The 65,361-nt window shown below is 39.1% G+C and overlaps 3 protein-coding genes and 2 pseudogenes across 5 annotated transcripts; all 5 read right to left on the bottom strand.

Moving 5' to 3' along the window:
- Positions 1–19,372: 19,372 nt before the first annotated feature.
- On the bottom strand, positions 19,373–20,450 carry LOC131308656 (uncharacterized). Its single transcript, XM_058335611.1, has 3 exons — positions 20,317–20,450; positions 20,045–20,101; positions 19,373–19,950 (listed from the first exon to the last, which is right to left on the bottom strand). The coding sequence occupies exons 2-3, from the start codon at positions 20,087–20,089 to the stop codon at positions 19,633–19,635; spliced, it is 363 nt and encodes a 120-aa protein (XP_058191594.1). The 5' UTR covers positions 20,090–20,101; positions 20,317–20,450; the 3' UTR covers positions 19,373–19,632.
- On the bottom strand, positions 20,372–24,799 carry LOC131308657 (GPI mannosyltransferase 1-like; annotated as a pseudogene).
- Positions 24,800–28,679: 3,880 nt separating this feature from the next.
- On the bottom strand, positions 28,680–28,793 carry LOC131309084 (small nucleolar RNA snoR100; annotated as a pseudogene).
- A 4,150-nt stretch (positions 28,794–32,943) lies between these two features.
- On the bottom strand, positions 32,944–34,623 carry LOC131308655 (uncharacterized). Its single transcript, XM_058335610.1, has 2 exons — positions 33,074–34,623; positions 32,944–33,036 (listed from the first exon to the last, which is right to left on the bottom strand). Exon 1 carries the CDS (start codon positions 34,534–34,536, stop codon positions 33,091–33,093), a length of 1,446 nt encoding a protein of 481 aa, XP_058191593.1. The 5' UTR covers positions 34,537–34,623; the 3' UTR covers positions 32,944–33,036; positions 33,074–33,090.
- A 1,768-nt stretch (positions 34,624–36,391) lies between these two features.
- LOC131308653 (extra-large guanine nucleotide-binding protein 3-like) lies at positions 36,392–51,782 on the bottom strand. Of its 3 annotated transcripts, XM_058335608.1 has the most exons (10): positions 51,457–51,695; positions 49,728–51,054; positions 49,452–49,589; positions 48,046–48,150; positions 47,763–47,942; positions 41,727–41,904; positions 40,543–40,569; positions 40,322–40,443; positions 38,242–38,414; positions 36,392–37,206 (listed from the first exon to the last, which is right to left on the bottom strand). In XM_058335608.1, the coding sequence occupies exons 2-10, from the start codon at positions 50,682–50,684 to the stop codon at positions 36,609–36,611; spliced, it is 2,478 nt and encodes an 825-aa protein (XP_058191591.1). In that variant the 5' UTR covers positions 50,685–51,054; positions 51,457–51,695; the 3' UTR covers positions 36,392–36,608. The 3 variants fall into 3 exon arrangements, with proteins under 3 accessions (XP_058191591.1, XP_058191590.1, XP_058191592.1); XM_058335607.1 differs by having other exon boundaries at positions 40,322–40,569; positions 51,457–51,782; XM_058335609.1 differs by lacking the exon at positions 40,543–40,569 and having other exon boundaries at positions 51,457–51,663.
- Between the last annotated feature and the right edge of the window lie 13,579 nt (positions 51,783–65,361).

Below are 65,361 nucleotides of genomic sequence, written 5' to 3'. Positions count from 1 at the left end.
TAAAGCCAGGTAAGAAAGAGAGGGTAAAATTTTTTCGCGATCTGCGTTCTCAATATTTCAAATTTGTCTATTCAAAATAAATAATTTATGAGCAATTGGACGTAAAATTTGTTGAGGATGCAGACAACTTTTAGCAACAGAGTTCTGCGACCCGCGCAGAGAGTTCCGCGGCAGGTGGTCTATGACCAGCGCAGGGAGTTCCGCGACAGGTAGGCACGCAGTCAGGCTCGCGGTAGGTAGCTGCTTGCTCGACCAAAGTGTGTCGTAGTAAAGAGCGCCCTAAGCGTAGGGCTAGGTTGATTGAAGCATAATATCTGGAAGTCCGGAGTCGAATCCACAGGGAGCCAATGGAGCTAGGCCGGAGGTTTGATTTACGAAGGGTTTTTAGTGTTAGAACCACCAACCTTTAGTTCGGCTTTGAGACGGCCAACTTCTGAGTGATGGAAATTCTCTCTACCTCCTAACTTTAATTGAAAATGAAGATCGACTAGAAATTAAAAGCGGCAAGGTCTAGGGGTTCATTCCGCCCATAACTTAGGTCGTTCAATGCTTCCCTTTAATAACTCAAGTGAGAATCATTGTCATTTGATCTCACTCGGAAGATTTAACCATGAAAATCAAGTTTAACTCATACAAAAGGGTTTGGAAATGGAAAGGAACTCATTTAGGCATTTTATCAAACACATAGAGTGCCATGGTTCTAAGCATTGGGTGTTCCAAGGAGACTTGTCTACACACAATCAAAGAAGTTAACAACCCTAAGTTTAGACCAAAGATTAGAGTTCAACAAGTTCTTTGAGGCATTTTGGCAAACACCTAGAGTGACATAGCTCCAAGCATTATATGTGGCAAGAGATCAAGTCCTTGCCTACACATAATCAAAAGGTTAACAACCCTAGATTTTGTTACATAAAAATGAACTTAATCCATTCACAAACCACATTTAAGTACAAGAAATGAGAGAAGCCATTAAACTACCCAAGTCACGGGGTAGAAATCACCCCATGACCAAGCCAAGGAGGCTACCCCTCCATTAGAGATGAACTAAACAAAAAAGATGAAGGAAATGCAAGAAACAGGGTGAAAAACGAGATTAACAACTAAAACATGTATTGAAATTAAGAGTATTTACATGATTCTTGAAGAAATTAAATGGGATATGTAAATCTAAGCTCAATCCATGGAGGATTGAGGCAAAACCTAAGGAGGGAGGTAGAGAGAGAAAGGGAAGGGGGAGAATAGCCCTAATTTCGTGCATAAGGAGTATATATAGCCTCTATCTAAGATAATTGCAAAATTGCCACTGAAACATTTGCAGACTGGGCTCCTACTGGTAGGAGTTCTTCGGAGCAAAATTGTGGCCTCATTGATTTGGTTTCCTACTGGTAGAACTATTTACCTACCGGTAGGACTATTCACAGATTTTTGCCTTCGGCTTACTAAACTTCGTAGGCTCGCTCCGGACACTCTTGAACTCGGATTTTGGTGTTCTTCGAACCGATGGAAAGCTTGTTGAGTCTACTTTCTAACCCAAGTGGTTTGGATCAAAAGTAATTTTTACATCAAAAGATATGACGATTTTACCCTCAGTTGGTTGGAAAATGAATTGTTTTGGGTAACATCTTCTCATCTTCCTCACTTCCCTTGACCCTTGGACATCCCGAGTATGCTTCAAAGCTTCTTTTCATGACTTTTGAGACTTGGTCGCGGAGCACCACGTGGTCTTGGGTACTTGGACACACTTGGGGCTATCCATGGCCTTCAAAAATGCCTTATTCACACGATTTACCTAAAAATGCCAAAAATACACCTTTCATGCAATATCATTCAAATCAAGCAAGTTATGCACTTGTGTGTGACAAAAATGAGAGAGATAAGCCTCTTTATTTACATTATTGAGGGCTTATCAGTAGCACATGACAGGCAGGCTCGCGGCTGGGATGGGCGGCCGTGGGCCGCGCCCCAAGTTGGTTGGAGGGGTCCAGCTATCACTTAGGGTTTGCCTATAAATATTAGTTGTTGTATTCATTATTTCTTGAGACTGTACAGAGAGAATTCTAGAGAGAGAGAGTGCAAGAGAAATTTTTTCTCAAAGAGGAAAGAGAAGACTTGTAATCTTTAGTCTTCTCGATTCATAGTGGACTGGTGTGACTCCCAAGGATGTATGCAAGTTGCCGAACCTCGTATAGCTATGTGTTCTGTTTTTCTGTTCTTCTTTCTCTTCCTTTTTCTTTGGTTTGTTTTCTGTAACGATAGTATCCCAAGATCCTAAGTGTTTTTTGTTCGTTGTGAGTCCGAGCGCGATGCTCTGATTTCCCAACAATTGGTATCAGAGCCGCAGTTGCTGTAAGGGTGTTCTACAGTTTTTCGATTGAAGCTTTTGGGCAATCCGAATTTCCGAGGGAGCTATGGGTTCAGAAGATGGGAAATCGAAGATCGAGAAGTTCGATGGATCGGACTTTGCTTTCTGGAAGATGTAGATAGAGGACTATTTGTATCAGAAAGATCTTTATCGGCCGTTGTTGGGTAAAGAAGAAGGAAAGAAAAAAGAAGGGGAGACTGACGCGGAATGGGATGTTCTTGACCGGAAGGCAATGGGTCTGATCCGGTTATCACTCTCGAAGTTAGTCGCGCACAATATACTGAAAGAAAAAACCGTGTCCAACCTGATGGGCGTGCTCGTGGAGATGTATGAACAACCGTCCGCAGCAAACAAGGTGCATTTGATGAAGAAGTTGTTCAACTTTGATATGCCCGAAGGAGGTTCGTTTATGAAGCATCTCAACGAGTTCAATACAATAGTGGATCAGTTGATCTCTATTGGTATTGAGTTCGACGATGAGGTTGAAGCCTTGTTGATCCTCTCTCAGTTGCCAGAGAGCTGGCAGGGTACGGTTACTGCGATTAGTAATTGGGCTGGGAAGGAGAAACTCAAACTGAATGATATAGTCAGTTTGATTCTGACTGAGGAAGTTAGAAGGAAATCACTCGAGGGAGCGTCGGGCTCTAGCGGTTCAGGTTCAGCTCTAAGTTTTGAGCAGAGAGGCAGAGGTCAGACCAGGGGTGGTCAGAACCAGAACAAGAGTTGGTCGAAGTCGCGCGGCAAGAAGTCTCGCGGCAAGACATAGGTCCGCGGAATCAAATGTGAATGTTAGAACTGTGGCTAGGCGGGTCACATGTCTTCAGTCTACAAGGCTCCAAAGAAGAATAATGGTGAGCAGGAAGCCCACATCGTGCAGGATGCACTTATTCTTTCAATGGACAGTATCGCGGAGTCATGGGTGGTTGACTCGGGCGCCTCATTCCACGCGATTGCTAGTAAGGGGGTTCTGAAGAACTATGTACCAGGCGACTTCGGGCAAGTATACTTGGGCGATGATGAGCCATGTAGTATAGTGGGAATGGGTGATGTGCAGATTGAAACGCAGGGGTTTAGATGGTGTTTGAAGGATGTCAGACACGTCTTGCAGCTGAAGAGGAATCTTGTTTTAGTTGGGCAACTGGGAGTAGCAGGCTATACCTCGACATTCACAGGAGACGCATGGAAGGTCTCCAACGGTACCATGGTGGTAGCGTGCGGAAAGAAAGTAGGTACTCTCTATTTAACTTCACATAGGAGTCATTCACTTGACATCGCGGAGGGACTCGCGGGGGTGGTCCCGCGGGGTCTCGCGGGGGTGGTCTCTCACAAGGGTAGGCTTGCGGAAGGTCCATGTCCAGAGAGCCAAGTGAGTTCAAGTTTGTGGCACAACAGGTTGGGACATATGAGCAAGAAGGGGATGAAGGTTTTGCAGACACAAGGGAAGCTGCCAGTTGAGTCAGTGGATTTCGAAATGTGCGAAGACTATATCTTCGGCAAGAAGAGGCGGGTTAGTTTCCAGAAAAGTGGCAGTCCTCCCAAGCTAAACAAGTTGGAGCTTGTTCATACAGACGTATGGGGTCCCGCACCAGTGCATTCTCTTAGCGGGTCGAGGTACTTTGTTACTTTCATCGATGATCAGTCGAGGAAAGTATGGGTCTACTTCATGAAACACAAGTCAGAGGTATCCAAAATTTTCATGAAGTGGAAAGCTAGAGTAGAGAACGAGACAGACTTGAAGGTGAAGTGTCTGAGGTCAGACAATGGGGGAGAGTATGAACTGGGAGAGTATAAGAGAGCCTGTGCTCTATTCTGGATCCGTTTAGAGAAGACTCTTCCAGGAATTCCGCAGCAGAATGGCATTGCGGAGCGGATGAACAAGACTCTGATAGAGCGTGCGCGGAGCATGCAGATACACGCAGAGTTGCCCAAGCAATTTTGGGCCGACGCGATCAGTACAGCAGCATACTTGATCAACCATGGGCCAATCAAAGTTTATTTACTCTACATGCCAATCAAAGTTCATTTACTCTACAGGCTAAGATATGTCTATATGTCACATATATTCAGTATACCATAGTTTGTTATTAAAAAGGAACTTGCGCCATAAGATGACTTTCGTGACTTCTCTTTTGCACGATTTATTTCTAAGTATCAGTGTCAAATTGGTATCTCTCTCAGGATAATTGAATGTTGGCCATTTTTGGATAGCCTAGTCTCCATGCATGCATTGAGGGCGGGCCTTAGCTTAGCTGTTGAAAAAATTAATAGACCATATACAACGCAGTTATGGGCATTGATAATTAACAGGAAATTGAGTACGATGAATTGTCTTGTTGAATAATTAGACAAATAGTCCTTCATTCTACCATAGGTAATTTAGGCATTTCCCTTGTCGTCTTTTGCCATTTTTAAAACACATATGTATCCGAATCATTTCTTCTCAACTTACATGTGACGTTTCAATAGGATCATGCTTAACAATTATTCTTTTATGTGGTATAAGAAAAGAACTTATGGCAGACACTGCAAACCCGGCTAATCTCATTCTTACAACTAGCCATTGTCCATCAAGTGTGGGTCATGACTTCGAGATCTATTACTTGCTTGGTTTCAGTTTAGCGAAACCATTTGAATTCTGCATTTCTTCCCTTTGTACGACACTTTAACTGTCAACTCTACAGTTCTGTTTCGAGTTTTTGTTACGAAGAATAATGCTTACTTTGCCAATCGCACTGCACGGTGGAATATGTATATTAGATGTATTCATATGCCATAACATGTATCAATGACTATTTTTGGTGAGATGATAGATGAAGTTGGAGTATTTGCAAGAGTATGTAAGTCAGTAACTGTTTTTGGTGAGACAATAGATTAAATTTTTTAGATGCATCAAAGGGAAAAACTAAAGGCAACATCCAATACAACCTGGATGAAAATTGAGTGGCTAGAAGATTCTGCATCCAACAAAATTTCTGGGGAATATTGCAACTGTTGGAGCTTTTATGGTGAACATAGGAATTCAGCAATTTCTAGGGAGTTTAGCATGCAGAGGTGTTGCCACAAAGTGATATGCTTCAAGTCCTCCATTGTAAAAGTTCTAATGAAAGTGACTCTTGAACACAACAAGAAATCATGTTGTTAATTTGGTGCAACAACAATTTGCTTGGACATTATTTCAGTGGGGACTACATACAGTGCTCATGTAAAAGATGGAAACTGTCCGCAAAAGATTCATATTCGCTTGTTATTCTGCTCATTAAAAGTTATAGTTAGTCGTCATGCATGTGCAAGTATTGAACGTATCAACAAGTTGCGGGTATTTAATGCTAATTTATCTCTCAAGCTTTCTCTAAATCTCCATCTTTTATCTATTGATCATCTTTTCCATATTTGCTAGAGCATCAGGTAAATCAATTTGCTTCTCTCAAAACATATGCTTGGAGGTGTATACACATATAATAATATTCAGCAGAAACCTGGATCCTCGGCACTTGCTTTGTGAAGAGGAGAGAGCCTGGACTGCTGCTTGGCTATCACTATTACTCTATGTCTACCTCATGCAGCTGTGTGGGGAGGAGAGAGAGCCTGGACTACTGCTTGTCTATCATCATTATTACTCTATGTCTACCTCCTGCAGTTGGAGTACGTATCTTCTATGTAGCAAGATGGAGGCTGTATTTTGCGCAACCAATGAATCTTTTTTTTTTTTGATAAGTACTTTCTATTAAAAGCACAAACCCAACTACAAACTCAAAGGCGCATTCCCCCGAAAAGAACAAGGCACCTATACATTTGAAAACTAATGCCAACTGAAATAAGCAAGAATAAAAAAACTAGAAAGAAATCTATACATCCTATTCTAATTTTCCAACTCCCAAGCTACTAGTGCGAAGGGCCAAAAATCTTGTCTGTGAGTCCCCAACTTCTGCAAAGAGCTCTGGTTAGTTGTGTCTTATCCACTCCCATCTTCAATCACAAAGATTATTTAACACAAGAAATAGTTCAAAGAATAATCTGATCTTGAGTTGAGGCATTTTAATTGAAAACCCGTTAGTTCCTTTCCATCCAAAGATTATACACAGTTGCAGCTAAAACATTCCGCAAAAGCAAACTTCTGAAACTTGTTCCTTTCACTTGTTGGATATACCAAGCAATGACTTCAGGCAAGGTAGAGGGCATTTGATCACTTAAAGACCTTCTCCACATGCAATCCCACATAGAGAGAGATAAAGGACACTGAAAAAAGAGGTGATGGTGGGTTTCCTGGCCATTAGTACAAAAGGTGCAGTCACCTTCTACATTCATTCTCCACCTTAAAAGTTTATCTCTATTGTTCAACTTTTGTTGGTCAGCCAACCACAAGATAAACGACCACTTAGGGATATTCTTCTTATACCAAACCACATGAGCCCAATCTTGAACAGGAAGTTTCACCCTGATAGCTTCCCATGCAGAAAATACTGAAAAGCCACGAGGATGAGGGAGCCACACAATTGAATCTTCGTGTAAACAGTTTGGTTGAAAATTTGGGGGGGTGTGAACTACTATAAACTGAGTAACCCTATTTCTTTGCCTAGGCCATCTCCAAGCCCCATTGTGAATAATAGAGGACACCCTCGAAAGCAAAGACCTGCCAAGATTGTACACAACACTCTCACCAAATCTTTTAAAAAGGGGACCCAGAGGATGCCAATTATCCAACCATAAGTGAGTATTCTGACCATTCCCAACCTGGTATTTAATGAGGGATTGACCTAAACTCCGGAGGTTGAACACCTTTCTCATTGTCCAAGAGGCATCGCTTGGGATGTCCATGGACCAAAAACATTGTCCTTTTATAATATAAGTATGAATCCATTTAACCCAGAGAGTGTCAGCTTTATTACAAATGGCCCAAAGGTGTCGAAGCATTGTGGCTTTATTCCATTCCTTTATCCTCCTAAAACCAAGACCACCCTCCTCCTTAGGGCTGCAAACATGGTTCCATTTAACTTTAGCAACAGAGGATTTCATCTCTGAACCTGACCAAAGGAAAGCCATCAAAGTACTCTCAATTTCTTTGATGGTTTTGCTAGGAATAACAAAGATGGAGCTCCAGTAGACTTGCACAGAAAAGAGCACTGACTGAATCAGCTGTGCTCTACCTCCATATGAAACCGGCCTATTTGACCAGCCCTGAATCCTTTTCAAAATTTTCTCCTTAAGAATCAAGTAGTCAACAGCCTTTAAACGAGAAGATATAAGAGGAACACCAAGGTACTTTACAGGGAGATGAGCTTCAGGAATGGGCAAAATACTACTCAAAGTAAGCTTAATAGTCTTAGAAACCCCAGCATAAAAATAGAGCTCTTTTGCATGTTAGGTTTGAGACCAGAAAAAGAATGAAAATCTGTCAACAATTGATTAATAAGACTGAAAGAGTCCTGAGAGGCACCACACAGGATGAACAGAACATCAGCAAACACCAAGTGAGTCAAGCCTATACTTCTGCATTTAGGATGAAAATTGAAAGGACCCATATCCACTCTAGAACGAAGAAGAGTTGTAAATGCCTCCATAACAAAGAGGAAAAGATAGGGAGACAGAGGATCACCTTGTCTCAAACCTCTCTTGCCCTAAAAGTAACCTTCCAAAGACCCATTGATGACAATAGAATATCTAGCTGAACAAACACAACTTTTGACCCATTTAATGAATGCAAAAGGAAAGCCCAGTAGCTGCATAATGTCAAAGAGGAAAGACCAGTCATCAAGTCAATCTTAATAGCACTTCTCGGCTCACCACCATCCCTATGATAACCCCTAACCAGTTCTTGCATTAGCAGGATATTATCGACTATAGATCTGTTCTTGACAAAAGCAGATTGTGATTGATTGATAAGACTAGGAAGGAGAGGTTGTAATCTGTTAGCCAACACCTTGGTAATGCATTTATACACTACATTACAGCAAGAAATAGGCCTATAATCCTTAATAGAGGTAGGTGAATTGACCTTAGGAATAAGAGAAATGGCTTTAGCATTCCAAGCTTGGGGCATGATACTAGTCACAAAAAAGGACTGAACAGCTGTAATCAAATCAGCACCCACCACTTGCCAGTTCTTCTAAAAAAAGAGGGAGTTATAACCATCCAGGCATGGGGACTTATCCCCATTAATAGACCACAAAGCCTTCTTGATCTCAGCCTCAGAAACAGGAGCAATCAACACTGCTTTCTGAGGATCAGAAACTTTAGAAAGGATAAAATATTGAAGTTGGAGCTTAGCATCAACTCTATTACTAAAAGGGGTACCAAGCAACCCTTCATAGTATCCCATAATTTCAAATCTAATAGCCACAGGATCTTCTAGTAGTAGGCCTTCACCATTTTGTAAACTCAAGATGGTGTTCCTAGCTCTGTGAGCACAAACTTTTTGGTGGAAAAATCTAGTATTGTTATCTCCTAAAGCTAACCATTTGATCTTGAAACGTTGCTTAACAAAAGCTTCTTCTGCGTATCTTAACTCCATATACTTGGAAACTAATTCCCTTTCCTGTGTGCATAACGTGTCATCAGTAGGAGAGGCAAACAATCTTTCCTGCATAGTACATAACTCAGCCTTAGCTTCCAGAACCCTTTTATTGATGTTAGAGTAGCACTTCAGGTTCAGCTGTCTCAAAACACTCTTTAATCTTCTAAGCTTAGAGGAGAGAGCAAACATAGGCCCCCCTTCCAAAGGATCACACCAAGAATTATTCAGAATCTGATCGAAATCAGGATGTTGCAACCAGAAGTTGAAAATTTTAAAAGGCTTCCTTCTGCCATTGGGAGAGACCATAGCCATAGAGATAAGGCAATGGTCTGAAACTCCAGGAGCAAGGAAACAAGTTTCAACATTAGGGAACATATCCATCCAAGCAAGGTTAGTGAGTATTCTATCTAGTTTACTCTTATTGCTACCATCTCCTCCTCGCTTATTAGTCCAAGTAAACCAAAAACCTTTGGAGGGCATGAGTTCCCTAATGCTGAAACTTGAAACGCTGTTATGAGTTTTTTTTTTTTTTTGAAACGCTGTTATGAGTTTGTCGTGCCACTTCCACAATCTTAATATACTGCACCATAATGAAGATTTGGTTCCAAGTGACAACAGTGTTATACGAAGATAAATTTGAATTCATATTCCTAGCTGAGAAAACATATGAAGCTTCTCTGCAGATGACAAGCTCATCAATCGGCGAAGTGGGTGTATAATGAAACTGATTATATAGGTGTCATGCGCTGGCGAAGCTAGGATTTGGAACAAGAGGTGGCGTTGTTTGATAGCAATTCACTAGAAGTATTGTACGTTGCCGGTAAAATACACAGACATAGGTTACTACAGGGTGAGCATATGGTGCTTACTGCATGGTAACAGGGGCATATACGATGTTCTCTCAAAGATAATTGCTCAAGTATATAAAAACATTTGATAATCGAAAGTTCTAAAACAGATTAATTGGCCCAATGTGTTACAATGTTTTTTTGGGGGTAAATAATGTGTTACAATGTTGTTATCAATGACTCCATAATCAGGGACAGACCCAGGATTTAGTGGCAGTGGGGTCAAATATCTACAACACATATAATTTATTTTCTGTACATAAAAATCACATATAATCTGTTCAATAAGATCTAAGTTTATCCTAATTCCTCCATTCGTCGTTTTTTGTCCGTTATTTTCAATATCTTTTCCTGTTTTTAATCACTTATATCTTCTAATATGAATTTTCAAAAATTATGTAAAATATTATAAATTGAAAGATATAAATAATTAAAAAATAGAACAACATTAAAAAATGGACAAACAAAATGAGAAGGAGAGAGTAACAAATTGGACAACACAAAAGATTACTTACCACAGTGCAAAATGCACCAATAGAGTTTTTAATTTTAACTTGGAGAAACTATCATATCCAAGCTTTTTCACATTAATTGGTAATTGTCTGACCTAGCTTCTATCTAGATAGACTGCTTGCTTTTGTCTTTGCAGGAACCTATGCTTGCTTTTAGGGAGGGAGAGAGAGAGAGAGAAAGAAACCATAGAGTATAGAAGTCTATAGACTTGTAGACTTTGTGGAGAGAGAAAAAACGCTGAGTTCCTTAGACTCTAAAACTTTGTGGAGAGGTAAAAAAATGTTGAGTTCTTTGTATAATATCACAATCAAAGAGGGCAAGAATTGTAAATCCCGTGGAATTTTCAGGGTAATAATATTATCCTTTGAGGCAAAATTATAGAATACTCATCGAAACTATACCTGCTCTAGGAGTATTTTGACACTTAGTGGGGTCAAGTGACCCACCTTGACCTAGTGTAGGTCCACCCTTGACTCCATTACATGGGCGTTACAAGCATTAGGATGATATTATTAAAACCTTCATTCACAAACTATTTATCACCACCCAAAAAACAGACAAATAAAAAGTTTGATTACATGAATTATCAGCCTTTCTGGAGTTTCCAATCCTTGTTTTTAGTTTTTCTAATTGAAAATGGATTGCATTTCCACCTTGATTACGAGCACTTTCCCTTAGTAATTTTCAAGGTACCTGCAATGCGTTTCTGTCCAATTAATTAGCTTCCATTTGCAGCGACACAAATAGTTATCACTTCTCAATCTTGAGCTTTCCCTTCTAATAAGTTTTAAACGACTCTTCCTTTTATAGTATGTTCTTATCCGTTTTTGAGTTGGACCTGCTCTAACGTATTACTACAACATAATTCCAAATTAAGGCAGATGAAAATATTGTTGTAGTATGTGCGATCAACTATTTACAAATCTTGTGTGATAGGTGACTTGACTTCCATATACACGAAAAATATAGATGAAAAAAATTGGGCTTAATTTAGTTCATATTTAAGATTTTACGTTATGATGAACACCCAATCTATTAAAAAGATCAGTTAGCCTTTGTCTCATTTAGGTTTTATTCTTTTACAGGCCAGACCTTATAAAATCTACAATTAAACAAATGACTTTGACATGCAAAGTCAACTAGCTTTTTATTATGGAAACTAATAGAAACTTAATTTCACATATCCACGCATTAAGATCACAATATTTTCTAACTCTCAAATCACTACATTTATGAGACACAAAACGAAACTTGCAATTAAACTTCAATGGACAATTATTTTTGACACCTAGAGTAAATTTCAAGGTCCTATAAATAGCTCATTTTCACCGCTAATCATCTCTACAAGCACGCCTGAAAAAACAAGATAAAACTTTTTTTTTCCAATAGAACTAGTCATGGCAAAGAAGCCAAGCATGGGTTGCCAAAAGATCAAAATCGCGAAAATAGAGATAAAAAACCACTTACAAGTCACCTTCTCAAAACGTCATTCTGGCCTCTTCAAAAAAGCGAGTGAGCTCTGCACGCTTTGCGGTGTTGAAATATTTATCATAGTTTTCTCTCCGGCCGGGAAATTATTTTCGTTTGGTCACCCTAACGTGGACTCAATTGTTGACCAGTTCCTCAGTCAAAACCCTCCACCAAACTCCACCATGCGCCACCTCATTGATTCACACCGGAAAGCTAGTGTGCGAGATCTCAATTTGCAACTAACTCAAGTTCTCAATGAGTTAGAGGCCGGAAAAAAAAGGGGGTGAAACCCTAGATCACATGAGAAAATTAGCTAGCCAAAGGAAAGTATTGGTGGGAAAAACCTATAGATGAGCTAGGGATGAATGAGCTTGAGCAACTCAGGGATTCAATAGAGGTGCTCAAGAAAAACATGACAAATCAAACCGATAAGCTTTTCGTGGAGGGTAACGTAAATCTTTCACCATTTTTCTCAGCGAACGGTATCGGAATGGTTGATTCGGTTGAGATCAAACTCTATCAGATGAATGCTTCTTCAACCACTCACGTCCAAAATATTGGTTATGGCCATGGATTTTTCTGAGTTTTCCCTGTCCAATTTAGTGGTGATCCCAAAGCTAGTAACTCACTAGCCTTAATTAATTGTTACTTTGTTAATCCTTTTCAGTTTCATTTTTAGTCCATCATGAGTGCTAATGCTGATGATTAATTTCATCTAATTTCTTGGTTCAATTAATAATGAACATTTAACTTTATATGATGTGTTCGCCAGTTAAGATTTCAATTTTTTTTACACGATATATGGATTATGTGCGGCTAAAGGGGTGGGATATGAAGATTTGTGATAATTTTCTGAACATAAATGCTACATACACTACATAGTTACATTACATTTTATGCAGGGCCCACTCTAGGTCCTTCAAAAATTTTAAAAAATATCCATAATTTTTATAATATTGTTTTATAAGGCCCTGTAAAAAATTAGCTCCAACAGATATCAGTAAATATTATTTTTGGATTCGTAGGGGCTTAGTTAAGTAGATTCACCCTACGAATCCATAAGTAATACGTACCGATATCCGATAGAGCTGATTTTTTACAGGGGCTCACAAAATAATATTTTAAAATTTATGAGCATTTTTTTGAATTTTTTATCCAAAATGGGCCCCACATAAGATATAGTGTAACTATATAGTGTACCTACCTTTTCTGTTTTCCAAATCATGGCAATACTCCCTCTTTCGCGATTTAGGGGGAAATGAATGTTCTTTCTTAAAGGTAACTATTTTGCTGTGAAATAATTGATCGAGAAAGGGAATTGATTTTGGAACTCCCCAAATTGATAACCACACTCCCCAAGGGAGTGCCAAAATCACACCCATTGAGAAACTACTAATATTTGGACATCCAATCAACTCATAGGATAGGAGAAGATTTACTTTGCAAACTTGGGGATTTTGGTGTAATTTTCCATAAACAGTTTACTTTTAAATTCATTGACATTTTCTTGAACAGTTGGCTATTATTGAGATCGGGCGCCGCTATTCGCAGCCCTTTATTTTCTCCCGTAGCCCACAACATTTCGGTAAATGGTTGTTGAAAATCATAAATAACATTTCGGTAAATTGTTGTTGAAAACAATATTATATTTCGGTAACTACATGTCGAAAATATGTTCAACTTTCGGTAAACAACTGCCGAACATGCATTTTCGGTAAACATCTGTTGAAAAAAATATTATATTTCGGTAATTGGATGCTGAAAATATATCTCAATTTCGGTAACTAACTGTCGAGTATAATTGGAAATTTTTAACGGGCTATGGGAGTAAATAGAGGGCTGCGAATAGCAGCGCCCTTGAGATCCTAGTTGGTGACCTGTTGCCTTTGACGGAATTTAAATAATAAATTAAATTTTGGCAAGAAAAGGAATATATATATATATATATATATATATATATATATATATATATATATATATATATATAGGAGGACCCAGGAATTATATATAATGGGGGTACATAATCATTCATAATCTTAGAGAAGTTCACCGTCAACTACAATTATACAACATTCCAAAAGTTTTTAAATGTATGCACACATATGTATTCTCTGTTAGATTTTTTTTTATTTGAGGGGTGAAGCGGCGAAATACGTTTTCTAATATTTTGTTTTAATGTTTTGTTCTTCTTAAGTACTTTGTTTTTTTTCCTAACTTGGTAAAAGGATTAAAATTCCCTACAAGTGCAATTTGTCCATAAGTATATCTCCCGTCAATCTGAACTGTTCATATGATAGGACTCATCATATAAATTGTCCATTAAAAAATTTATGCCGATTAGAGTTTCAATTGAAACAACTCCAAACTCATAAAAAATACACGGTCTGACCATTTTTTGCATAAATGAAATGTTCTTTTCAAGTTGTTATCAGTGCCTGATCAACTTGATTTTTTGTGTGAACAAATTATTTAACATTCTCTACGTTATACACGTCTTGGATAATTGGAAAAAGATCCATAATTGTGCGAGATATACTTTGCACCCCTAAATCAAACAAGAGAAATCCTTAGTTGAAAATTTTAGTATGAGAGGGTGTGGGGGCACGTGACCCCACGTGCCTCTTACTAAGTCCGCCCCTAATATATATTTGATCTTGAAAAAATATTCTATTCATCCCCGTACTTTGTGTACTCTGAAGACTCATTAATAAGGTTAGTAGTAATTCCTAGGAGTGTCAAACGTGCCTGTCGTGCCGTGCCGTGCTCTTTCGTGCCCAACCGTGCTTCGTGTCGTGCCGTACCGTACCCGTTTACTTCATCGTGCCATGGCGTGCCGTGCCGTACCGTGCCCGTGCCGTGCCGTGCCGTGGTGGGCCATTTTGCTTTGTCGAGCCGTGCCTTTATAAAATCGTGTCGTGTCGTGCCGTGCCCGATACATTAATCGTGCCGCATCGTGTAGTGCCTTTTTTTGTCGGGTCGTGTCGTGCCGTGCCTTTTTTGTCGGGTTGTGTCGTGCCGTGCCTTTTTTTGTCGTGTCATATCGTGTCGTGCCTTTTTTTGTCAGGTTGTGTTGTGCCGTGCTTTTTTTGTCGGGTCGGGTCGTGCCGTGCCTTTTTTTTTTGTCGGGTCGTGTCGTGCCGTGCCTTTTTTGTCGGGTTGTGTCGTGCCGTGTCTTTTTTTGTCGTGTCATATCGTGTCGTGCCTTTTTTTGTCAGGTTGTGTTGTGCCGTGCTTTTTTTGTCGGGTCGGGTCGGGTCGTGCCGTGCCTTTTTTTGTCTATTCTTGTCGTGCCTGCCCTTAATCTTGCCATCGTGCCGTGCCATGTTGTGCCATCAATTTTCGTATACACATCACCAACCGGCAACCGATTTTCGTCTAAAAATAAATCTTCCCAAAAAACACACATTCCGGTGCGTCGGTGCCTTTAATGTTCTTAAGTTGTATATCGTAGTATTCAATATTTCGATCCTAATGAGTAATGATTATCCAGTGTCCTACGTGCAAGGTGCATCCCCCTAGAAAATACATGCTCTCACAAATGTATTCTCATTAAGACACGCCAGTATTGCAGTCCACGACAAGTGAATATATCACCAATTTCAATTTTCGGTTGCCTCCCAGTCCACATGTTTCTTATAGTGCAAAAAATTAACGCTCATGAAATGCAATCAAATAAACAGCTAACAGACTAACAAACTAACAACAAACTAACAGACTGGACGGGCTAGGCCGCCACCTCAACTCAGCAAACAGAATATGCGAGGGGTTATGCCATCACCTCGGCTAAGCAATGCAATCAAATAAAACTAACTATACTAACTAAAAACAAACTCAATATTTAGCCTGGCTTTGTTACACCTCAGGTTTGGCATAAAACCAGGTTAGAGGTATCCACCAAGTTAAATACGAGCTACTAACACATAAAGTACTAGAGATTGGGTAGTCAATGACTCACTATTCACCTTCCGAGAGCGAGAGAGAGAATGAATTCTGGAATGTTGGAAGGGCACTTGCTGGATCGAAAACAGCTACAAAAACTATCCAAGTACACTATCCCATATGCACACATCGAGTACTGCAATCACACCCAAAAAAAAACTCAACTGTTAAAACAGATCAAACCAGCAATTCGGTAAAATAAAAATAAAATAAAAAAAAGAAGGAAAAAAAGAAACATACAGAAGAGAAGGGCTTTGTCCCATCTTACCGGCTTTGGTACGAGGAGTACAAATTCCATCTTACCGGCTTCGAGGAGTATGAGGAGTACAGATCCCATCTTACAGATCAAAACAGACGAACGAGAATCAATGGACCAAAACTGTCCTACAGAGCAATCAGTGTTCGACAATTCATTAAAAATTTCATACCCAATATTTTTCAATGATTCTAACGCCAAAAGTTCACTAACTTACCAATCTTTTAAACCCATAAGGACCCATAACCAATAGCATCGTTTAACCATAGCAAACGATGAAAAACGAAGCTCTGTACGCTGCCCAGATTTCCAGATTACAGGGCAATTTTCTAAAAATCACTATAAATCGAGTTCTTAATACTTTTGAATGATTCCAGTCCCAAAAGTTGCGTGAGTGAACGAAGCTTAAAAGGCATGAAGGAATCCTAGTCAAATCTGCACTCTAAGGATGGTTAAACAGGCATTTATCGAAGCAATACGAATCTGTCAAGCATCAACGTGACAGATTGACACACCTCCACTCAAACGATCATAACTTTTGGTGTACTAAGAGTTTTAAGGCGATTCCAGTGGCAATACCCGATAGACCCGAAAATTTGTGAAAGTGATTAAAACACCAAGAACAATGAAATGAACGGTATGGATCATCATACTTGTGTCGCAATCATGTGGCTAGCGTACATTGGACAATAGCGGAATATATTGATTTAGAACCAGATAAGTTAGATGTATAGATTTGAAAGGTAGCTGCAGACTCATTTTTTTGAATATTCGATCTAAACCGTTACGATTTAAGATCTTATCAAATTTATCATTCTCCCCAAAAATAGGTGATAATCGGATGTCGGAAACCACGTGATCAGAACACATTCGGTGCTTTCAAAGCCATTAAAGTCCTATAATGCACCACTTTAGGGCTGCCCAAGCTATTTTTTGAAAATCGGAACCGTCAACCTTTTATGTGGGACTGTTTATATCATTCGTGCAAAAAATGAAGTAAATTGGTTATCGTTATATACTCGATCGCACATAACAAAAAATTTCTTACTAATAAATCTACGTCTCGATAAAAGGGTTTCAAAAACCCGATAGACCCGAAAATGTGCGAGAGTGATTAAAACACCAAGAACAACAAAATGAATGGTATGGATCATCATACTTGTGTTGCAATCGTATAGCTAGCGTACAAGAGGCCCGTTTTTATAAAATAAAATTATATAATATATATTACTTGTTCTAATTATAAACACAAACAGATTGTTGGCCTTGTTGGTTTGAGATATGTGTCAAGTCCCCAAGGACTTGGGTTTGAATCCCATAGGGATTATTTTTTTAAAACCAATTTTTTTTTTAAATTAGTTTTTTTCCTTATTTATTTTCTCTCTCTCTCTCTCTCTCTCTCTCTCTCTCTCTCTCTCTCTCTATATATATATATATATATATATATATATATTTTAAAATCTTTATTAGATAATACGCAATATGTATCAATATATGTGTCGTAATTGGTATATTATCATGTTTGAATTTTGATTTAAAATTTTTTAATCATATAAAATATTTTAAAAGCTTATTTTACTTAAATAAAAGGAAAAGATTAATAAATTATTGGATTATCAAAAAATACAAGTAAACTATAATCTGAAATCCCTTGTTTATTTAATAACATATTTTTTTTGGTTTTTCCATGCCTCGTGTCTTGCCCGTGTCGTGCCGTGCCTGGCTAGAACCGTGTCGTGTCATGTCGTGTCGTGACTCGTGCCGTGCCCGTCTAAGACCGTGTCGTGCCGTCCCGTGCCAAGCCAACTTCCGTGTCGTGCCCGTGTCGTGCCCCCTCACTTCCGTGCCCGTACCGTGCCGTGTGCCCGTGTCGTGCCGTGTCTGGCTAGAACCGTGTCGTGCCATGTCGTGACTCCTGCCCCATCTCACTTCCGTGTCGTGCCCGTGCCGTGCCCATCTAAGACCGTGTCGTGCCGTGCCGTGCCAGGCCAACTTCCGTGCCGTGCCGTGCCAGGCCAACTTCCGTGCTGTGCCCGTGTCGTTCCCACTCACTTCCGTGCCGCGTGCCGTGCCGCGTGCCCACTTAGACTGTGCCATTCTCGTGCCATGTCAGGATTAATCCGTGCCCGTGTCGTGCCGTGCCGCCTTCAAACGTGCCGTGCCCGTGCCGACCTGACCCATTTTACACCTCTAGTAATTCCTTCCCTCTTTCTTGTTAGGGCGTTTCCCCTGTACTCTGTATATACTCTTTCAATTTGATCTAAGCTTTTGCAATGATAATGCCATTCTAAAAAAAAAAAAAAGAGGCTGAAGACAAACTTGAAATTAGTACTACATATTAATTCCCTACGTATCTTTTTTTGGAAGGTATCCCAAAGAAGGATGAGCTGATATTCAATGACAGTGTAATTTTTGAAGCATGGATTGGACGTCTTGTTATCGTTTTAATGTTATTATCCGTACCTGTCTTGTAGTTTGTGAACATTAATATTTGGCCGCCTATGCTTAGATGAGATATGCATGAATGTGCCACTACTGGTTCACTAGGCACTACCTGACTAAAATGTTGAAATTGTTTGCGAACATATGCGGAATTTCGAACCGTGTCATGTAGAGGATAAGGTATTGAGTTTACTTGTTTTCATACACGATAGTTGTTTATTTTTTGGATATCCTTCACTGCAAACCTGGTTTTGGGTGCTTATACAACTTGTATGTTCTATATGTCGGGAGGCAGAGAGTCAAATACTTAAAAGAGAAAAGGAAGAAATGGGAGATGCAATGAAATCCTTGATGAGTAAAATTTTGGACTTAAGATCTGAATGTCATGGTATCAACATTGCCGCATAATATATGATTCTCAAGATTTGAATGTCATATAACTTGTTTAGTTTACTCACGTCGAATGTCAAGGCCAAGATTTAGGTATTTTTCCCCTCTCCCATTTGCAGGGTAGCCTTTCGGCAACTCGTGCCAATTTTGTTGCATGAGTTTCAAGTAATAAGGGGGAAAATAAGTGGCAGGATGAAGCTACTGTAGGTTTTTGTTGCTGCATGTGAGATTGAAGTAGAGGGTAGAAATCTCAACTTCAGCAAAGAACTCGTACTATTTTCTGAGTGTATTCTGCTGATTAAACCTTCAATTGCAAATCTGCATTCTGCCTTCACGATTCATAATGAAGGCCATTAAAGTTGTTCTATGTAGTATAGTGGGATGCATATTCGAGAATCTGGTTTCTTTCTTGGATAACCTGGTTTCTTTCATAAATATGGCGTACTTACGTATATGAAACTCTACATCAAATTTATGCGGCCGATATTTCCAAAAAAAATTCAACACCGTTCAATTCAACGGGCATGACGGACGTGCCTTGTACGTCGCGATGTACCTAGTTTATCAAAAGAGAAACCTTATTTCAATAGACAACACACATTAAAAGCTTCAATAATTTGCCTACAGTTCAACATGCAAAGTAGAAAGAGAATAAATTATTTACATCGCGCCACGTTACAAAACAGTGGTCTTAATCAATAAAAATGGCGACGTGGCACAATATAATTGATTTGGAGGAAACAAATGTTTACACCGGCGGTGTAAAGAATTTAATCTCAAGTAGAAACCATATTAGTTAGACATTAGAATTATATTCACAACAGAATCAAGCAGACCGCTCTAGTCGAGAAAACTGATAATAACGAACGATGTGAGTCAAACTTATGGAGTATCAAACTTCTCATTGAGCTGCAGCATCTCCATTGTTGGTTCCTTCAGCTCTAATTTCTGGCAAAGTACCATCTAACCAAACATGCTTCTTGTCTAAGGCAGCAGAAGAATCATCGGAATCTGCATTCCCAAATTCCGATGATTCCCAGCTTTTATTTGTTCCATTGCTGGTTTCTGACTTCCCATTCCGCTTTGTATCAGCATTTTCCTCCGTTGTCGATAACCCATAATGCCCCTCCACTTCGACTGATGAATTAGATGTAACGACCTTTTCTGATAAGGCGATCTCTGGACCGGAAATCACCAAATTTGAATTCTCCACTGACCGCTGCATCAACGTTTCCAGTGTTACCGGAAATCACCAAATTTGAATTGGATTGGTTGTTATTGGAAGCTGTACGTGTTGGAATCATTTCCATTACCAGAGCTATGGTAGCATTTTGAGCTTCAGTTGCATCTGGTTTCATCTCTCTTCCATTCTGCAACAATAAGGTATTAGTTTTGAAACTCCCTTCTGTTGTTGAGTTTTTGCTTACAAGCCCCCATTTTGTTCTAAAGAAAAACCCAAAATGGCAAAGACAGCTACAATTAATATCAAATAGCATATGAAAAACAAATGGAAGTGTTGAAAGTATAGATGTCTATCAAAACCGAAGAATGAAAACATGCATTTCCAAGGTGGTAATCTGTATACCTCCTCCCCACTTCGTGATTCTGACAATGCTCATTGTCCATTGGAAATAAATAAATAAATAAACCTCCCAGCAGCAATATTTCCAACTCGTCAAGTAAAATATTTCAATTCACAAAATCGAAAAAAAGAAGAATGAGCTACAATCCTACACTAAGAGTTATCCAGTCCATCAATTTCTAAAAGCAAGTCATACCGAGGTATGTGTTTGGTGTTTGGTCATTTGGTGTTTATCCAAATTGTATCTTGCCCGGATATGAGCCAGAACTGAGCTCTATTTGATCATCATCCATATCATAAACTAACAATACTGTCCGCCTCATAAATCTTCAGATGACCAAGTTTGCAAATACCATAACCAAGTGCACACATTTTGTCCATTTCAAGTTCCAAATTTGGACCAGAATGGGGAGTGAAACCTGTGAATGGAGCCCATACTCTCTCACTCATGTTTAGTTGTTCCCTTGGAACTTTCAGGCCCCAACTGCTTGAACGGAGAGAATCTGTGGTGGAGGATTATTTTGATAAGGATGAAGGCATTAGCAGCTAAGAATAGTAAGCTTGCAGCCCAGAGCTGTAGGAAGACATTCTTGCCTTTGAATTCAAGAAGATAACCCCACATTAGCCAATGGATTTGAGCTCCCATCCATATGAAAATGGACGGCAAACCTTTCCATTTAAGCTTCATATTACTCCATGGCAATATCAGAGGCAACAGACAGAAGAACAACCAAGTACTGTGCTGTAAAATGACCTGTCAAAGAAATGAACTTTTCCACCTTAAATGAAACGTCTGATAAGAACAAATTTCCCAATAAAAACTAGGAATTTGTGTCTTTATTAAGCTCATGTAGATTCAGCTAAATTCAAATGTTAGAAAGTCATTCAAATAAGTCGTTCACAAAAATAGAAAGTCATTCAAATATATTACAACATGCTACAAATCACGGAACTTAGCATACCTTATTGAATGCTACAAATGCTACCATCTGAACAAAGAAACAGAATGGTAAATCCTGTGCAAAGTGGAACACAAGGGCCAGCTGTACTATGAACTGAGGCAGAAAAGAGATGAGTTTTTCTTTAACTGAGAATTCATGCTCGTGACACAGATAGATGTGGTAGAAGTATATATCGAAAAATTGTGCCTTGGGTCTGTACAAGTAAAAGATGGTACAGCAGTGCCTCATGCAAGAACTCCCAGCCATACAGAAAGAAAAAAATTCCAGTGCAAATAAAGAATACAGCTCCAGATATAAGCCCAAACATAAGTCGCTCTTTTGTAAACATGCTGGTCAAAGCAACCCATAAATTGTATGCACCAGCAAATTTCTTGCTGCTTAAATTTTGGGCTAAACTTCCATTACTAGAACTCCATTCCGTAAGAGCAGTATTTTTATGAGACCGGAAGTGGAAAGGATGCAGAACCAAGACAATAGGAAGTGCATAGATTATAGGATAGATTTGTAAATGGACAACAAGCCCATACAAAAATGCAGCTTGTAACAAATTACCTGCAGAATGGAAAAACACGACATATCCTTTAGCCTCTACCTTTGGTGGCAACTGTTAAGTAGATCATCACTGGAACAAACTTAATCCAAGGCATCAAATCAAATTAATTAGAATCTGGTTCCCTAAGAGACAACTGTAATGATTCTTCATTTCAAAAGTTGGTATAGAGACGTAGGATGTTATACCGTTCATTAGACATATAATGATCCACAAAACCATCACACAGACAATAGGCTCGCAGTCCCCACGGGTTCCAAATAGTGAAGGTAAACGGATTGAAGAGCCATACCATCACAGGATAGGAGCATAGATTCTCAGGCACCTTTCGTAGCTTCAGAATGTTATGGATAAACAACCCTACAAGTAAATCTGCAGCATGAACAGGATGTAACTTTTCATGATAAACAAAATACATGAGACTAGAGACAAAAGATAAAAAGAAATTTAAATAACATGGACAGATATTAAACTGTTCTGTTAACGTCTGAAGTTAAAGTCAGAATTTAAAATTACTCGAGGGGAATCAGGTGTTTCCCTGCAGGCCAAGTCCATACTTGTCTGAAAGATATATTAAGGGTTAATACCTGGACACCCCTCCAAGTATACCTCTTTTTCTTGGCCACCCCCTCTACGAATTTCGCCTACAAACAGACCGTCATTAAAGTTTTCATTTGGAGGACCCAACTCCGTTGGACGGAATGAATGAAAAGATCATTTTGCCCTTACGTATGTACACCGACAGCAGACCCACACCAGTTCATTCCACACTTCTCTCTCTACTAATAGAATACCCAAATTTTTGCCCCAAATCCTAAACTCCATTCACGACCACCATCAAGCAATTTATGGCAACCACCACCGACCTCCACGAAGCCACCTCTCTCTCTCTCTCTCTCTCTCTCCGACTCCCATATCTCTCTCTGTACAAAATCTAATCCAACACCATTTCTGGCACCTATTCCAGCGACCACCATATCTCTCTCTCTCTCTCTCTCTCTCTCTCTCTCTCTCTCTCTCTCTCTCCCATATCTCTCTCTTAGGTTTGACCTCGATCGCCCCTATCTCATCCTCATTCTTGTCCGAGTCTAGGGCGGCGTCGAAGGGGGAGGGGTTGGAGGGGGCGAACCGGGGCAAGGGGCTGATGAAGGAGTGGGAGCAGTGGTGGATGATTTCTGGATCAGTAGCGGCGACGAGGGTTAAGGAGGAGGATTGGGAGGATGAAGAGGGGGGAGTGGGGCTAAAGACGTTGGAGAAATCGAAGTCGACGGCAGTGGAGGTGGAGGAGGAGGATTTGGGGATGGTGAGTTTGCTGAGCTCTGTGAGTGTGTGTGTGTGTGTGTGTGTGAGAGAGAGAGAGAGAGAGAGAGAGAGAGAGAGAGAGACGGGAGTTGCAATGAGAGAGAAGGGTGGCTTAGGTCGTGGTCGCTGGCATGGGTGGTGCTCTCTGGCATCATTGGTGGTAGCTGGAAATGGTGTCCATGGAGGTCGTGAACGGAGTTGGCAGTTCGGGGAAAAGTTTTTTTTTTTGCGTAAGTGGGGCAAAGATTAAGTAGGTGGCAATATTGAAAATACCACTTTTGACTGAGCTTAGGTGAAAATATTAACAGTTCTAGACAGAAGCCTAACAAAAGGGGTTTAGGGGACAAGAAAATTTTAATGAACGAGTTTGTCCGTACGCGAAATTCATAGAGTGGGTGACCGAAAAAAAAGAGGTATACTTGGAGGGGTGTCCAGGTATTTAACCCATATATTAACCCCTCCCACAATTACAGCAGGATAGCAGTGATATTTATGAGAAATATCCTAGCAAAAGCATGTACTTCTAAGTAGCACCGACGCAGACATGTGATAAGACACGAACATGCTAAGACGCAAATTTTAAAAACTTGGAGGACATGACACATTGGGGACACGTTCTCAAATATATTTATGCATACTACCATATGACTCGACTATAACGTTTAACGCCCCCAACGTGTCTTGCGAGTGTCCATAGAGTATTTGCAAGAGTTTCCAGAGAATTTTTTAAAGTGTTTATGGAGTGTCCAAATAAAAAAACGTTAAAGAAAAATAGGACACTTCGGATTTGAGTGTCGGGCGCACGTTGGTGTTCAACAAGTATCCAACAGCGATACATCACCTCCAACGAAGTGTCCATGCCACATAGACGTACTTGATGTTTGAAAAAAAGTGAGTAGCGTGATAAACAGTGACATGAGTCACAGCAACACAGGTGCAAAGCTGTAACTTTAAGACAATGAAAACAGATTGAATAATATACTAATATAACAAGTAAAATGTCCAATCATTAGAACCAGGGGCAGTCTTCAGACTTATAATGATTGGTAATAAAACCCAACATTTTCTAAAGATCCACCTTGATACAAAAATATAAAATGGATATAACAGTAAATTTGAATGGTGGAACATGCAATCACGTGAATGTTTCCTTTTATTCTTCTATGTTTTCCTCCTTCAAGAGATGTAAAACTCCATAAACAACATACGATACCATACCTGAAGCAGAGGAGAAACTTTCCCCATGAGCGATGTATCAAAGAATTTGGTATGAGAAGAAATGCAATCAAAGGGGAGTACCGATATGTTGTTCTCTCGTAAGGGGACTTCCCGGAGGCCATTAAGGAAGCAGCATCAGAAAACACGAGGTAATCAACATCTGTATATCTGACCCCCATATGAGTGTCCTGCCATTCTCCATAATGAATCAACAGAAGTCAAAGAACTGCTGAGAACAGAAGCAGAGAACGCAGATCTATTGACTGCATTGCTGCAAGACAGGAGGAAAAAAAAAACATGATATTATCACAGTTGTCACCTTGAACTTGATTGCGATGGATCCAAAAATGATGTAAGGAACAATAGTACTCTTAAATATTCAAACAAAATTGCTAGAACAACACCCACTTACACACCATTTACAAACCCACACTCACAAGTGCTTGTGAGTGTGTGTATAAATGGGTGTGTAAGTGCGTGTGGTTCTAGCATTTGCTCGTATTCAAATACCAAAGACGTCCTTAATGGACCCAATTTGTCCTTTATTCTGGCTGAATCTTCTATTCATCATGAGCCAAACGAGGTATCAAGTTAAAACAAGAAATTATCATGATGAGAAACACCAATGACATGGTGTAACTCCGGGATTCATACAAGCAAGTCCCATTACAATTATTAAAAGGTGTAAAAGTTATTAGTAAGAGATGTAAAAAGAACTAAATCCATCTGACCCAGGTGTACGACGCGTGCATACAGAACACGCAAAATACGGTCCTGCCACATCCTTATCAACAGCTGCAGTGAGAAATATTCAAAACATAAGAGACAGTAAGATCTTCTCTGAAATGCTCTCTGAAACCCAGTAAGTTTAAGCAAGCAAGAGTTAAGAACCACTTTTCCCCCAATACCTAGGATTATACACAGGAAATTAAAGATACGACTGAAGTGGACGAAACTCAAGTCCAAAATTCATGTTGGGTGGACACAGAGTTGAATTCATCAAACTAGCTAGACCACGGGTTCTTAATAAGAGTGTGGACATCAGCTAAACGCCTAAGGCCCTAAACCATTTGATTCCAAACACAAGTATCAAATTCTCTTCAGAACACCCAAGAAACCAAAGAGAAAATAACATATTAGCTTCTTGATAACAATTTCAGGAAACAATATATCTGAGTGCCTTGGATAGGCAAATCATCAATCTGTAATTGTCAATACTAAGATTACAAACCAGGACAAAACTACTTTATAGTGGAGATCAGGTGAAAGAGACCGAGAGAGAGAACAAACAAGCAGAGCCCGAGAGAGAGAGAGAGAGAGACATACCAGTTTATAGTGGAGATCAGCCGAGTCGTGAGATGATGGAGATCAGGCGAATCCAGCGATGATGGAGAGAGAGAGGTGGAGGTGTGCAGATCATCGCCGGAGAAGGAGGAGATCAATGGTCGGAGATATATATATATATTTCCTCTTTTAGGTGGCGGACCGAAAATAATGTTTGTAGACTCGCATTCATCCGTAGAATGCCTCAATTTGGTTCCCGAGCAGCTTGGTTTGGTTGGTTCGGTTCATCCACTAGATAGCTCTACTTTTTACCCACAACAACAATTCAACCCACGTAGTCTCTAATCATAGGATACATTGAAAACAGACCTAACTTTTAATTAAATGCACAAAGTGACTACTCACAAAATAGGAGAATTTTTAGGCCGGCCTCATTTTCTAGGTTCGAACTTCAAATAATCCTGACAAAAATATTTCTTCTTTATTTTAGTTCTTTCTCTTGACTTTTCATGCATTATTACTATTTTGCCTCTTCTAATTAACTTTTTGTCTACGTGTCCATTTTTAGGATCAATTTCTTATCCATATTATTTCGGACAAAAATACTATTGGCTCTGTGAACTGGACTTCCAATTTTCATAGTCAATTTTATGAGAACTATGTTACTATGTGAACTGAAAAATACACAGTTCAAATAGCCTTACCATACGTTAAAATACATATTCTCATAGAAAATATATAGTTCTTATAGGAAAATACACAGTTCTTATAAACAATCATCATGGACAATAACAGTTCTCATAGAAAAAAACACAATTTTCATAGAAAAAATAGAGTTCTCATAGACAGTTCTCATGTGAAATGGCCATGTGAACTGAAAAATACACGATTCAAATAGCTTCACCACACACTAAAATACACAGTTCTCACAGAAAATACATAGTTCTCATAGAAAAATACACAATTCTCATAGACAATCATCATGAATAATAACAGTTCTCATAGAAAAAAACACAGTTCTCATAGAAAATATACAGTTCTTATATAAAATACACAGTTCTTGTAGACAATCATCATGGACAAATAACAATTCTCATAAAAAAAAACACAATTTTCATTAAAAAAAACACAGTTCTCATTGGGGGTGGCAAATTGAACCCAGACCCATTAACAAACCCAGACCCATCAATTAGAAAATAGACCCAACCCAACCCATTTATTAGTTGGGTAAGAATGAGTTCAAACCCAGCTAACCCATTATTAATTGGGTCATAATTGGGCATCAATTAGGTCAACTTAAATGACCCAATGGGCAATGAAAGTAACCCACCAAATTTCATCTCTTAATTGGTCTCTTTTGCAATTGAGAAGTGGAGGAGTACGCGCTCTCTCTCTCTCTCTCTCTCTCTCTCTCTCTCTCCCCCCCCCCCCCCCCCCCCAAGGAGCATGGCCTTCTCTCTCTCTCTTTTATTCAATTGTTTTGTGCTAAATCACGCGCGCCCAAAAATATTTTGAATGGTCCGAATTAAAAATCAATTGTGACCAGTAACAATTATTTTGATCAGTCAAAATTGAAAACACATCTCATCTATTAATTGCACAAATGGACCCGTGAAATTGTGCTCCGCCGTGAATAAATTTCTCTCATGGTAATCCCGCAAAGGGTTTGGATTAAAAAATTGACTTATTTTTTTGTTCTTATTCAAATTTTTTTTGTATTTTTTTGTTTTGTGTCATATTTTTGTAACTTATTAATTTGTTTTGATAAGAGGAATCGGAAAAGTAAAAAAATTTGATCGAAACTTATAATTTTTTGAATAAAGACAAAAAAAATCAATAAGACAAAAAAAAAAATTACTTATTCTCGTCTTTTTGAAAAAATTTATGAGTTTCGATCATAATTTTTTTTTACTTTTCTAATTTTTCGATCATAATTTTTAGTATATATGTAATTGGGTTAATGGGCGGATCAGGTTTGCTTTAAAATAAATGGGTCGGGTTGGGTATGGGTAATTAGACTCATAGTTAATGGGTCTAAATGGGTCAATGACCCATTAAAGACCCAACCCACTAACAACTTACCCAATTTGACCCAAACTCGCCCGTTTGCCACCCCTAGTTCTCATAGACAGTTTCATGTGAAATGGCTATGTGAACTAGAAAATACACCATTCAAATAGCCTCACCACACACTAAAATACACAGTTCTCATAGACAATCATCATAGACAATAACAGTTCTCATAAAGAAAAATACAGTTTTCATAGAAAAAACATAGTTCTTATATAAAATACACAGTCCTCATAGGAAGTTCTCACAGAAAATACACAGTTCTCGTAGATAGTTCCCATAGAAAAATACACTACAGTAGCGTTCTCATGGAAAAATACACACAGTTCGACAAACAACCATCACTGCACAAAGAAAGTTGGAACAATCACAAGATGATCGACAAAATCAATCTAATTTATTCTTTAATCCAAAGAATAAACTTCAACGTTTTAATATAAATTTAAAAAATAGAAAATCAGAAAGGACATGAAGGACGAGGATGTTGGATGGGCGATCGAAGGCGATGACTTGCGCATCGAATTCGTCGCAGAGAGTTGTTTTGATTGAGAAGATGCATCCCACCGCAAATTCCTCAGCGACGCTGGCGGCTCCGCTGCTGTTCGTATCCATATCATTGCCTCGGCGCTGTGACAACGCCTCCTACTCCGGTAATGGCGGATTTGAGCTTGGGAATGGTAGCTGCGTCGGCGTCGACGGTGCCATCCTCGTCTATCAGATTGTCAGCCCTCCGCCTTGAAGTCCACTACAAACATCTGTGCTCGCCATTCTCTCTCTCTCTCTCTCTCTACAAGGTGGGTTGAAAAGGACCAGAATAATGAAAGTGTGAGGGCGAGGGGCACAAAAGTCAGTACGCAATATATCCGAACCTTCCAACTTCGGTAAAATATTTCAGGGTTGGGTTCAAACCAAACCTAAAAAATAGGGGCGGTCTCTAATTTTCTACACAAAATATCAATGAAATAGTGACCCTCTATACCTATTTTGCTGTGGAACCATGCCCACTCAATCTAAATCAAAATCAAATACATTAAAGAGGGCAGACCTAGAAACCCAATTTAATTTATGTGCACTTTATCATGTTTCTTGCATTGATAGTCTAGTGCATCAGTATCCACATAAGCTCTAGTTTTACCCGTTCTCTCTAAATTTTACTCCTACCAAGTATTTTTTGTTTTGGTAGTTTTATTGAATTCACAGTATAATTTTTTGGGAAATTTATAGGAATGGTCCTCCTAATTTCACTCGAGTCTCATTTTCGTCCTCCAAGTATCAATTGCAACTCTTTTGACCTTCAAGTTTGGTTTTTGTACCAAGTTGGTCCAATTGATAACGCTAGTCAGCCAAACTGGATCAAAAAACTCAAATCGAGGACAGACGTTATCAATTGGACCAACTTGGTACGAACTGCAACGTCCAAATTGCCATCAATTTGATTTTTTTCGTCCAGTTTGGCTAACAAAAGTTATCAATTGGACTAATTTGGTACAAAAACCAAACTTGAAAGTCAAAATAGTTACAATTGATACTTGGAGGACGAAAATGAGACTCGGGTGAAACTAGGAGGACCATTTCTATAAATTTTCCTAATTTTTTTATTTAATCATTCTTCTTGATGGGAGTCTAACTAAAACACTTCTATAAATTTGATTATTATTTTTTTCACACTAATTTAAATATTTCATTAATTCTTTAAATGGATGCAGAAATTCAAAATTATACACAAAACATTTTAATTTTTGAAGTACTATATAAAATTTTAAATATTGACAAACAAGATGTAGCAAAAGAGAGGCTGTATTTTGCACAACCAATGAATCTTTCCCACTACCATACAACTTGTTGGAAGACATTGGTAAGTTGGTAATTTGAAACGCTGTTATGAGTTTGTCATGGCTGAACTGTAGTCAAATTAACTAACTGCACTTCCACAATCCTAAAATACTGCACCATAATGGAGGAGGAAGATTTGTGTGGGCAGCGTGCCCGAAAAAAATAGGGCGGATCGATGAATGCGCTTTTTTGGCAGACGAACGCTCAATTCAGAGTTGCCACTTGGTTTGAAAGTTCGACACCCAAAGAACCGAACTTGAAACGCTCGCTGCGCTGTTTATTTTAAAAAAAGGTGAAAGCACCAGTCCGTCATAACTATATCTGGGTTCGGGAGCCAGGTTACGAGAGGGGAAGGGTTTTAAGGCACCCCTCTCACCCGATCCAGAGATTGGTCTCTACTTAAGCATTTTGCGAAAATATTTGCGATTCTTCTTTTATTTAACCAATTTTTAGCCAATTAGGGCGGGAAAACAATTAATCGGGGATTAAAACCGTAACACTTTGCAGGATGTGATCGAAAAAAAATGGCAAGAATGGAAGATATGCTAGAAAATAACTGAGATAAAACCCCACACTGTGACTGGATATTAAACAGTGCGTTGGTGTGAGTTTGACACAAGCAGTGGCCAACTTGCATGCATGAAACTTCCAGCATGCAAATAAACCATCGCGCGTCGAACCCACTCCATCGCGCGAAGGTTGACATCCTTCAAACAGGTTGAATTTTATCTCCTTCTGGGCTCTGGAAGGACCAGTGCACACCCAGGAGGCAAACCAAGCAGTTTATATATACTAAAAATGAATAATTATTACAAACATGGATAACAGAAATAAATTATGACTCCTAAACAATGGGGGTACCAAAACAGAGGCCTTTAGACCAAGTTGCCCATGCAAGGGCAATTGCTGGAAACGGGTTGACTATCGCGCGATGGAGTCAGTTCATCGCGCGAGTGTCATGACTGGACTTCCAGAAATTGCCTTGCATGCCTGGGCTCTGAGACATGTTCAGAAGCAACCCAGGGGCATTTCCAAGCTAACAAATAAGAGTTCTAAGTTAAACTACGAGTTTTATCATGCAAAACAATGAATCAGTATTAGCCATGCTTCACAGTTATTCATAACACTGATAAAACAAAAAATAAACTAGCATCTCATCCCCACGAGGACCATCGTGCGCTGACAAGAATCGTCGCACGTGTGACTGGGTCCATCGCGCGTGGGAGTGCCAGTGCACGATCTCTTGTAACTTTGCTGACTTTAGGACCAGGACTGGTATAGATTACCAGCCTTGGCCCTACCAACCCCTCTCAGGGATCAAAACAGTAAACAGTAAGGGATTATACTTTTGTTTGAGTGTTTTGAAAATGGATTGAACAAGGTGGTGTAGCTTGGAAAATGAGTATATGGAGGTGGTTAGAGTGAGGAGATATCAAGTGTGCTGGGGCTTGTAGAGTTTTTTTTGCTTGAGAATTGGTAACCTTTTGGAAGAAGAACCATGGGGGGTACTTATAGAGCAAGAGGAGGTGTATGGTGGGTGAAGAACTTGGCTTAGCAACCAGCCAACAAGGCTGACCATCTTCCCTTGGTGGAGGAAGAGGCCAACAAGGTGATGGGAGTGGTTGTGAGGGTGGTGCAACCCATGCACCTGCAGAACACTGTTCAGTCGACGAAGACGGAGTTCCTCAGGACAGTGGACCCCTGATCATCACAAAATCCAGCTGGAAAAAGGTGAAAGTGACAGGTGTTGACCATCGCGCGACACAGTGACTCCGTTGCACGATGGTTGAACTAGCCCTCGCGATGGTCAATAGTTAAGGCTTTGACTTTGACCAACACCTGGCAGATGGATCATCACGTGTGGGATCCACTTCAACGCGCGATGGTCAAACCTGAGGTCAGGTTCCCAGGGCTTTGACTTAGGGTTTTGGGGGTTAGGACGGGCTCCACTCACTCCAAGCTCAAACCATTTCACTCTAAAGATTGTTTTTGATCTGATTCATCATCGGGAAAACAAGAAACCGAAAAACAAAGTAAAACAATTGGGAAACTAGATTGGGGTGTCTACAATTTGATTCCAAGTGGCAACAGTGTTGTACGAAGATAAATTTGAATCCATATGCCGCGCTGGGAAAACATATGAAGCCTTCTCTGCAGATGACAAGCTCATCAATCGGCGAAATGGGTGGAAGGGTCAATCAGAGTATTATAACTTCAGGACCAGAGTGCTCTTTCGCTTGTACAGTAGGAGGATAAACACAAGTAAGAGTTTAGTTTTTGAAGAATATTTAGAGGGGATATGTGGCAATTTTTTATTTTATTTTATTTTTTGTGAAAACTGCAGTCAAGGAAAAGGTGAGGAATAGATTGATGAGTCTCTTGGTGACAGACAGAATACATGAAGCATTGTCAATGGTACCCAATTTCCCAAGTTCATCAGCCTAGTCCTATTCTTATCCCTATCCACAAAACAGAACCGTGGTTTGATGTATTTTTTGGAAACCAAACAAACTTTTAAGCCAAGCAACAGGAAGATAATGATACCTCAGAGCAGTCAACGTACATGAAGCCTTACTAGCATTCCAGTTCAGCGCCACTGCACACAGATTACTCCATTGAAATTTTCTTCAAAAAGTTAATCTCTAGCACTTCAAAGAAAAAATGATGTCCTAATCTGCAGTTGCATAAGCATTAGAAATACAGGAAGAACCAGAGAGGCAAGCCTCAGGTCTGAGGTAAGAACACACTAATTGGGAAAAAGGAAAGAAAGCATGTTTGATGCCGCAAAGAAAGTTTCACTCATCCATAAATAGTAGTTTCAGCAACTCCTACCTACAGAAGGGTGTCTTGATCCCTCTCTTAACTGGAGTAATAAAGGAGCTATCTATCTTATTGTCAAAATTCAAATTATGGAAAAGATTACAAATTGCATGAGCCTTCTTTATAGGTCCACGATAGACATTTCATTAGCCCACAAGTCCACCTAATAGTTTTGTAAAGCCACAAGTCTACACCTAAACCCTATGGTACTCTATGAAAGTGCATAAAACCCTAAACCTTATGAAAGTGCCTAAAACCCTAAACCCTATGAAAGTGCCTAAAACCCTAAACCCTATAATAGGAAAGTGCACCCAAAAACCCTATAAAAGTGTCTAAACCTTAGGGTACCCTACGCTAGGGTAATCTATCCTATCCAAGGGTACCCTATCCTATAATAAAAAAGTGCACCCTAAAATCTTATGAAAGTGCCTAAACTCTAGGGTACCCTACCCTATTCTATGGTACCCTAAAATGGACTTGAGACCTTACAAACTTAATAGGTGGACTTGTGGGCTTATGAAGTTCACATAATGGACCTAAGACTAATTTTCTATTCTTTATATCTCTTTATATCTCTATGAAAACTCTATATCAAACACGACAACCCCAATATATAAGTGGAGTTCAACTCTACACTGACTTGTAACGTGTAAGCTTTGATCATCAGAGAGTACAGACTTGTAACTGGTAAGCTTTGATCATCGGAGAATACAGTAAAGACTGAAAATTTGAAGCTTATTAAGAACTAGCAGCACTACCATTACAAGATGTAAGATTTCTCCGCATAGGACGAGACTGCTTCTTCGAGTAAGAAGAATTCCATTCCCCTCCATCTTGAGCATAATAATCCATCGGATAATCCACAGTGCCCTCTCCCCTATCTTTACCATCCCCATTGTTGCATGCACAATGGGATTCCTTCTGCGAACAATCCAAACCATCCCCATTGCAACAATGGGAATTCAAAGGCTCAGCCGCCTTTTCCCTCTCCCACCAACCTGGTAAATCGCCAAGAGCAATCTCTGCCTCAAATGGATTCAAAAGGGGCTTCACAAAAGCATCACCCCAATCAATAGAAAGCCTAGGACAAGCAATCTGAATCCAAGCATCCACTGATTCCCCAAACAAACTAATCCTGAACGGAGAAAGTTCTGACATCAAAACAACAGTCCAATCCAAACCCTTCTCCCTCATCTTCTTCTCCAACCGATCGAGAATCCTTGGATTCCCTTGCCTCCCCAGAGTCCCCAACACAATCCCCCAACTCTTCGCCTCCCTCGCCTTCACAATCGCATTTCTCCTCGATTCCTTCATCCCCTTATGATCATACTCCTCCAAGAACAATTTCCCCATATAAGGATCATACCGAAAAGCCCTAATTCTAGGGTTTGCAATCATAAAGGCTTCCAAATGAAACCTCCCATCAGCCACAAATATTATCACATTCTCATCACTTTCCTCAAAACCATCACAACTGTTTTTCGAAATAGTTGGGGCCGTACAACCTAGAACTTCCCCAGCCGACAATGGCTTCGACTGCGGCACCAAAACCCTAAACCCTAGGTTTTCAAGCTCAGGTTTCGCAGCCCTAATCGCCGTCCCAAATTGAATTGTTCCAGCAATAACTAACTGTTTATTGATTAGATTGCTGAAATTTACTTTCACCGTGTCTACGAGGCGACTTACGTCGATCTTGATGTCGACGAATACGTAGAGGCAGGGGATGGAAGTGGAGTCGATGGGTACGAGGCAGCTGTGGCCGTAGTGGACGAGGAGGTCGGCACCGAGCGCGGCGGCGGAGAGGTCGTCGACGCAGCAGGCGCCGTAGGTGACGTCACCAAGTATAAAGCAGGTCTCGACGGCGGCGAAGGCGGCGAGGATGTCGGAGAGGATGAGGGAGTACATGAGGAGGCCCTCGGGGAACTGGAGGGCGACGCGCTTGGCGCCCGTGGAGAGCACCCGCCAGAGGGTTTTGTGGACCTCGAAGTTGTAGTTGGAGGGGAGGAGGGAGATGGCGGCGGCGAGGGCGGGGTTGGTGGTGATGGAGTCGGGGATTTGGTTCTTGATGAAGCGTTTTGGTGGGCGGTGGTGGTGTTGCGCTGGTGCTAGTGGTGACAGTTGTTGGGAATCGTTAGGGTTTTGAGGCGGGGGTGGAAGTAGCTCTGCTTCCTTCTTGTTCTCCATTTCGAATCGAGGGGAGAGGAAGAGAGGACAGAGAGAAAGAGAGAGAGAGGCCCACCAGGCCTAAAGTCACATAAGTCGCGTGTACAAAGCATGAGTGAGCGTGAAAGCTTTTTCGAAATACATTCTAATTTACTTAAATTCTTCAAAACACATATCAATTTACTTAAATTTTTTTGAAACACGTCTCAATCTACTTAAATTCGCAAGAGCAAGTATTGAGAACGTGAGTGTAGTTCGAGGATTGAGAGCAAGAGCGCAAATCATTTTTTTGAAAGATTATGTGGACTATGCACCAACCACCGTGTAGTGCGTCGTGCGATTGTCGATCTCATCAATCAACGGTCCAGATTAAATACAGACTAGAGCCCTGGAAGAGTTTATTTTTTAATCTAGACCGTTGAAAGAGAATAACTTATTCACGCATCCTGCGTGAATAAGTTATTCATGAAAGCACTCAAATTCGGCCGTTCAAAAGTGTTTTGAACAATTCGGATTAAAAACAATTTATTACCGCTAATAGATAATCTATTACCGATAATGGATTATCTCTAATTTGAATCGTCCAAAACACTTTCAGACGGTCGAAATTGAGCTCCGTAATAACTTATTCATGGAGCTCCATGAATAAGTTATTCTCCCGTAGAAAACCTTTTTGGATGGTTGCAATGCAACATTACACAACGCACTATAACAACCCTGAATCCTTGAAAAGACCCGGAACTTGTGATGACAGGGCGGGTTGATCTGTTTGAGATTGATCATTTTCCTATACCTAATTTTTTCCCGGTAATTGATTTTCATATTCCTCTTTTTACCGTATGAACTCCTTTTTATGTTTGCACTTATGTGAATATACAATAATATCTTTCTTTGTATGAAAAATTGAACAATTGAAATGGCAATTTTTTTATTTCGCATGAATAACAACATTAAAAAAGTGTAGATATAAATTCGGGGTGTGAAAATCACTCCCTTTTTCCAAGAAAAACAAAAGAATGGCAACTAATAAAAGTAACAAATCCTCCAACAACCACACATGCAAGTGCGCGCGCATACACTCACATTCACGATTTTTTTTTTCCAATACAATGATTATTTATAATGCCTCTCTTATACGAGATGGGACACATCCACGGTGTGATGAGTCACCTGTGTATGTACATTGTATATGTGGGTGGTCGAATAGTGAATATAGGGTGTGCACTTTAATGTGGCACTAACATTTTTGTAGAAATAACGTGGACTAATGTCGGCTTGCCACTTGGAAAATGGATTTCAATAGTAACATGTAATGAAAAAGTCTCATTGTATGAAATTAATTTTATGTATAACTTTGGTGCCCGTAAATTAGAGCCGAAATTATCAAAACGAAACCCTTTAAATTCCGTCAAAAGAAAAGGTTTGGATAGCCGTTCGATGCAAATGGAGCACATACATCGAACAACTTCAAACGCGATTATGTTATAAAATGTGTTCCAAGACTTTTGCTCTCTAAATAGGAAGTTGAGGGTTTAACTCTCACTAGAGACAAGTGTGTTGTGATGATTTTGATGCCCATTATGAGGTTGTCCCACCTTTTCTTGGTTCGACCGCCCCACCAACTGAGTGGCACCCTTTCGCATGAGTAGACTAGACATCTACGAAAAAAAAGAAGAGAAAAAAAAGAGGTACTGAATTGTTATCCAACCCCCTTCAGAATTGCGAGCTCAAAACAACCCCCCAGCACGACTTACACAACTACAAAGGCAAATATGAGAACATGATTGCCTCTTATATCCAATTTGGTAACATCATACTGGTAACTTCTGTATTTCCCTAGTTAAACCACAGAAACATGTTACACATTGAGCACTGGTTAGTGATAGTACCATTCCTCTGCATCTATTCACTAAAACAGATGTTTATTATACACTTGGGTCGAGACAATACTCAGATCGGCGCAAATTACTCTATAACATGAAAACAGCACCTCCGAGACCTCAAATTGCAAGTGAAAAAAGTTTATGAAGTTACAGTTGTTGGAATTTGACCTTCCCTTTTCCTTCTCTATCTACGCACAAAAATACATTACTTCATTCTTGCCGGACCAATGGTGAGGAGCTCATTTCGGTAGTACTGTATAATGAATCCTCTGGCATTCCATAGTAATTCTCTTCCTTCTCTTCATCCCACTTTAGAACCTCCCTCGTATACTTGAACGCCTCATCAACAGTCACCCGGTCCCTTGCCCTAGCTTGCCACACAAAAAGCTTTTGACCAGTGAGAGAAGCATAAAGGTCTTTAAACTTCACAGCCACAAAGTAATACGCCTGGTGAGCCAGAGACTGATGACTGTAAAGTGGTTGCACCGGGGTGAAGTCCGTGAACCACTCGCAGGTGCTTAGGGGCACACGATTGACCTTCTCCTCAAAAAGATCGTACTTGTTTAGGATCAATAGAAAAGGGGTGTTCTTGAAGCAGGGGTGGCCCACCATTGCTTCAAATAGCTCCTTGCTTTGCATCATCTTGTTTTGGAGGAGGGTCCCACTGCCGGTGTTTTCTTGGGCAAGCGAGAACTGATCGTACTCGTTTAATGCGACGCAAAAGACTACTACACGAACGTCTTCAAACATTTCCACCCATTTGCACCCCTCATTCATTCCTTTGGCGTTTACTCTAATAAGTTGGTATCTATGAAACAAAATATACATTGATGATTAACAATGTTTCAATGGCTAGGCAAAGGGCATCATCATTGCATGGGTGCTATTGTGCTATATAGCTCTTTTCTCTCTTCCTGGACAAGGGCATCATCATTAGCACTCATATAGCTCTTTTCTCTCTTCCCCTTTTCCAGGATAGGGTGGGGCGTGGGGTATACCTAGATTTATCGGATCAACCACAACCTCACTAACTAATGCAGATGTGTTTGTGTTTCTCTTACATACCAGGTCATGCAAAGACAATTGAGGTCAAGAAATTCTAAAGTTGCTGAAATCTGCTTACACAATTCTCTTAGCTCTTGGAATTTTTCTCCCGTTAAAGATATTTTCCCTTTAACCCACAACTATCACTCAACATTGCATGGATGCGCACACATTTTTATACCTATACAGATGAAGGTTATGATGAATTGATGACAACAAGAGAAGTACAAGGCTATAAGCTTCACAAATATTTGGAAACAAAAAAAATATTTTCTGCCACCGTCACTATCATCATCAGGGATTGTTGAGACTTCAGACACCATTTACAACCATAATTTCACTGCAGCTTGAAAAAGTTGTGCTACACGAAACCAATTCAGTAGCCAAATATGCAACTACCTAAGATATCTATACATATGCGTGGGGTGATGGTGATGGGGTGGGCGGGTGGGTGTGTGTGTGATAGGGGGGGGTTTGGAGGAAAACAGGAAGATGCAGTGCACATGGTGAGCTTGAACAAACAAAGGTATTGGCTTTATTCTTAGCTGAAGACATGTTACGCAGAAATTAGTTAATAGTCAAAAAGCCCGAGTGCTTTCTATCAACCTTCAGAATAATTCAATTGCCGATGTTTCCATACGTGGTTTTCATGCGAACAGAATCTATCACTAGACACAGGCTACAAGCGCACATCCTACCATCAGAGTTGCAAATATTTTTGAGCAGTAAAAGAACATTAACATCTGTTCAAAAAAAAAAAAAATGTGACCAACATAGTAGAACGAGGGGAAACAATAACCTGGTTAGAGACGGAGGTGGAGCTTCCAGATTGTCGGTGTAGGTTTCAGACATTGGGCTACGATCATCAAGGGAGAACTCCATGAAAGCCAAACCACTCCCTTGTGTGACCCCTTCTGCATATATTATGTCTCGCTCGGAAGGCTCATACTCATTACTTGACACCTCAACAGCCTAACAATAGAGGACATGACTAAGTTAGCCATCCAAGAGACGCTTAGTATTTAGATAGGCGGTAGATAAAATGGAGGGGAAAACAAAAATGATATGTAATTTCAACAGAATTAGAATCTGCCATCGGTTCACAAAGTACCTGTGTTGATGCCAATTACTGCATAATATACAGAGACGGGATACTATATAGATTTGACTAAGCTATGAAGATAAGTGCATGAAAGTAAAAATAATAGACTAGGTGTAGGCCGAATCTTTGATTTTCGTCACATGAAGTGGCAGCTTAAAAACTCAAGCCTATTTTGAAACGAGAAAGTCAAGCTTTATAATTCCATCATACAACTGCCTTTCTGTATGTAATCAATTATTTTGTTAGTTCAACTGCAATGATATAGCACCCCGTACTTCAAGATAATCTTTCAACATTGCATCAAACACAATTCAATTAAAATAAAAAGGAAAAATAAATCCCTGTAAAGGAAAACCCCAAAATCTGTCTTTAAATGCATCATCCAACAACTTATCTGGTAAGTTGGTGATCTACAAATAAGATTTTACCTCATGTAATAACACCTTTAGCATTCAAATAAGATTTTACCTCATGTGACAACACCTAAAGCACTACTGTACTTGATATGGGGAAAAGATATGACAACACCTAAAGTACTACGGTACTTGATATGTGGAAAAGAAAACATCTACCTCATACTTTAAGATGTGTTGGAGATTTTCAAAATAATTTATGGGTTTTGGTTTGGGTTATTTTTGGAAAAGGTATTGAGAGAGGTTTTTGTGAAAGGTTGCTACACCTTTTTGCATGAGTTGCGACTTTATGTAAATGGTTGTAACACCCATTAAATTGGGGTGTGTTCATTTGGAAGAGATATGATTGTTAGGAAGGGATGTGAAACATGAGGGTGCCTCCAAGAGGCATAACCTTTCCTAATTAATTGTTACATAAAAGGGTGCCTACTAAGAGTCATGATCCTTTCTATTAATTGTCTTGAAATGACATGATTCTTCCTATGTATATTTACTAAAGACACGACCTTTCACATAAGGGTGCCTATAAGTCTATAAATAGGCCATTTGTAAAGTCGTTTGATTCACCAAAAATTCCATATTAGATTGCTCTCTCTAAACACTCTTTTCTTAGAATTTAAGGCATCCTGATATTCTGTTATTCTATAGAAAGAGAATATCAGTACTTGGTTCTTTTACACTTGCTTAGCGGATATTCTGTCTATCTTTGTTTGTGCAAACGCAGACAAAAAGAACTTAGAGTTCGGATTCGTTTTATCTTGAAGGCGGATTTGCTATAACCCAGTGCACACCGTCTGGTAGGGGCAAATACTGTCTTTAGGATAGCGTTCTCCTAACGCAACTCGAATTGTATCTACTGTTCTAGATTTTGAGGAGGACATCGTCACTTTCATCATTTTGAAGACCATTTTTCCAACAAGATGTACATTAGAGGGGTAGGTTTATGTAGATCAAATAGTTCCAACATGATAAGGCCCTACTTACAAGAGAGGCTTTCCACTTGATCACAACATGGATCATGACAAAAAAGCAGTAGTATGATACACCAAATGGATCAGAACTTCGTAAAGAAACTTTGTCTCGATGCTTTTCTTTTCTTTTTTACTCAATTATTCCTTACTCTATCCGACTTCTAGCTATCAATCCAGATGTTTAGCTTTGTAAAGGAGAACTGATGGAAGAAATGCAACGAAATAAGAGTAGACACAAGACATTTTGTATCTGGAAGGTTTATTACTTTTTGTGCACCAAAAAAAAAAAAAGGAAAAGAAGGAAGTGAAGCTCATCTTTTCTCCTCAATGTTCCAATTAAACTTTTTTTGGTATTTTGGAAAGGAAATGTTACAAAAAAAGAAAATTGCGTACCCGGCTTAAGAAGTACTCCGCAACATCCGGAAGGAAATGAAGCTCCTCTTTTCTCCTGTATGTTTCCTGTATAGCAGGATCCCTCCACACCTCTTCAACTAATGGAGCATACTCGCGTGTTGCTGCGGGGAAAAATGCATCCAAATCACCAGTGGCTATAATGTCTAGGAGCCAGTCAGAGAAATGCTTCAATCTAGGGTTGATGGAATAGATATGCTCACTATTCTTCTTGGAATCAACCTGTCCAACTGGGACAAGATCGAGCACAATTAGCGGAACTGCTGTAGTGCAGCCAGTAATGTCATTTACCATCATGCACTTCTCATATGAGCTTATCAAGAGGAGTAAATATGGCTACAATTTGTACATCCTAGAACAGGCTTTCAAGGTAACGACTACAGATGCCTTTATCATCAAATAATAAATAGAACAGTCTTCTCAATGAATGAGCAAATCACAATTATATGAACTTTACTCATCACATCTTGGATTCTCTAAGATACATTTGTGTAAACAGGATGGAATCGGATACATATTTTTCTTCTTCCCTCTTCTTCCCAAGTCACGAACTACAGAGAGAGAGAGTCAATTTCCAGTTTCATCTCAAAAGATAGTAAAGTAACCCTAGTTTTCCTCAAACACACTAGATAAAAGTCAAGATGGCTTTTGTTTACACACGAGGCTTTTAGACAACAATTGTCTGCAATGCCTAAATTTGAGTAAATGCACTCACTTCTTGATTCAATTGAAGGACGTATTGACATCTACTGGGACCGTTAAGGAAGCAGAAACTTCAATGCTCCATTCAACTTCACATTTTCTTCCTTGCCAGGCAAACATAAAGTTTCCATGAAGGATATTAAAGCATTGTTGGCGTGCAAACATGTTCAACCCTCCAAGCAATCTTTGACAACCACAAGGTCGACAACTATTATGGTTTCCCTACTTTTCACAGATAATTGACAAATGAATGTTAACCCAGCACGGCATGGAAGGCCCACAGTTTAAGGTTGTCACTAGGACCTACAGGCTACTGTAAAGCTGGAGGTTTGGTGTTCAAGTCCTGTTGACAACGCCTTTACTTATCCAATGCCTGTGGCTTGTGGGAGGGTGCATGTATCCGAGGTTAATCCTGCAGGGGAGGGTAAAGTGCCCCTGCCGTGGGGATTACTCGTGACTAAGAAAGAGGGGAGATTTTATTTACAAAACAAGCCACAAAGGACTGTTAATTACCCAATTACTTTTTCCAAATAATCTTCCCTACATCCAAAGGCACATGGAAAATTCAAGCCAAAACTTTGTCACAAATTCTTTTGTATGAGCAGGGAGGAGGATAGTGGAAACAAGAAAATTGACCACTTAAAACCTGAGAAATAGATAGTTGGAGCAACTTTATCTATTCTACCTTCTTCAGTAATTTGGTCATGAAAACCTAGTGCTTTCAGCTTTGACATGGCCTCATCTTCAAAGCGCTCACGGCCATCAAGCAGTATGCTGAGATATTTGTATATATTGCTTTGTATCATAAGCTTAATATCCTGCAATTCTTCTGATGTAAACTTGTTCCCATACAAAAATTTCGCCTGTTCAGTGTTGCATAGAGAACATGAAAAAAAACTAATGAGTACAGACAATGTTATCATTCTCATCGATTGACCATAAATTTTGGAGTAATCAAACATTCAAACACTTTTGGTTATTGACCCATTGAACCAAGATCCATTACAAAATAGAACTAAATCCTAATAGACTCTCTTGCAATCCATCAATGTTTCTGGATTTCTGCTAGACTGACCATAGATTCTGGAGAAATCTAACAGTCAAAATACTTTTTAATATTGACTAATTGAACCAAGATGCACAAGAAACAGAACTTATAGGACTCTATTTGCACTCTATTCATGGTGTTTCTGAATTTGTGCTAGACTCTAGAAGGTTATTTTCATGATGTATTGTTGTCATTCAGTTACTTGGACCAATAAAAAATGGTTCAAAATACAACCGTACTAATCACAGCCCAGAAAGGTATGTCTTCTTTGTAAACATTTGCCCAGACAGGATGACATCTCTTGGCTGTTGGTCTGAGCCATGTCAAGAGAGCCCCTTGTCTTACAAACAGTTTTCCCCAGAGGGCAAGGACAACTAAGGCCTAGGAGAGACACTGCAATGCAAGCAAAGCAGCGCATATGTTTGAAGCATACAAGAGGCATGTTGCCAAAAGGGTAAAAAAGGCAAATGAATGGTTGCACTTTCAACATAACTAATGAAAAGAATAGATCGGATTGGCACAAGGCAAGATGGTTTAAAAGATCAAAAGAAGAAGAAAAAGAAAAGCAGCAAAATACAGATCTGAATATTATTGGAGCTTGCCCAAAACAATCGAAAAATCTCCTTTACTAGTTTTCTAGCACAATGGCGAAATATTAGCTGTGAAGCCAAGGATATGCGGGGCTCGCACACAAACGTGTAGAACGCCAAATGCCATATAGTGATCATGGACATCTCGATATTTATAGATAATGAAGGTACACTTTCCTGAAATGAAGCATGGGAAAGAATGCCCCTGAATATTGTTCCCAGGTCCTTATATCAAAGAGTTCTAGCACCAACGAGCATGCTCAACTCCATGAATAAGAAATCAAGATGCATACTTGTGTATGAGTGGTCTGTGTGTCACCTCACGACATTGAAATGGTGGGACCCAGGTATGTGATGACAATGATATGTTGTGACATGGTAGGGCCGCAAGAAAATGACCCATATAAGCGTAGCTTAAAGAACACTAATTCTTCTATAATGACAACACAAGTTTATTTGTAGAATGCAGTTTGTACTTTGTAGGTTCATATATATATACGGGGCAGTTCCGGGGACACCCAAAAAAACACCTAAAAAAACACCTCATAGTTCCCGATCAAATTTTGATGATCTGAGCCGCTCAATGTGATCAGAATGTGATATTTTAAGGGTACTCGCGAGAAATCAGCAAAAAAAATGACCGGAAAGGGCTTGATCCGAACAGTTTTGAACAGTTTTTTATTAAACGGTTCAAATAAAAACTGCTCAAATCAAGCTTTTTCCGGTTATTTTTTTTGCTAATTTCTCGTGGGCACTCTTAAAATCAAATTATGCACACATAAAACGGTTCGGATCATAAAAATTTGATCGGGAACTATGAGATTGAGATTTGGGGTGTTTTTTTAGATGTTTTTTTGGATGTCCCTTGAACCGTCCCGATATATAAATATGTCCCTTGAACCGCGGTTCAAGGGACACCAAAATTTCAATCTCATAGTTTCCGATTAAATTTTTATGATCCGAACCGTTCAATGTGTGTAGAATATGATTTTAAGGGTGCCCACAAGAAATTAGCAAAACATATGACCGGAAAGTGCTTATTTTAATTGAACCGTTCATTAAATCTAAGCTAAAAACTGTTCAGATCAAGCATTTTTCGGTCATTTTTTTTTTGCTAATTTCTCACGGGTACCCTTAAAATCATGTTCTGATAACACTGAGTGGCTCGGATCATCAAAATTTGATCGGGAACTATGAGGTGTCTAATTAGTTGTTCCCGGAACCGCCGGTTCAAGGGACACCCCAAATCTCAATCTCATAGTTTCCGATCAAAATTTTTATGATCCGAACCGTTTAATGTGTGTAGAATATGATTTTAAGGGTACCCGCAAGAAATTAGTAAAACATATGACCGGGAAGTACTTATTTTAATTGAACCATTCATTAAATCTAAGCTAAAAACTGCTTAAATCAAGCCTTTTCCGGTCATTTTTTTGGCTAATTTCTCACGGGTACCCTTAAAATCATGTTCTGATCACATTGAGTGGCTCGGATCATCAAAATTTGATCGGGAACTATGAAGTGTCTAATTAGTTGTCCCCGGAACCGCCCGTATGTGTGTGTGTGTGTCTATATATATATATATATATATATAAAATTTCAGGTAAGGGCACCCTTAACTTATTAAGTTAAGGACGTCTCCTTTCCCGACCAATTTACGATAATCCAAGCCGCTCAATATGTTCAGAACGTGATTTTAAGGGTAACTGTGAGAAATTAACAAAAAAAAGACCAGGAAGGGCTTGATCCGAGCAGGTTTTGTTTGTTTTTTATCGAACGATTCAAATAAAAACTACTCAAATCAAAGCCCTTTCCGGTTTTTTTTTTGCTGATTTCTCACGGGTACCCTTAAAATCACGTTCTGAAAATATTGAGCAGTTCGGATCATCGAAATTTAATCAGAAAAGATGAGAAAAAGGGACGTCCGCATTTTATTTAAAATGAAGAAGCCCTTACTTGAAGGGGACTCTATATATATAGGGTCATTCCAGGGACCCTTAAAAAAACTCTAAAAAGACTCCCCAAATCTTAATCTCATAGTTCTTGATCAAATTTTGATGATCCGAGCCGCTCAATGTGTTCAGAACGTGATTTTAAGGGTGCCCTTGAGAAATTGGCAAAAAAAATAATTGGGAAGGGCTTGATTTGAGCAGTTTTTTATTGAACCGTTCAATAAAGTTCAATAAAAAAACTGTTCGGATGAAACCATTCTCGGTTATTTTTTTTGTTGATTTCTCACGGGTACCCATAAAATCACGTTTTGATTACATTGAGCGGCTCGGATCATCAAAATTCGATCCGAACCGTGCCGCTCAATGTGTTCAGAACATGATTTTAAAAGTACCTGCGAGAAATCAGCAAAAAAATGACTGGAAAGAGTTTCATCCAAATAGTTCCTAACAGTTTTTTATTGAACGGTTCAAATAAAAGCTACTCAAATCAAGCCCTTTCCGGTCTTTTTTTTTTGGCCGATTTCTCGCGCGTACCCTTAAATCACATTCTGATCACCTTGAGCCACTCGGATCATCAAAATTCGATTGGGAATGGGGAGAAATGAGGAGGTCCGCAATAAAAAACAAACAAAAACTGCTCGGATGAAGTCCTTCCCGGTCTTTTTTTTGCCGATTCCTCGCGGGTACCCTTAAACTCACGTTCTGAACAAATTGAGCGGCTCGGATCATCGAAATCCAATCGGGAAAGGTGAGAAATTGGGAGGTCCGCATATAAGGTCCTCATTTTAAGGCTCTTACCTAAAGATTTCTCTCTCTCTCTCTCTTTATATATATATCTCTTTATATATATATATATATAGCGGTTCCGGGGACCTTTAAAAAAATCCCTCCAAGTTTCCAATAGAATTTTGATGATCCGAACCGCTCAATATAATCAGAACGTGATTTTTGGGGTACTCGTGAGAAATCAGCAAGAAAAATGACCGGGAAGGGCTTCATCCGAATTTTTTATTGAACTTTATTGAACGGTTTAATAAAAAAACTGCTCAAATCAAGTCCTCCCCGGCTAGTTTTTTTACCAGTTTCTAGCGGGCATCCTTAAAATCACGTTCTTAACACATTGAGCGGTTTGGATTATCAAAATTTGATCGGGAACAATGAGATTAAGATTTGGAGGATTTTTTTAAGGGTCTCTGGAACCGCCCATAAATAGAACCGCCCCATTTATAGAAGGGTCTATATATGGGGCGGTTTCGGAGACTCTTAAAAAAACCCTTAAAAATATATGGGGCGGTTCCGGAGACCCTTAAAAAAACCCTCCAAATCTTAATCTCATAGTTCCCGATCAAATTTTGATAATCCGAACCGCTCAATGTGTTCAGAATGTGATTTTAAGGGTGCCCGCGAGAAACTGGCAAAAAAACTAACTGGAAAGGACTTGATTTAAGCAGTTTTTTATTGAACCGTTCAATAAAGTTCAATAAAAAATTGTTTGAATGAAGCCCTTCCCGGTCATTTTTTTTGCTAATTTCTCATGGGTACCCTTAAAATCACGTTCTGATTACATTGAGCGGCTCGGATCATCAAAATTCTATCGGGAACTTGGAGGGATTTTTTTAAGGGTCCCCGGAACCGCCCCATATATATATATATATATATATATATATGTATATATATATATGTATAGTAATTTTCAGGTCCACTCGCCCGGATTTTCTTATGGTCTGGATTTTCCCTTTCCCGATCGATTTGCGATAATCCGAGCCGCTCAATGTGTTCAGAACGTGATTTTAAGAGTACCCGCGAGAAATCAGCAAAAAAAATGATTGGGAAGGGTTTGATCCGAGCAGTTTTTTACTGAACCGTTTAATAAAAAACTGTTCGGATCAAGCCCTTCCCGATCATTTTTTTGCTGATTTCTCGCGTGTACCCTTAAAATCACGTTCTGATCACTTTGAACGGCTCGGATCATCGAAATTTGATTGGAAAATGCGAGGTCCGGACGGTCCAGACCGTAAGGCGTCCGGACCTAAAAAGAACTCTCTCTCTCTCTCTCTCTCTCTCTCTCTCTCTATATTCACTATTCTCTCTATGAATAGGGTAGTCAAAGAGATCCATTCCTATTTGATTGCATGCACTACCTAAACAACAACTCAGTTTTTTATGTTTGGTGCTATACATTTAATAAATATGGATTTGTTAGAACTTGTTGTGTGATATTTTGCTAATAATTGATTATAAACGAAGTGGTTGAGTATTAAATGGTAACACACTAGACAGATAACTCTCCAGGTCTTAACGTCCTTCGTGACAATACTCTAGAATAGACCGTGGAAAATCATCACAGTTGTTATTACGATCCATGTCCACCTACATTTGCAAGTAACAATAACAGTCACAATTACATCAAACGACCATGGATACACTAGAAAAACAATGAGAGAATACAAGGAGACACAACATAAACATATTGATATACTAGCAAATAAGTTCAAAATGGAAAATGTCTTAGAGAGTTAGCACAATAACCAAACCCTGAAGACCAAGTAAAAGAGCAGAGCTTATATTCCTCTCTAGAATAACCATATCCTCTCACCAATTCTTACATTTAAAGTCAACGATACTCATTGATGCTATAATACACACACAAACATATATATACACAATCCTTCTCACATGAGGGAATCCGCATTTTAACTAAAATGCGAACCTCCCCATTTCTTCCATTTTCCGATCAAATTTCGATGATCCAAGCCTCACAATGTGATCAGAATGTGATTTTAAGGGTACTCGTGAGAAATCGGCAAAAAAAAAAAGACCGGGAAGGGCTTTGATTTGAGCAGTTTTTATTTGAACAGTTCAATAAAAAACTGTTCGGAACTATTCAGATGAAGCCCTTTCCAGTCATTTTTTTGCCGATTTCTCGCTGGTACCCTTAAAATCATGTTCTGAACACATTGAGCAACTCAGATCATCGAAATTCAATCGGAAAAGGGGGTCCTCATTTTAAATGAGAAGGACTGCATATATATATGTATGTGTATGGGTACATACGTATATATATACATATGTATGTATATGTATACATATATGAAGACAGCCCATTCGACGTATATAAAATATGGCAGTACCTGCTTGAAAATAGTGCTAGTTCCAGAGCCCTGGAGCCCAAGTAGTAGAATTCTGTGTACTTTTCTCTGTTCCATATAATTTGGAACAGTTGTATAATGGCTAGGTTCATCCTTTTGTCCATGAGGCTGACCATGGGGCACAGGCAAAGAGAACAAGCTGCAAAAAAGCCGTATCGAAACCTGTCCAAGAAAGAGAACTTAAAATGTTACGTATGCGATTCCCACACTCTAAATAGTACCAATGTATGTTTGACTACAAGTCTTAGTCTCTTATGACATATACCTTCTCCCAAATGTTTCCCTTGATATTATTCTGACCTTCTTCCTCATAACGACCATCATCATACACCCAAAAATGAGTGTCACGTGGGCATTGCACATTTGCCAGCTGAACATGATGGATGTAGGTTAGCGTTAAGCTACATAGACTAACACAAGCAAGTGGAGAAAAGGGGGACAAAGAGATATAATCATATAACATGATTGTCTGATGAACTTTCCAGATGGAAAGTTGCAGGATAAATCACATACAACCGACAGCCATTGTACAAAGCACCTAACATGGAAGAAAGTTACATGACATAGAGCCTTCAAAATAGAATGATCAGTCAACACACGTCCACGGTCCACTGTCATATAATGTGGGTGGTCCAGGCATGGGTAGTGGAAGGGAATTGTTGACTTCCAAATAGTTCACTCTTCACTTGTTACTCACTAGGACATATGGTCCTAACTTTTGCTCCAACTACTAGAGCCTACCCAATTAACAAAATGTAGTTTAATCTTAAGATCCACACATATTACCAATATAGTAAAGCGTTTGAACCAGAGCTTACAATTCCTTGAAGGAATAGGTAATATTAGAGGATGAAACGCTGAAAATGTGACAGTTGCATTGTATTATACTAATCTCCTTTAGATAGATTACGAGGCCATGCTAACTGAAGAGGAAAGGACAGAACCCAAACAATTTGTAGGATCACCACGCCCATTTATATGAGTTATACAATAGAAGCTTCAGTGTAAACCTGAGCATTACCTCCCAATTCAGGACATATCAATACACTCAAGCTTGCTAAGAAAACTTACAAAAACCTATGTTTGAGCTCTCAAAGCAACAGGAAATTGATCAACCAAATTGCAGGAAACTGTATCCCCCTAGAGGTCTGTGAGTAATGAGTACATTCTCTAAAACCGGGTCTAAGGGGGGAGCATACTAAAAGAAGCAGGGAACATGACCCAATGGACAGAAGAGAGTCTACTGCAACTCAGTTCTGATTATGCAAAAACTCTTAGTGATTGATTCTGTTGTGCTCATAACGACGGCATCATAAATTAAACAAAATAGCATGGTCAGAAATAAAAAATTGTTACCAAAACCATATGAAGTAGCCTGATCGAACAGTAGTCCAGGGAATCCCACCAATTCAGGATCTGGGAGAGGGTGGATTAGTAGATCAAGCCTTGCATTTGCACAAAAAATGCTTCTCCTAAATTACAAACCTACAATTTCGTAACTACTACCACATAATTCAACAAATGGCAAGGAGTAATGGCTCCATCTCGAGTCTGGACAAACAAGTACTAGTTGCAGTTGGTACACAAGTAGGGTTTGCTGGGTGAACTAACACAATAACTAGTATGACACATCCTCTGATGTTGAAAACTGAAAGATATCAGTGGACTGACCTTTAGGACTCGCAGTTCAAGTTTTGTTATTTCCCTGCCATTGATATAAACTTCAGTGTTGCCATTGCTTGCATGAGGACTAAGTTTTCCAGTAAAATTTAAGTTCGAACTTATAATTCGATCGGGTTTTTCTCCATCCTGCAAGAGTAACAAAGAAAATCTTACTGGTAGCAATTTTTTGGACATATACGGGGAAATAAAAAAACCTCAACGTACAAGTTGAAAATTGAAAATTGAAATAAGGCATGTGCATACAGCGGATGATGATGCATTTACCTTCCCCCATAGACCAGATTCCTTGTCATACCAATATCTGCCGGGCTTCAATTTCCTTGGTGGTAAAGGGCACCCAAGTAATTCGGCCATCTCTTCCTCCTTCAAAGGGAACCCATTTACAATCAGCTGTTCTGGACGAAGCTGATTGGCAGAACACTCTTTCTCCGCAATCATTATTTGCTTGACTTCTAAAGGACTGAGCAATCGCGCTAATACCCTTGAATGTTTACCAAGTTTGGACCGCTTCGATTCATCAATCGGGTCACCAATGCAAGTAACACATTTACGCCCTTCGGGCATAGAACCCATAGCCCTAAGCACACAATTGCTGCAATACTTGGCATCACAAACCAGGCACGACTCCTTTGTTTCCCACTTCCCTTTTCCACACCTATAACAAACTCTTCTTCTCGTTTTCTTCTTCTTCTCCTTAGAAACCCCAACATTTTCAGGAAAAATCTTCTTCTCTGCATTGTCTTTTCTTTCTGATCTATCGCCGGTATTGAAGGTGACAACAGGGGCCCTCTTCAAATCATTAACTAACTGTTTAGAAGCATTTGTCGGAGGATTGTGAACAGAACGCGGAGACGGTGAAAGGGAAGCAGAAGAAGAATCTGGGTTCTGCAATACTGACACCACAGACTCTGAACTTGAAAACACCCTTGGACTGCTGACAAGGCGAGAGATTGGAAAAGGGATTGGTTCAACCATGGGAGCCGCATCACGACTCACCGATCTTTGCGATTCCGAGGGTGGTTCTGCTATTGAAGCAGTGGGAATCGCAGCTGAATTTACATCAAGGGGTTCAACTCTAGGAAGATCGTAGGAAACTGGTGGGCCGTTGTACTCGATTGCTATAGAGTAGTCAAGTTCAGACTCGTCATCTGGTAGGGGAGCGCCTGGAGGGAGCATTTTTCTTACCATCTCCCTCCAGTCCTCACCTCCATTTCTCTCCATTTCTATTCCACAACAACAAGTACTGCCCCCTAGATATTATCCACAATCTCTTAAAAAACCATCAATCTGAAACTATTCTTCTTAAATCTTAGGCTCCTGCCACCTTATGTCAAACACAATAATAAACCAACAAAAGTGGCTTTAACATCGAAGCAACTTAACACAAGGTGTTGGACAACCTTTTAAACCAACTACTACCATGTCAAACAATGACAGTACTGGTGTCATCAAAACCACAAGACTCGCAGCAAGAACCTTTAGTAATGGAGTTAAATCCCATATTCTACGGCATACAAGCCTGTCCCAATATTTCAGCAATGAAAAGTCAGCACCACCCTAGTCGCAATCCGAGGGCGCGTCCTTTAAAAGCCTTCAAATTTTAAAGAATTGGCATCAAATTGAATAGTCTAAGCACGAGTTTTAGCAAATCAAACCCTACGCAAAGCTCAATTTAAATTCGAACAAACAATTCTGTTAACTTGAAACCAGATAAAAGGAAATTTTCCAAAAAAAAAAATGAAACCAGATGCTTCGATATCACTTCAACGCAGGGAATTAACTATTCTGAAATCGGAAGGGTTGGAAGTCGAGAGTATAACAAAAACTCCCAAACGAAGACAGTTTTAACTTTCAACAACCGATGCACGTATGTATTCGTATATAAATAAAAACAAAAACGTGGGAATCCAAAAAACATTACTTCTACAGTGGAATTTCGACTTTTATAAAAGATATATGCGCCCACACACACACACAGAGATCATATGTGCACCTGAGAAAGGGACTGTTTTCCTGAATCAGAGAGAAGCTCTTACTTTAAATCCTAGGAAAGTTTCTGAAAATTCAACGGGGCAAAGCTGCTTTTACAAATCCACCATTGAAGTGGAAAGTAGGGAGTAGAGGGAGAGAGAGAGAGAGAGAGAGAGAGAGATTTGCTGAAAACAAAGCACACGGAGAGAGAGACAAATCAGAAAAAGCGATTTTAGAGAGAAGTTTGTGGGAGCACTCACCGGAGCATCCGAGCATTGGGTGGGGGGGGGGGGGGAGAGAGCGAGAGAGAGAGAGAGAAGTGGGGTCCACGGGCCTCACAATAGGAGTGCGATTGGATTTCTTCATCATTTATTTATGAACTTGAAGATTTTCTTATCAATGGCCAAATGTGGGGTCCACGGGTTAAGGAGTAAGGCCCCGTTCCGGAAATTTTTTTAAAAAATAAATATTTATTTTGCCACTTCTCATTAAAAAATAAAAAAGGTCATTCTACAAAATTCAAATAAAAAGTTCATTTCACATTTTCAAACTCAAAAATCATGTAAATGAAAAAAAAAATTCAATTTTTTTTGCACCGTATTAAAGATCTCAATGAGATCTATCAAACAAGATCCATAGTGATAAGAAAATTATTTGCGTAAACACATGATTTTTGAGCTTGAAGTTGCCTTATACAAAAAATAAGACTGTTGCTATGATAATGGGCGCCGGCGGAGGGAAATCGTATCGGCCCGTCTCCGGCCATCGGACGGCCCATCCGAGCCGTCCAAAAATTCTAAAAAAAAAAACGAGGGGGCCATCGCGTAAATCAACAGCATCCGAAGTGTGTAGGGTGCTTGATCCGAGCACCCATTTTCCGTGTATATGTGATGTTCATATATACACGGAAAATGGGTGTTCGGATCAAGCACCCTACACACTTCGGATGCCGTTGATTCCCACGCTGGCCCCCTCGGTTTTTTTTTATAGAATTTTTGGACGGTTCGGATTGGCCGTCCGGTGGCCAGAGATGACCCGGCGCGGCCGCTGATATGATTTCCCTCTCCGGTGCCCATTGATTCCTATATAAATTCTGAAAAATAAGCACCTCCTTCTTATTTTTTGGGAAACAAACCTTCTTATTCAACAAAAAATAAGTTCTTATTTGGGTTGTGGAACACAGCCTAATTATTCAATGCTCTTAGAGAGCCACCAGGTGGGGCCTCCATCACCACATATTTAGTGGGACATATACATGTACAGGTGTTTATTGATTAAATAAAAGGCACTATGGTTCGGAGCGGGACAGGTCCGATTGCCAAGCCTAGCAAAAGGAAAAGACATGAGTTCAAATCCGGAGGAGAGAGAGAGAGAGGGGGAACATGGGTTTGCACGGGTCTTGACTGAGAGATAGGAAAAATTATTCAATGCTCTTGGGGCGTTGTTACGTTTGCATGGTCTTCACCGTAAAATATGTGAAATCCACACAAATATGTGATAGATGAGAGAGTTTAGGGCAATGTCACGTGGTGCCCTAGGAGCATGTAATAATTACTCGAGGGGAAGACTAACGTGACACTTAGGATAGGAGGGTTAAATTAGGGGGCGACTATTCGCAGCCCGCTATTTTCTCCTGTAGCCCGTTACTTCACATAGCCCATTTTCAATATTTTAAAAAACAAAATTTTCTCCATATAACCCATTAAATGGACCTGATCTTCCCATTATACCCTTCCCTTCTCAAAAATTACACTTTAACTCCTCAACCCATCCATCCAAATAGAAACCCTAAGCCAGCCCACCCATTTACGTCTACCACGCCATTTCTATCTCCCACGACCTCCACCTCCATGGCCACCACAGCAGCCCCGCCACTACTGTCGCCGCACCACCGCCTCAGGTGCTGTTCTCTCTCTCTCTCTCTCTCTCTCTCTCTCTCTCTCTCTATTCTTCACCACCGCCACCCCAGCCCACCCATTTACATACTAGTATTTGTGTAGAGATTTCGATAATTAGATCCACGGGCCTCACAATAGGAGTGCGATTGGATTTCTTCATCATTTATTTATGAACTTGAAGATTTTCTTATCAATGGCCAAATGTGGGGTCCACGGGTTAAGGAGTAATTATTCAATGCTCTTAGAGAGCCACCAGGTGGGGCCTCCATCACCACATATTTAGTGGGACATATACATGTACAGGTGTTTATTGATTAAATAAAAGGCACTATGGTTCGGAGCGGGACAGGTCCGATTGCCAAGCCTAGCAGAAGGAAAAGACATGAGTTCAAATCCGGAGGAGAGAGAGAGAGAGGGGGAACATGGGTTTGCACGGGTCTTGACTGAGAGATAGGAAAAATTATTCAATGCTCTTGGGGCGTTGTTACGTTTGCATGGTCTTCACCGTAAAATATGTGAAATCCACACAAATATGTGATAGATGAGAGAGTTTAGGGCAATGTCACGTGGTGCCCTAGGAGCATGTAATAATTACTCGAGGGGAAGACTAACGTGACGCTTAGGATAGGAGGGTTAAATTAGGGGGCGACTATTCGCAGCCCGCTATTTTCTCCCGTAGCCCGTTACTTCACATAGCCCATTTTCAATATTTTAAAAAACAAAATTTTCTCCATATAACCCATTAAATGGACCTGATCTTCCCATTATACCCTTCCCTTCTCAAAAATTACACTTTAACTCCTCCACCCATCCATCCAAATAGAAACCCTAAGCCAGCCCACCCATTTACGTCTACCACGCCATTTCTATCTCCCACGACCTCCACCTCCATGGCCACCACCGCAGCCCCGCCACTCCTGTCGCCGCACCACCGCCTCAGGTGCTGTTCTCTCTCTCTCTCTCTCTCTCTCTCTTTGTTCTTCACCACCGCCACCCCAGCCCACCCATTTACATACTAGTATTTGTGTAGAGATTCTATATTTGTGTAGAGATTTCGATAATTAGATCCCGTATTTGTGTAGAGATTTTGGTAATTAGATCTCGTATTTGTTTAGAAATTTTGGTAATTAGATCCCGAAATTGGTAGCCAAAAATGGTGAATGTTGAGATCTGTAAGCTTATATGTGAGATGCTAGGATTTTTTTTTTGTATCCTGTATTGGTGAATTGACTTTTGAATTGTTCATGGAGATTAAAAGGGTTTCCGAAAAAATCTGGTTTAAATTAGGATGAATCCGCAATAGATGACACTACACTAAAAACAGATTCTTATCCTTCCCTGCATATTGCACTTATGTAGCTTTCTAAGTTAATGCACTGGTAGGCTGGTAGCCTGTAGTTGTAGAGCTACGTATAATTTTATGAGAGAAAGCTTCTTACTTAACTATGGTCATGTTTCATTGGTCGAACTAATAGTGTGGATATGCAGTTCAATAGGACGAATGGACTAATGGTGGGTTAGCAAAGGGATTACTAACATCAAATTCCTTTGGTATTGTATTCCTGACGAATTATTAATCTCTCGACTAGTTGTTGCATCTTGATGCCAGAAATGCGGTCCTGGCTTATTCTTAATTTGATCTCATGTCTAATCTGGCCAATCTAAGGGGCTCTAGCGTAAGTTTGTGCTTTCACGCAATTGTCAAAGGTAATGTCAGGAATACTATCATATGAATGAGTGCAAGTTATGGACTTCAGCCAATGGTATGGCTTGTTCATAAGAAAGTTCAGCCTATGATTTTGCTTGTTCATAACTCATAAGAAACTTGCTAGCTGGTAAGTAGCAGTTTTTTTGTCACTCGATGACGTCTTATATTTAGTTAAAAGGCCTGTGGGGAAACATTTTTTGTTGCATTAATCAGTGTTGGGTGTGGCCTTTGTAATTAGAGGATAATGTGATTCAACATTTCTCTTGGGCGAGGATCAACTCAAGGTAAAAATCTTATTTGTTGACCTTCTTAAATGCTTGGTCTCGTTTTGGTTGCTCATATTGCCAAGTGTTAGCAGGCTAACATTTATATCTCAATATTTTCATGATCAAAATGATGCAACCTTCTCATTAATTGAGTACCAAAATTAGTAGTAGCCGGCCATTTTTCTTGTTTTACTATAATAATTTTTCATTGTCATTCCTTGCTATGAAATGGAATTTAATATCTTGAGGATTGTTTTGGGAGGATTAATATTTTTTCCCAAGGGTGCTGAGTTTTTTGTTTTGCAGCTGGAGCAAGCTTACCCAACCCTAATTGTCTTTCTTTTTTCGTTCTTGTTATTTTGTGTGTCACGTTGCGTAGTTGCTTTAAGACTATGCTTGTTCAGTTATTTACCATTTCCACAAGGTCTTATTGGCATTCTTAATTTTTGTTGCCTTTTCGGACTTCTAAATTTGTATTATTGTTATTATATGCAGGTTATTATGCATCCACCGCGTGGAGTTCGAGGCCGAGGTCAGGCCCGGGGCCGGGGTGTCCTCCACGACGAGTCTGAGGCTGCTGAGGTAAGCAGCTTTCAATAGTTGATTTTTCGAACGAAGTTTGACATTGCATGACCTTCTTTGGAACAAGATGTACAATAGCTTAAGTCTTTGTCATAGACAAATTTTGCCATCTTCCTTCGTATTGTCTCATGTTTAACCAATTGATCTTTTTATCACATACCTCGGATCTTTTTATCATGAATGTTTGATGCTAGTTGATGTGTAGCATTCCTTGTTATGACTCATCGATAAGAGGGATAAGAGGGTATCGTTCCCTCTTTAAAGTATGTTTGAGCCACGTTGAAGTATGTTTGATGTTTGTTTATAATGGATGCGGGCATGATCCACCAAATTGATAAATAAGAACTGTCAATCAAATAAATTTTCTATACAAGTTCTGGGAAGCAAACAATACAAGGATCGCCTAGTTGATCCGTATTTGCTGTACTTCTGTTGAATTTATACTAATCTTCTTGATGTTATGTATGACATATAGGAGAGAGAGCAATGAACACTTTGTTGCAGTGAGCCGAATGAGTTTGAAAATGTTATTGAGTTTGCTTTGGACATTGGTTGTCTCCATTTGCATCACTTGTATCAATTGGAGGAAGTCTGAGTACGTTTTGACGACAACGGTTGAAAAGCTATAGAGTACTACTATGGAGTCATCATTTTTTCCTGCCATAAGCCATAGCTTACTAATAGTGCATGGTCTAATTGGCATTCTTACTTTTTGTTGCCTTTTCGGACTTTTAAATTTGTATTATTGTTATTTTATGCAGGTTATTATGCATCCACCATGTGGAGTTCGAGGTCGAGGTCGTGCCCTGTTGCTGTGAAGGAGGCCGAGCTACCCCAACCTGCTCCATCCTTAAACAATGTCGTTTGACATTTTGAATGTTATTTTATACTTGTTTTCTGTAAGTTGTGGTACTCAAAGTGTGGGAAAACGAGTTTTGTAATCAATGAAACATTCTAAATGTTGGATAGACACTCAAATGTTGCCTTGTATTTTCTGTAAATTGTGGTACTCATATTTGGGAAAAAAGATTCTTGTAATCAATGACACTTTGCTGTTTTGGGCATTTTGTTTAGGTGAGCAGGGCAATAAATTCGTGGAACACGATAGCCTCAGAGAGCCCACCTAACTGTTTGTTCTAAAAGAAGCATATTTCAACAGCCACATGATGAAATAGTACCAATGATTCAGTATCCAAGTGCTGAAATATTATAACAATTTCAGGTTGAAAATATTATAACAATTTCAGGTTGTAAATGCTGGAAAATTACAAAAATATCGATATGTAGCTACAGAAACTACAGGAACATTATAATAACTTCGGAATGCAAATGATGAAATCAACCTATGCTCAGTCAACTTCTTCACATCAACCCCATAATAAAATAAATGGCACAAAGAACGAAACCAAACTCCATGGATGTGCTTAGTCAACAACATTGCAATGTAAAGCGTCAACATGATAACTATACATATAAAACAAAACTAATCTACTTCAAAGAACTCGGCGGTTGCTACATCACTTCATATTATGGCATTAAACGCTTCTATTTGGGCAGAAAAAAGTGTCTCCCATTCCTTGCCCTGCTCCCATTTGGGCCACTAGACCTATGTGGCTGCCGTGCGCACTCACATTCTCCGTCGTAAACTCCGGTGCTATGGTCACTGGACCTATGTGACTGCCATGCGTTGAAGTATCACCCTGAAGAAAGTATCAAAAATTCAAAAGTCCATTAAAACAAGTTTTCTACCTCTCGGGATTCAGTCAGTGAATGTCGAAAATACATAGAATTCGGTATATAACTGTTGAACATAAGTATCACTTTCGGTAACCACATGTCGAAAATATGTACAAATTCGGTAACCAATTGCTGAACTATGTATATGAAAATCGTACATAACATTTCGGTAAGTAGCTATTAAAAACAAGATTATATTTCGGTAACTACACGTCGAAAATATGTTCAAACTTCGGTAAACAACTGCCGAACCACTATATACGAAAATCATATATACATTTCGGTAAATAGCTGTTAAAAAATAATTATATTTCGGTAACTACACATCTAAAATATGTTCAAACTTCGGTAAACAACTGTCGAACTATCTATATAGGGAAAATCATACATACATTTCGGTAAATTGCTGTTGAAAACAAGATTATATTTCGGTAAATTCATGTTGAAAATATGTTCAACCTTCGATAACCAACTGCCGAACTTAATACTATATAGGAAAATCATACATACATTTCGGTAAATAGTTGTTGAAAACAAGATTATATTTTGGTAACTACATGTCAGAAATGCATACAACAAAAATAAGAAACATATATTTCGGTAATTGGATGCTGAAAATGTATCTCAATTTCGGTAACTAACTGTCGAGTATGGTAATATTTTACAGTGGTTAGCTACTGAAATTACAGTGGTTATTCTATTCAAACCAGAAACATCGAAAACCCTCGTAAAACTGGGTTTTGTAAATCCAGACGCCACAATAACAAAGCAGAGGCTATTGTAAACGGAAAACTTACCTCCTCACGTGGCTTCCAAGATATAATGTCCATCACAGTATCTTTCTTCTCATCTGCCATCATATGGTTGCTAATAGAATTTGATTCAATTTCAAAATCCAATCCTACAAGTGGGTCAAAAAATGGATCAATGGAAGGACTTGAACCTTCCATTGATACAATATTTGGTCCTTGCTCCTCCTCCATTGAAAAATTTGAGAGAGAGGAGAAAAGAGAATGATGATTTAGAGATAAAGGAGAAGAGAAGATGAACAGTAGAAAGCCGAAGATGAAGAACAGGAGGTCTGTGCCTTTTTTTTCTTTTAAAACGTGAATGATGATTTTGAGGGGGAAGGGGGTAGTGGATAATTTAGGGGTTTTGATCATAAGGGCATATAAGTCAATTCATGTATAGGTATAAAGGTAAGTAGGCCATTCTCTATTAGGGGGTTATGTTGTAATTAGTTGAAAATTTTTAACGGGCTACGGGAGAAAATATTCGCAGCCCCCTTAAATTATGGGTAATCACAAATTTTACGTTTTTCTTTGTTCTATTTGTGTTTTATGGATTTTTCTTCTTATTTTCTTTTGGCATGATTTTTTTGAAAATCTTGCACACCTACAATAAATAACTTTAGCAACTAGGGTTGTGTACCGTTCGATGTATACTAAATAACAGATACATTTCACCCCAATGTTTTTTCTGCCCCATGCACCGTGCATCGAACGTGACACGACGCTAGTAGAAAAGTAAAAATGTGATCCAAACTATTTTTTTTTGAAACAAAGTAGAAATATCTAGTTTTTTTCGGCTGTTTTTTTTAACCTTTATTCAAAAAAATTTAAATTTGGATCATAATTTTTTAATATTTCGATTCTTATCGTCAAAACAAACTAATAATCCACAAAAATTTAGCGCAAAACTGACAAATGCAAAGTTTTTTTTGAAGGAAAATACTAACCTCCGCTCAAATGGTGGAAGATAATAGGTCAAATATGCATTGATATCCGAGAAAGACATATTGATATTATTAAAAGTGTATTAATATATGTGAGATAGAAATTGATATCCGATTTTGTTTTGAATTATTGACATATTATCCTCTGCTTAGTGGGCGGAGGTTAGCACGACCGTTTTTAATAAAGACTAAAAAATAAGCCTAGTGACTTATTTAGCTAAAACACTCCCTAGCGATGGACTTCGCATTAATATGTGATAGGGAAAGTAAAAATTCTACCATAAGCTGTATGTTGATTGTGGACCTCCAAATTGAAAAATACTATAAATTATGGCCATTAGATCAAAATCATCCACAAAAATTAAAGTTGGATTCACTAAAAAGGAGATGGTTTTACTATTTTTCCTCCAAAAAATTACAATATTACTCACCACGAAAACAGGGTTTACATTCTATTTACTAAGCCAACACTTACTATATTATATTATTACTACATTGTATGACTACATTTACTACTGAGATATTTTGACAATCAATGATTGAGGTCAATTCATACAATTCAATGATTGCGAACAATTGGGAGCATTATGCATTGCTCACAAATCGCTTGAGAGTATCATGCTATCATACCGCTTGAGAGCATCATAACCATTGTCCAATGAAAACCCTTGAAACACTATGTGACAGTGCTCCAAGAGCACATAACCCCTGCCACCATATACGAACTTATTAGTAGATTGAAAAGTAATTGAACTTCAGTTCCTTGCTCAAAATTATATTCATAAATGAAAGTTGTTTTGTTAAACTATCAATTTAACAGCACGATTTAAAAAATATATATTTACACATTTTTTCTAATTATATATCTAGAAAACATACCCTGTCACATGTCCTTTTTAATTTCATATTTTAATAAAGAGATAGAGCATTTTCATGCAATTTTTTTTCATTTCTTGTGTCAATTTGGAAAAGTAGTTATATCTTTTAAAAATTGGTGTGAAAAAGGTAGGAAAATGTGCACGAAAGTAGTTTTATTTGTTGTTCTAAAAAAAGATAGATTTTTATAAAGGATAGATAATATTCGACAAAGAGAGTATAACTTTTGAATATATTTATCATAAATATTACAAAATAATTGTATCCATATTTTTTTTTTGAAAAGAGTCATTCAATCAACAGCCCATCGGGCAAACAAATTTCAGAACAGATACAGGAAAGAACCAAAGCAACCTAAACGTCGATCCGGCACCTACTGCCGAAGCAGGCCCCACGATAACGCCGGTACATAAGAACCAATCTAGGTCTAGATTACAGAGGATTTAAGAAATCCACAGCTCAAACCCTAACAAAGAAGCATCGCTGAAATTTGGAAGCAATACAACAACAAAACTACTAAAATCTAACAGGTCTCATGGACAAAAACCACAGTCACCGGCCTGAACCACCGGACTATGGCGACCGAAGACCAGTCTTCATCCAGCCGATTGCTACTCAGCCCAAACAAATACCACCGGACCACCACTAACCCCAACAATACCACCGGAACCCACCACCCCAAAACAGACATGCAGAGACAAAGAGACCACCAACACCGGACTATTCCTCAATAGGCGCCGTATTATTCGCCCACCACCATCACCCACCAGATCTGGAACACCCAGACTGGTACAGAATCGGACAGGGGAAACCCGCCGATAGAAAAGGAAAACTGAAAAAAAAAAACAGAAGAAAAACGGAAACCCCAAACACCAACCGTACACCTTATTGCTCGTTGCCGGACCAGGAACAAACAGATCTGGAGACGATGGAAGAGGAACGGGCCAGAGGAGCCACCATCCGCCGGCGAGGCTGGTCGGAGGAACCCTTGCCGTCCTAACAAGCCGACGCCCGAAACCTGCAGATCATGGAGAACACAGCGAAGAGAGAGAGGAGAGGCGAGGAGGGCAGGGAGAACCGGGGGGGAGGAGGGTGAGAGAGGTGGAGGCCCCCCCTCCCCCAGATCTGGAATCGAAAATTTCTCTCTCTCTAGCGGCGGCTCTTTCTCTCTCTAGACGATGCGAAGGGATGTTTTATAATTGTATCAGTTTATAATTGTATCCATATCAGTTTATAACAATTTTACTCAAGATTTCTACCATTAATATATGCTACAATTAAACGTATGCCCAATTTTACGCAAGATTTCTACTATTAATATATGCTACAATTAACCGTATGCATACAATGATAACTAACATAGATTAAAAATCTGACTTCCAATTGAAATAACGTTGTTGGTAATGAAGTTAAATTGTTCACTTAAAGTGCTTAAAACAACTAATTGAACCAATTAATGGTTAGTGGTGGTTAATATAAAGGGTAATTTGCACTTATACCCCTTATACTATCACTAATTTATAGATAGAACCCTTGTACTTCAAATTTAAGCACTTACACCCATGTACTTTGAAGTGAAATAAGGAAAATTTACACTTACACCCCCTGTTTTTACATATAAGGGGTTTGTCCTTAAATTTGAAGTACAAGGAGCGTATCTTCAAATTGGTGATAGTACAGAAGGTGTAAGTGCAAATTCCCCTAATATAAATTAGTTAATTAATTAGTGCCGAAGCGCAAATAAAATATGGATCAATATAATTAACTAAAGTATGAAGGATTTTATTGGATTAGGGTGTGTTTCACTAACTAAAATAAATACTTAATACTTATTTTTTGAATTAAAAGTGATGTATTGTGAGAGAATGACCTGTTTCGTAAAACGAAAAATAAGTACTTAAAAAATAAGAAAGGAGACTTAGCCAAAAATCCCTCATATTTATATTTTTTGAGCTCATGGACATGCACTTTTTGCAGTCAAATATAAGGACAAGTGTGCTGCATGATTACAAAAATACCCATTCTGCAAAACTAGTAAAAGTTCACAAATAACTGAAAGTAAAAGTGCTTAAAACCCTAGGGTATCTTATAAAAGTGTCTAAAACCCTAGGGTATCCTATGAAAGAACCTAAAATACTGAAACCTTATAATAGAAAAGTGCACCATAAAACTCTGTGAAAGTGCCTAAATAAACCCTAGGGTATGGGGTAGTTTTGTTCGTGAAAACATGTTTTGGCCTTATGGCTCAGTAACTTAAAAAGTTGAAGAACCTCTACTGAAAACAATTTTACTGACGTCCTCTTCTAAATGAAAATTATTTTACCTTCCTTATGGCTAATTTTCCCGTTATTGAATGACTTGAATCCATCTGACGTGATATAATTAAAAATATGATGATAAACAGTGCTAGTGGTTGACAATGATTAGTAAGGGTTAATACAATTGACGAAGTTCAGGCTTGATACAATACAGGAAAAAAGATGAAGGAAACTGATGAGCACCCGACAATGCCATTAAGGGTGTGCTAAGTCCTTAGTTTAGTTTAATTATGTCGTTAAATTAGTTGTTTTCTTTTATATTTGCACGTAAGGTGTTTTTAAGATATTTCAGGAAAATTCGTACAAATAAGCTGTTGTTAACGTTATGGATGACCCTTGAAGGTAGCCGAGCCACAAATGCTAAAGCCGGAAAGACCCGGAGAGGACCCGACGGCACGAAAGGCCAAGGTGTGGACCAAAAGTCAAGCGCTGGAGATAAGCAGCTCGGTACCGATACCATACTATTTCTTCTATCGGTATCGAGCCCCTTCCAGCGACAGCAGATAAGCCACTCGGTATCGATACCAAGTAATTCATCCTATTGGTACCGAGTTCATTAGCAGACCAGCGTAAGGCCTTCTCCATCGATACCGAGGGCTTCGGAGGCACTTTCAGAGCATCTCTTAAGAATATTCCGTGCACGAACCTTGGAGTATAAAAGCGAGTGATGTCATTGTACAAACAAGTAGATTTAGATTTGCTTACATAATTTTAGATCTAGATCTAGATTTGTTATTGTTCTTGAGTGTTCTTCATTTTCAGCTTTGAATATTTTAATTTCTGTCTTTGTTTGTTAGTTTTTGATATTGTCGCTTTAATTAAAGTTGTTGCTTTAATTAAAGTTGTTGCTTTACTCCCGATCTATCTTAATCTCTAGTTTATTTCAAGTCTTGTTATTTCATTATGTTAAGTAGATTTTCACTTGCTCCTATCTCAATAGATATGGGTGAGTAGTTTTCCAAGGTTAGGTCATGGGGTGATTAGCACCTCATGACTCAAGTAGAATTGCGGTTTTCACCATAAAGTTTAAACCTTTGGTTCAAGAATTGATGTGGGGTTCGGGTTTATTTGTCAAATCGCTAAGGTGTTAATCTCCTTGATCATGTGTAGATATGAGCATCGCCTACCTACCACACATGATACTTGGAGCTTTGACGCACGAGGCATTTGCTAAGTAAATTCTAGAGCTAACTTGGAGATCGAAACCATTCTATTTTCCGATTCGGGAACCTTAATTGCGTATCCTGAATTGCGTATTTGGGTAAGAAATGCAGTTTTAACTTGAGTCGTGGGTGTTAGTAATTCCTAGACCTAACCTGCCTTTTATCTTAGTTTATTTGCTTTTCAATTTAGCCCTTTTCATTTCCACTACGCACGTAAAACCAAGTTGGCTGTCTAAAAGCCGAAAGCCCTTGCTTGCATCTACAAATCCAGCAAAGCCGTATTAATTATTCCTTTGGGTATGATCCCGGATTTCTGGATTATCATGCTTCAACTGACATATTAGGCCCTACGCTTGGGGCGTTATCTCTTATATCGGAGCGAACGAAGCAGAAACTCTTCAGGAAAGAAAACTGGATTCTATCATTTTTGATATGATAATTAACTGTGATGGTCTTGATAAATGCTGGGATCCCGTAAAGGTCCAGACTAACTTCGATGTTTGAGTCTCACACATATCTTAATCATTAATTTCACTTTCAAGAATATTTTCGGAAAAACTATTCGGGGTCCGTAGAGTTATTGGTTGATAAATAGGACCATCTGATTCAATTCATTGATTGAATTAAGTCTTCAATAATTAGATTAATTAGGGTTGGTAATAATTAGGTTCATACACTTCTAACCTCAATATCAATTAGATATTATTCTTACTACCATGGCTTTTTAACGCGCATCCATTAGCTATTATTTCTCTTCCTTATTGTTTGTGTATCATATATTAATACTGAATTGTTCTTATTAAGTAAAGCCAAGGAGCTAGAATGATTTACCTACTAAACATAACCTTATATCACTCTACATAATCTCACCAAACTACTGATCAGCTTATCCTATTTGCATGTTCGTATATTTGTTCCCTTTACGAATACTAAGGTGTTAATTTTCTAATAATTTTAGTGAGAGCCGTTTCATAAAATTTGAACATTATGCAGATGACATTATGTAATGAGCTCTGCATGGTAACGTTGCGGTGTGGGGATGGAAAGTGTGACAACACACGCGCACACAAGACTCGGTTAACGTACTTTGGCAAGGTTTTAAGCATGTTGTCATCTTATTATGTGTTCATTCTTTTCAAGCAAATAGTAAGATGAGTTGACAAAAGTAAAGTTAGTAAGACCAATGTATTTTATTTATTCCGAAAATAACTTCCAGTAATTGAAAGTCACATGATGGATACTTGATTAAAAAATAGCACGATATTGGTTCCATTAAGCTGCTGAAATATTTGGAAGGTGAACATGAAGCAAAATTGTCGTAGAACTTGAAACATGGACATGTGACCATGGCTATGCGGGGTACCGTGGGGGCACGGGCCCACTCAATTTTGCGAAATTATAATAATATTTTTAAATATTTTAAATAATAAATTTATGGTAGCGTTTCAAAAAAAAATACTCCTATTTTTTAATGCAACTATCTGTCTAATCTATTTTTAAAGTGCTATATTTCCACACCATCTTTTTGTGCAAATACACTTATTTCTGTTAATTATAAAATGGAGCTACGCCACCTACATGTGAGTATTTTATCTAAAAAAATGTGTTGTTTTAAAGAGTTGTAAATGTGTGGTTTAAAATTTT

Source organism: Rhododendron vialii, chromosome 11a (assembly GCF_030253575.1).
Source record: "Rhododendron vialii isolate Sample 1 chromosome 11a, ASM3025357v1".
In the NCBI taxonomy this organism is placed as follows: Eukaryota; Viridiplantae; Streptophyta; class Magnoliopsida; order Ericales; family Ericaceae; genus Rhododendron; species Rhododendron vialii.
This window is presented reverse-complemented; position numbering and strand designations above follow the sequence as displayed.

Coding starts and splice junctions, on each gene's coding strand:
- LOC131308656 (XM_058335611.1), bottom strand. CDS start 20,089: ATGAAACCAGATGCAACTGAAGCTCAAAATGCTACCATAGCTCTG. Junction 19,951..20,044: donor AAAATGCTACCATAGCTCTG/GTAATGGAAATG, acceptor ACGTTGATGCAG/CGGTCAGTGGAGAATTCAAA.
- LOC131308655 (XM_058335610.1), bottom strand. CDS start 34,536: ATGGAGAACAAGAAGGAAGCAGAGCTACTTCCACCCCCGCCTCAAAAC.
- LOC131308653 (XM_058335607.1), bottom strand. CDS start 50,684: ATGGAGAGAAATGGAGGTGAGGACTGGAGGGAGATGGTAAGAAAAATG. Junction 49,590..49,727: donor AATCTGGTCTATGGGGGAAG/GTAAATGCATCA, acceptor TTACTCTTGCAG/GATGGAGAAAAACCCGATCG. Junction 38,415..40,321: donor CGGAGTACTTCTTAAGCCGG/GTACGCAATTTT, acceptor CTCTATTGTTAG/GCTGTTGAGGTGTCAAGTAA.